The following is a 72,089-nucleotide window of genomic DNA, read 5'->3' as shown; positions in this document are numbered from 1 at the left end:
TATTCCCATTCGTACTCCTATTCGTAAGTTTGACCAACAAATTCAAATATTCTGTAATTCATACGTTGATCAATATTTATTAAGCCAAGGGGAAGCTTAAAGTTATAAAGCAAATTAAATTAATCCATTATAACCCAATTAGAAGCCATTTACTTTGAAGTATCTCTTGAAAGTAGAAGCTGTGAATGTAAATTAGACTGGCAAAGTTTCAAACTGAAAGCCAAATAGCCGAGATGCAGGGTCATTCTCCCTGTTTTTCCCTTCAACTTTATCTTGACCGTTCTAACGAGGTCAGTTTCAAGTCTCGTATTAAAAATGATAGAACGAGGTTAACAGAAAATAAATGAATCTTTTTATATTACGTAGCATGTTAAATATGCTTTTTTCATGTCCAAATGAACTGCTCCAACAAGTCAAAAGAGACCCTTCATTTAGTTATATATCGGCTACTTAAGAACTTAGCTCGTAGAAATCAGACCGATTGCTTTCACCAATTATTTAAAGGCACGAAGACGATTACGAATTTTTAATGGTGTGTCGCGGAATAAACACTCCAATAATCCGGTATTGTGTTGGGTCCAGTACCGATACTTCCGATTAAAAATAATTTGTATCAATAACATTGTGTTTCAGTTTTCAGTTCTTCTTTGCTAACAAAATGTGTAACTAATACACAACGTTTTTAACTATGATATTTCTTGTTACCCTTAATATATACTAAACAATATAAACAATCAATGATATATCAATGAAGCCTGCCAACGACAAAGAGAATTATTTTACCAGTGTACAATCGCGCAATAAAACTCCCATTGTATACTGAAACTGCCAAACGGACTCGGTAAACTCTACTGTAATGCATAATAATTGAATGTGGCACAGAATATTTTTGCCAATGTTGTTGTTTGTAGAAACAAGAATGTCATATTACAACATCTAATCACATTACGGTATTCTCCTAATTATATTGAATTTTCACATCTACTGCGGAATAATTATTAATATAAAGTAGGATTTTTACCATAACGTGCTCATTAATGTAATTGCAATAATATTCTTAACCTTTGATATTTGATGGACTTGTGGAACTGAAAATACGAATATATTTTGCTTAAAATACGGTTTTAGCACATTCTCGTTTGTGGACTCTCAAGAATGATTGAGTTCATTTAGAGGTTCTTTGGTATATTGTTTTATAATTGAATATTTACATAACATATTTGTTTTCTAAAACAATAATTTGAAAACGTTAGTTGCAGTAATATATAGCACTGTAAATTTATAATGTTCTAAACTGTACTCTATAATTTCAAAAAACCTCACGAATCACCTACGTGTTCTAGAGTTAAAAATCTATAAAATTTTTATTTGCAATATTCACCGCTAAGTTTCTATGACACTTCTCTTTTTATTTCTGTGAACCAACTAATAAGTGTATGTGTGTGATAAAGAAATGTATGGTCTAAATTATACATCTCTCTCAAAACTTGTAAACTTTAGCTTAGTTCCAGTAATAATATTACTGAAACTAACATTTTATGTAACCTCTAGATAGCACGGCTGGATACCACTAAACGGAGATAGAAACGCCATGGCATCAAAATGGCAGGGATAGTCCCGCCCCTAGCGGCTACAGATCGAAACGTTATTTAATTTCTGCGTAGCCCTCGTACGTAGCTTTATACTGATGGTAACAAAACTTCATTATACTATAGGTCCACATACATTACGACTCATTGTAATGTTTGGACATGAGACTTACATTTTTCTTTTCTACATTACTTTTGTATTGTATATTTGAAAAATTATATATAAATCCCCGTGTTTGTATATATTACAAACTAAACAATGCTCCAGGTGCCTGGTGAAATTCAGAATTCCTAAAGTAAATAAGGTTGCATTTAAACATTCTTTTTCCTATGTTTTTTAATAGATTGCTATACGAAATAAAGTTAGCAAACAATATAAATTTCTTCAGTTCTAAGGTAAAGACATTTTTACTATCTTTTGAAGAGTGTAATTGGTTTTATGATTAACTTAGCACTAATGTACAGTAAATTGAATTTAAATAAAATAAGATGAGTAGATTTATATTCTTAATATAAACGATTTTCAATCAGTGTACTGTATATTTGCTGGGTTTTTATTTTTACTTGTTACTATAGAAGCATAATTATTTTGTTATATATTGTAAGCCAGTTGTTATCTAGTGAGTAAGGTATAGAAGTTTATTGATAAGCCGAGTGCTAGTGATAAGACACATATGCCACAGAGAGCGACTCGGCTGTTGAAACACGTTAAGAAATTGGACTCTGACACAAACAGTGTATTTTATTTTGCTATGTTTATACTGGCCACAATACTTGTAAAAGTGGCCAGCTAATTCCAAGATGTTCAGTTTTTCATATTGACTTTGCTGTTTTTGGAAGGAACGAACTCGTTTACTCAATTAAATTTTGTGTTAAATAAAATAACATATATAGTAGGTATATAGGTAGTGTTTTACTAAACAGTGCATAATAACTATAAACAGACAAAACACATTTTATTCCATTTTCATCAATTTCTTTCACATTTATGTGACACGAATATCTGAAAACCCCCATCTGAAGACGGTTTGTGTCAAAGCTTCATCAATCTTGGAGCACATTAAATTTTGTTGCCTAATGGACTTCTTGTCTCTTAATGGTCATGTCTCTAAGTAAAGGCGAACTTGGATCCTCTTTAAACCCTCGTCTGACAAATTACTTTTAAGATTACTTTTTATGTTTTACTCTTATTATTGAACTAAATCTATTCTGAATACAGTACAATATGTATATAGGGAAAGTGTGGATGACTAAAACTAATATGAATAACGATTTATTCAACTAGAACATCCTTGTTTTCATTTGAATACATTTACATAGTGACCATGATTGAACAATAACAAACAATAAATTCTAGCGAATGAAACTCAATTAACATAATGTTTTTACGGTGTGAGGCAGGCTACCCGTGCAGTGTGTATAGCGGAAGAATGATTTGGTGTATTGGCACAAAACAAAGCTCTATCTCCATAAATCGCCCGTGGGAAGTCCATTGAAAATATATTCCTAAATTTCTATGTGTTCCAAAATTAAGAGTTAAGTGCTCGAATTAAATTTTTTTTTAAGTATTTGTAATAGGGAAAATCATATATAATTTTGAAGGTCTTGTTAAAAGGAACTCATTAACGAAAACAGAATTCATTTATTTCAACTTGTTTCAACGTGGTGGCATTCTTTTTAAATATTGAAATTTACGGAAAACCCTTTTTTATAAGTTTTAGTTTTGTTTATTCTGATTCCGATTTGTTGCTCACAATAAACTCAGCTTCATTCTTATATACCACATGACTACTTTAAAGAGTATTTTGGTGTTGACCCCAACTTAAATTTATAAAATACATAAGACATACATAATGTTGTACATAATCTTTAAAGTCTCTTTAAGAAAAATAAAGTGCGTTTAAATTTTTTCTTTACTCATATGGTTTTTTAAAAATAAGCATAAATATGCTCTTTACGTAAGTTTTCTAATGTTTTGTAGTGATATCTTAGCCATTGACCTCCAAAACTGAAGATGATGAGTTTGAATGTAAATGATTATCTTTGTATGGATAATAATTAAAAAGTAAAAGAAAACACATTAGGGTTTTAAAATAATAATTTACCTTCATTTGACATAAAATATTAAAATTCTTATACTTTTATATATTCCGCAAAGTCATTTGTGTGCAGCGGGGGATTGTTGGTTTATTTTAAAACATAAGTTGCGTGATAAAAAGTGCTTTAAAATGTGTAAATAAGAAGTCCTTAAAAAGAACAACAGTTACCCATGGCTTTGCACATAATGTGGTAGGCTTAGAATGTGTAAGAGCACTTCTGGTTCGAATGAATAATATTTTCGACGCCAATGTTGTTGTTGTTGTTGTTTGCTTGTTTCCACGATCAATACAATTGAATGTGTATTTATGGTCATTGTCATTTATTCTGGTCTGAGTATTGTTGTGCTATAGTTAAGTTTACGCTGTTTCACCGATGAAGGAAATATATACCGGGTGCCCCAAAAGTCCCATCCCCCTTCTAACTTTTGAACGTAATTAAACAAACCAATATCCTTTAGGGGAGTAGTTATATAATGACAAATGATTATTATTGCACTACATGAGAACTTAGCCCCTCAACCCAAAATGGGGGTTTGAGGGTCAAGTCAAAATTTTTAAATGCAAACCCCCATCAAATGATACTTCATTTTAAAGGTCTTCATAAAAGAAGAACAATGCCATAGACTAGAGGTCTCTATTTCAATCCAGTACGAAACAACGGCTTGTCAAAGTTTTATTGAAAAGTTACTCTAAAAACACTATTCCGTTCAAAAGTTAGAAGGGGGGAGGTGGGACTTTTGGGACACCCGGTATACATACACACGTCTAAGAAGCCGATTTCCGTCAAAAGATAACTAATAGGGGTTTTAAACAGTTTTTAAATTTATAGTAAAAGATAGATAGTAACTTGTCATTGCTATGTGAATTACAGTAGTGACCAAGCACTGTATACGTAATATTTGCTAACAATGTGCTAAATAGCAGATACAAAAAAGGTTGAGATATCAAGCTTTCCAGCCATATAAAGTATTAAAGAGAAAGTTTCCATGTGACATATAATAATATATACGTCTATAATTGCATTAAGATTTTGGCAAAATTACAAGTAGCTGCACTGTTTTGATCAAAATGTTTACATATTTGTTTAAAATCTGCTGAAAATTTACACAAACTCTCTTTTGGTCTTTTGAACGATGTAGGCTACTTGCAAAAATAATTAGGTCTACATCAATTACTTCCGTTCTTTTTCACAAAACTAAATATAATATTAGTAGGACAGTAAAAAACTAAAATAGGTAAAGTAATTCATATAACAATGGCTTATTAGACTCATAACATTAAAAATGAACAAAAAGAACATTTACTATCTGAACCTATTTACTAAACAAATCACTCCAGGCCTACTCTTTATAGTTTTTTGTAGTATGATATTTTAAAAACACAAGTAAGGATGGAGTCTAGGATTGCGTGGGCCTAGGCCTAGGCCTAAACTTACCTGATGCTGAAAGTTGTTCAGTCTCGTTGTCATCTAAATCACGGTCACTTACTACACATTGGTCCTTAGAAATAGCAAAATCAGGATCAAAATCATCATCGTTACTATGAAAATAAAATAGTGCATCATCAATGACATCATCATGCAAAACATTTTCATCATCGCTGCCTCGGCATGACGACGCCATTTCAGATGAAAATGAAAACTCACTTTACGTGTTTGTTTGTTGACAACTGAATAATAATAATAAGTCTGTATTTATTTCTAAACAAAAGACTAAACAAATGTAGCAGACGCTACAAGTCGTTGGTCGGCAGAAAATAAACACTACGCAGGTTTTAAACTGTATCGTAATAATGCCGAAAGTGAACAATAGAGGAGTAACTTGAGACTTGTTATTTAAAACCCTTTACGAGATCTACAGAGACGTTAAATCGACAAAATATGAGTCCGAGTGATTTTTGTTGTTAGATATTCACGATGCAACAGATGTCGAACTGAGTCTGGCCTTGAACCGAAACGGCCGAGATACCAATGTCGAACTGAGTCTGCCTATGCACCCTAAAAGGGTTTCATTCATTCACTCCACAATATTCTCTGCTTCCTATATTTGCGAGCAAGGGTCTCAACAATACCATCTACGATTTGGGCAATCTTTAAATTCTCTGACCGTAATGAAAATCAGCTCAATAACACAAGCTTGGGATCTCGGTTGTGAATATCGTACTCAGCTTCAATAAGTTACATGATAATATTTCTCACCGTCTCGTTATTCCATAGTATACATAATAACGGTTTACAATCATTTCATACATCCCGAAAACTATGACATTAACTTTTGTTGGTTTAAAAAAAATATATTTGTAAATATCCATACCTAAAAAACAATGCCTATATCACTTAAAATTTTATATTTATTGGCTTATGCGTTACAGATTTTCGACATTATATTTCTAAGGCAAAAGTACAAAAAATATTGATTGTACCACGTAACATTACTAATTTTAGTATTCTCTTTTTAGATAATATTACCACCACATTGACATTAAACTTTACACTTTTACGATGTTCCAGAAAATTTAGATAAACGTCCTCGTAGGAATTCATTCCAAACAAACTGTGTAATATATGATTCCAGGAAACTCAGTGTATTCCGGAAATATTTTCAAAGAGTATGATCCATACGAATTATTATTTCGTTTATGCTGTTTTATATTGTAGAGAATACGAAAAGGGCAATAAAATAATATTACAGTTAGAATACCTCGCTTCCACAACCTGTTGTTATGATAGCATAATAATTGACTGAATTTTCATTTACTTTCAATATTTATGTGTCTACTGTTATTTTAAATGTTCAATATATACTAACTTTTTTATCAAACAATAATGTAACTGTAAATTAGATTATTAGGAATAGGGTTTGTAGTCAACTAACATTTTATGGGACAGTAAACTAATGTTCTTCTTTTAATATGGGACTTTTTAGTCCAATCCGCGGGAGGGAAAGGGCCTAAGCGGGATAAACCTTAAAATGCTGTAACAGTATTTTATTAACAGTATGTAACGAGTATTTGTCTGGCTATTCTTTCCATAATAAGGGTGCTGCTAATAATTTAAAACATGTCATTACTCCAGACTGCAATTTCAGTAGGTGACAGTTTTACGAAGACCCAATGAAAGTAAGGCGCCGCGCCGCGGCCGCCCGGTCACAGGTTTTGTGACCTCATTATTGTTTGGGCCACGTATTTGCATGTAAATTGGATCTATCTTTGTTCCAAGTGATGGAATTGATTGTGTTTTACAAATTTGTTGAGTCATTGATCTCTGTATTCTAAAAATATAAAGTAGAATGCGTGTAGTAACCTGTGACTGGATTATTCTTTGTTGAAATGTTAGAAGAGTTGTATAAAAAAAAAACAAAAATAATAAGAATATTGCCTATACAGGTTCTTGTTTAAATTTGTTACTATACTATGCTTATTGAAATAGTATTCCGTTTGGTTTCTTGGCGATATCACTAAATTATCAAAAAGTAAGTTGTGCCAACCTAAAAAGAGGCCGGATAAATTTGACACATTTATCACACATTATTGTAATAGTAAATCACTAAAATATTTAGCAACTATGTTCTATATCCATTTTTGGACATTGCAGTTGTGAAAAACTCAGAATATTTTTCATGCTTAGTATTCTTATTTTCGACGAACTATGTGTTAGTTTAGAGTGATTTTAAATTTGCTCATTTGGCTTGATTTAATGAAGAGCGCGGAAAAGAAATTGAAACGACACTTTCACAGAATGTAAAACTGCGTTTGCGCCCTAATTATTCTTTCATGTTAATCCGGGAAAAAATCCTTACGTTTTTAAAATTTCACAATGATATTTAAGGTTCTTTACAAAATGAAACAAGTCAGCTGTTTCAACAAAGTCGATTCGTACAATAGTGTTCACAATCTAGAATAATAAAAGTATATGCATAAATAAATACGAGTATCTAATTAGATCTGGCCATGGAAATTTCAATATTAAATTATTTATATCACTGAGCGAACATCTTTTGTAGGCCTAATATAAAGTTGTCATTGGCACTCAATTAGAAATTGCAGTCTAGCCATTAAATAAGGTTTGTTTTGTTAAATTAAATTTGCGATAGCACTAAATATTTCGGGTTCTAATTTTAAGACTAAATATTTAAGATTCTTATTTATTACTATCACGTACCTGCGACTTCGCACGCAATTACTATGCAACATTCCGTGTATTTGTTTGAACAGCTCCCGCGATTTCAGTAACATCTGAACTAGTTTAGATCAATGTTGAGGAACTCCAAAGTCGAAGTTCACAGTTTTTTTAGTGAAAGCACTTGTGATGTAATATGATAGGGTCCTGCGATATTTTTCTAGTAGAATTAACACTATATTCGTGTAGTGCATCAGACACCCATTTTACAGTGTATGTTATTTCAGGTTTTCAACTTCTAGTCAATTAATTATATTTCCAACGCAAAATGTTTAATTTCCTATTTTGCTCCGAGAACAAAAAATATACCTATATATTATTTTTAATGAGGTAGGATTCAACATAGTATAGATGTCTAAATTGTATAGATATAGATATTGTTACTGAAAATTAAAAACTAAAATTGACAATAATACTAAAAAATGTCAATACTGACATTATGATAGTTACCACCCATATGTGAAGATAATAAATACATGATACAGTAAAGTTCTTGCTTCCCAACCCATGTTCAGTATATCATACTATTTCCCCGGTTTAGTCTAGGAATTATATCATTTTATCTGTAATCATATACTTAATCAGTACGTATACCTTATCAGGGATATATGCATGCGATGTCACTTTACAGGTTATTTGTCATAAAAGTTGTTGCATTTAGAGTCTCGTGTATTACTATCTGTCCAACCCATAATAACTTGCAGAGCACCAACAATATATCTGCCTCTAATATACGATCCGTAAATTCCACAAAAAGGGTCGATACTATCAAAATCTCCTACGACTAAATTTGAACCTTTGACAAGTTATTAATACTTATGTATTGTTTTGAGTGATTCTCAAAATAATTCATTTTTATAGAAACAGAACAGCTTAAGTCAGTAATAAATTTAGTAAATTGAAATTGTTAATCAGTAAAGTAAATTATAAAGTAGCTGTACATTTGATAAAAAAGGCTCTGTAAATAGTGCAAATGGTATGTTTATATAGTATTAAGATAAAGTGGACAGCTATTACACAAAATTTGAGCGAAGTAAAAACATTCTTCAATATATTACCATAGTGTTAGAAAAATACAACTTTTTAACCATTCGGAAATGTAGAGCCACAACTCTTCTTACATTCTACATATTTACTGGACTCTGTCGTACCACAAGTGTTGGTCTTAGGTGCGTTGATATTTTTCATTTTCTGAATTCTGTAATGCTATTTCTCGAGTATTATTTATGTATGCACGGACACAGTCAGTAATAAAATAGACAGAATATTAAGATATGCACAAAGAGAAACTTTGTTGCTTTTTTGACGTATACTTCCATCGGATCTTAAAAGAATCATAAAGCTCTTCTGGATACATACTGATCAATCAGCATATAAAAACACAGTAGAATGCTGAAAATAACTGAACAATGTAGAAGCTGAATTTAGATCAAATCTTAGCGTTTGCATTATATATATTTTCTTACTTTAAGATTCTTTTTTATTATGATTCTAGAACTGAACCTAAAACGAATACTGTGTTGTGAAATTTATCAAATGCGAGGTCTGGTAGAAAATATATAACCTCTATTTGACCTTGATACGTGACATACCGTCTTGGACAGGATATGGGGATAGAGTGGAGATGATTCACTGTCTGAGTAATGCGAAATCCTTTTAAATCCTTATATCAGGTCCGAAGCAATGAGTCACGTATTAATTGGGACCAAAGAGAGGTTTGATAAATTAGCAGGCTTGAAACAAATTTGTAATTATATTGATCAAAGCAGTGTAGTTGTGGTTTTGCCAAAATCTGAACGCAGTTATAGAAGTATATATTGTTATATCTCACGTAGATATTTTCTCTATAATACTCATCAATAGAACAGTTGTATGTCATCAGTAATAAATTTCTATATGAAAATGAATGACAATTCAAAATAATAATCTATACATGTAATTTGTCGTTTTTAATAATAATTTTAACTAAAGACATCTGCTCTTATAGTGATATGATCAGTAGTTGCTACACAACCTACGTTAACAGAGATTGGTACAGGTGACTCCCACAGATGAAATGTAAATGTCACAACCCACATCACAAGCAACATCTCTTTGCATTTCATTAGTGCTCCGCACACTTTCATTTTGACACGGTATATTAGTATTTTCTGGATAATATTTACTCGCCCTCATATTCGCTCTTGTTGTAAGCGTGAATCTGCAACTAACTACAATTCAAATTTAATATTTCATATCATATAAAAAGCTAGCTGTTACCCGTGACATAGTACGCATTTTTCTGTTGAAAAACTGGAAAATCATGGTCGTATTCGTTTTAAATTACAATATAAAGTGAAATTAGTTACTGTCACTTGAAAATATTTTAATCTCCATGCCATTTTTTATTTAAGTTTAAAGAAAAGTTTTTTCCAAACCTGAAGTCTAACAATGAAATAGTTTTTTAAGTATTCGTGAAATAACTCGAACTTCTCACCAACACTCCATCATATTTTATTGCCCATGCATGAGCCACCTCCAGCAGTTTCAGTACCAACTGAACCGTGGTGAACCGTAATCATCCTAGCTTAATTCGAAGACTAGCTTTTTAACCAATTTAGCTTTTTAGTTAAAGCACTTATGAGGGAATAAATGAGGCGGCTCTTTGTAGTTTAGCAACATACGTTAAACAGTGTGTATGGTTAACAGATTTAAGAGATTTATCAAAACAGTGTTAAACCATAACTAGTCACAGGGAATTTATGTTGAGAAATCTGATTGGTTATTAAAATTAAATGTAAACGGAATACATAATATACATACGTACATGTACAGTTCGAGGACTTAGGCTGTGCGCGTGACCTTGGGTGTGTGGTGATAAGCAGGAGGGGTGGTGGGGTAGCATTATGCGCTACGTCCCGAAAACATTTACTGTGACACATAGGTAAAACCCTCCTTTCAGGAATCGTATTGGCCCAAATAACTCATCACACTCGCTAAAATCAGTCTGTTTTGTGACAGTGCTGATTGTGGTGGAATTAAAAAATAAGAGAATATCAAATAATAGCAATAATAGGACTTATCCTTATTTTTCAGTTGTTATAGTGTTGTTTAATGTGTTTCTGAAAATAACGTATTTATCAATACTAATCTGCAAATCGAAATCGTGAGTTTAAAGTCGTTAAAGAGATTGTCGCGCCTTCATCTCAGCGGCTAGCACGTAAACGCAACCCACCACACAGATAGCGTTTATTTGTTGCAAGGGTAGTATTAGGGCCCTACGAGCACAGCTAAATTCCTCCAACTGTACCCGGTACAAAGTATCTGTTACAGTAGTCCCGACATGATCAGTTGTTACAGTAGTCAGCGAGTTGGCTCTGAGCAGTTTTGTACTGCGTTAGTTTTTTGTCATCCGTAACACTACGAGGTAACACCGTTCTGAACAGTCTGGCGATTTGCGTTATAAAACAAGCAGTTGCCAGTTATGTTAAATGAACAAAATCTGTTTAATTTCACCTGAGTTTAAAATTAAACATTTACCTAAACACCAAATAGCGGTTTACCTAATCACACGCTGAAGATAACCACAACAGTTACGTAATAACGTGACCAAAGCTGAATTTTGTTGACCTGGTCAAAAATAAAAAATAAGGTGATATTTTCATTCTGTTCTAAAATGTTAAATAATGCGAGATTACACTGTGCAGCCAAACCTATTAAATGTTATCTTACGCAAGTTATACAGGGTGTTTACTAAAGGTGTTCCAATACTGTAGTATTTTGTTCTAGACATGAAAATGAACAAAAACTTCATATGGAGGTATGTCCTAAAACCTTTAGTTTTGCGTCTATCTGTCTATATGTGATTTTTACAAAAAAATATAATCAGTTGTTTTTTATTCGATTTTAATTAAACAACCGCTGTTAGAATAAAGTTTACAACATTTTAATATTCTTGTAAAATTTGTATACAGGGTATCGATTTTGCGGAATTTAACATCAAAATTTATGATTGGTTGCCATTTTGAAACGGGTAAAGATGATTTGTTCATTTTTTTCTCAAATGGACATATAAAAGGTCAACACAACTGCAAAGTTTCATAACTTTATCTTTACTGGTATACAAGATGTAACTTTTTTGGTAAAAATCACATACAGACAGATAGACGGAAAACTAAAAGTTTTAGGACATACCTCCATATGAAGTTGTTTGCTCATTTTCACGTCTAGAACAAATTACCACAATATTGGAACACCTTTAGTAAACACCCTGTATAACATGTGCTAAAAGTTAGAAAAATTACTTATATTTAAATAGAAAATCTAAGTTCTAAAAGTGCTACATATAACATGCTATATCTAGCAGATTCTGATAAATTTAGCAAAACTTCTGCTACTCATTAAGAGTCGGTAAAGATCAAAGAAACCCGTGTTACATCTAGCTTTTACTACATTTAGCAAACGCTATGTATAGCAAATGTTATATAGCGTGTTTTGCAACTAAGTATAAACCCGCTTCTACTCAATTACAGTAAACATGAATTTATCGTGTATACGCGTTTGGCCTTAATCGGATTACAAGTCTCCAAGTTATGAATTTTCACAGTTGCAGTTTGGTTGTAAAAAACCCGGTATTGTCATAAAAACTTGAAATTATTAGTACTAACCATTTTTATATGTCAAAACAAAGAAATAAACAAGGTAAGTCTCAATATAACTCCCGTTTATTTCAGTTCTGTTATTTAGTTTGTGGTCAACTCGGATATCTAAACCTTTTGATCCGAGAGTAAACATCAAGCTTTAGGTTTGGTCTTGAATTGTGATTTAAACTTAACTATTTTGTTTACTACATATTTCGTTAATGTTATGATTCTATTTTAGTTGAATACACTTCATATAAACTGTATTTTTGCAGAAGCTTTTAATTGCCCCTGTATAAGCTTCCTAGTGATTGGTAGTAGAGTGGATTTACTGTAAAGTGTATACTCTCTGATATGACATTTGCCCTCCTTTTATTAGTACAGGAGTACTATAAAATAACGATGTTAGTACTTAATATTTAAAAACATTTCCGGGCGATAGTCTTCAGATCCCCTCCCTACTGATATGAAAGGTTTCCCGTACCCATTACTCTCAGGTGTTCCAGACACACCCTAGAGAAGATTTCTGGGTGCGCCACTGCTTCTTATACTACATTAATAATGTACTATTAATCTTTTCAGTAAAAAAAGCTTTTTTTAAAAAATATCCATAGACTAGTTTTAACTTAAGCATGAATAATAATTTAAAGTAGCTACAAACGAAAATATATTCTTTACTATAACTACAGAAATGCTATGATATCAATCAAATCATGGAAATAAAAATACTTTATTATGTTGAGTATATAATATGACATTTCAAGAATGATTCCTTCTTCTTTAACTTATAATACGAACCAATAATAAATCAGGAAGTTTCGGATCACATAACAAGTAAACCATTGAAGCGTAAGAGATTGAGTCGTTTTCCTCGTCGCTTCACCTCGAGTATTCTGACACGCTCGTACATTTTAACGCTGTCGCTTATGTGATGTTATGCTTTTAAACTTCATACAACAATTTAATTATACAAATACTAAGTTGGTTTTATATTTCTCGAAGACTTAAATTTTTAAGCCTAGTAGAATTGGTAAATGTAATCTTTTATTTAAATAACCAATTTTCTTTCAGCGATTATTAACGTATTAAGATGTGCAAGTTTTGGGCATACACTTTCAAAATAAGACTTCATAATTTTTTTTTAATTCCTTACTTTTGACCACAATAAACGCAAGTGAACAGTTAGCACATCGTTCTAAAAGGCATAAAAGGATCAGATCATAAGGTAGTTAAGACCCACAATAAGTTTTAATTTTCATAGCAATCTTCTCTTATATATTAATAAATAACGAAGTAATTCATAATATGCAGAAACATTAATTTGTAGTAATGTATGAGTATATATTTTGTAATTTTCTTTTAACATTGTCTTTCTGACTGAATAATTATAAGTAAAATATTACAAAACATTTTCTGAGATATCTTGAATGTTAGAATATAACAAGATGCTAGATGTGCATTCAGCCTTGGTCCCCAGAGCCAATCCTCTAATTAGTTACAATGTATTCCATAGGCAATACTGAGTGTGGGAATAGTTGGAATATTAGCCTACAAGGCTCAGTACATCATTATCAAACTTGAGAGGTTATGTGTCACTGTTAGTACGCGTTTTGTAAACATCAAACATCAAAATGTTTTTCAAACAACAACCACCTTATAAGATCTTACCTACCGAAAAAGTAAGGCAATAGAAATTGTGTAAGGACTATTAACTTTTTATACATCCTTAATGGAATAATAGGGCCAGAAAAAGATACAGTTTTTAGCAATCATGAATTAGTTTACAATTTCTTTAATTCCAATTTTAGTTATTCCAATGAGTGTTTCATAACATACTTTAAAGAGATTAATAAGATATTTTGGTATAGAAATCCACACGCCGTTCTAAATTCGTAATAATAAACGTTTACACAATCATTTCTCAGTAATTATATAAAAACGTATCTGGTACTAATTTCAATGAAAGTGAATAATTTGTTATATGCTATTCGTACATATTTCAGGACATAATTTGCAAGTAATAATTCGTTTACAACATTAAAAGATGTAATCCAATTATGTTAAATAGAAAGTAACTTATGAGTAAGAATAGTGTTTGATTGATTAAAATTGTATTACGATCAAAATAACAGTTCGTAAGTGGGCAAAGAAACCTGGAGTAACGGGGGAGAGGAATTTCACTGACCATACTTTCACATTTTCTTTTTAATAAATAACTTTGCACAAAAGTGCATATCACCCTTAAAACTCTAAATGTATTCCAAAGCTCTTACAAGTTATTTACCTTTCAGATTTTCAGTTGAAGTTGAATCTCACTCACAAAAATATTTCACTCAGATTTTAACCTATAGATTGTTTATTTCATTTGTAACCTGCTTAACAAATGCAGTATAGCCTTTATCAAGACAAAGCATCAGAGACAGGCAGCTCAAAATAAGTATATGGAGAAGAGTAAAGCGTTAAATATGTTTACTTGGTTATAAATAATTGTTTACGAATAGTAAAAAAAAACGTATGTATCCAAATAGCCAGATCAATCCACTAACCAGTTTAAAACAAACGTTACTAATTTCACTCAAGAAACTAATTAATAATAAGTTGAATAAGAAATTGTCTAAATCTACTTTGTATTCTTAGGAGACGACCACTGAATCAGAATTTTAGAAACGATTTAAGCGAATGCATAACAAAATTTTCGAAGCAATAACCTATACATAACATATACCGGTAGCAAAAGCACAAATCGGGCTAGTCGGAACCTCGCAAAATGTTAAAAAAAAGTTATATGGGCATTCGTATTAAGGTTGTCCGATCTTGAGGATTCAAGATTGTTAACTGGTATAAATACGATATTGCACTCCGGGTTTTAGATCGGTAATTGTTAAATGAAACCACGTTAAAGTACAACTGTGATTGGGGTTAAGATGATTCATGCTAGAATCAAGTGGTGTGTGGATAAATATCTCAGTAATAAATTAGCTAATATTTTCGCATTGAACATCAGAAGCTTCATACAAAATTTCAAGTCCACAGGTCGGTTTGTTCTCGATATGTAAGAACAGACAGACAGAAATCAAGTTTTCCTCCCACTCGAGTCATAAGCTTTCCTAACGCTCAGCCAATAACACAAAAACGGATTACCTTAGGTGTAATGGTTACAATAAAAATACCGCTAGAAAAACTAGAAAGAACAACGGAAAGTCTAATCAATATTATTTATAGTAAAAGTCCTAAAAATGTCTTTGTACGATTAAATACTCTAAACAACGTGTGTTTGATTCAGTTCTGAGGTCTAATGATGGTCTATGAGGCAAATTAAAAGATTATAAGAGGACATAAAACTAATCTGCAATGCAATGCATATCCCTTTTGAACTAGATGCCACTTGAATAAAAGGCGGAGAAATCGGCTCAAAATTCGACCGGAGGCGCCAGGATTGTTAGCACCAAAACGAGACTTGTCTAGGAAAAAGAGGAACAGCAGCTAATGGTCTTGCTTATGATCCAATTTTGCCCTGTCTTTTCCGATACTTCAGTGTTTTTTTTTTTTTTTTTTTAGATAAACTTTTCTCTTAAAGTTAAAAAGATCATCTACTATTTGTAAGATTTTGGTTCCCACATTGAGTTTCTTTGTCCCACCGTGGCCAATTCGAGGAGTGGCACAGCTCAGATTCCTTACATTAAGTATCATATGACTTGTGCCTTCACCACGTCGTACTTCTATATCATCCATCTGCTAGCGAATCTCGTGTTATTGTGCAATATTTATTTAGTATTCGAGATTATATTATGAGACAATGGAAACACTCAGGTATGGCAGGAGTGTGTAGTGTATGAGTCAGCAAGAGTTAGCACTGTGCAGGGGGTGAAGCAAGTGTATCAGCGGAAGACAGTTGATCACCAGCACGTACTGCTGTCTGCTGTTATTGGCAGCAGCGCTGTGAGTGAAGCCTTGCGACACTAATGCTCTACGATGATGTCGTCACTAAAGTTTTGTGCACGCCTGACAACAGTCTATAGAAATATCTGTAGTCTGTAATATTACTACTTACTAGTATAAGGGATTTCAGTTAAGGTCAGGTCAGATAGTTGTATAAGAACTTAACTCTACTAAAGTAACATGAATTAATAAGATGAAACTAAGTTAGTTTTAAATAAATGTTCGACGCTAGAGCTTCACTTGGCTGAGCTAAAATATACACTGCCCATAAGTGCAAATATACCTTTTAACATTTAAAATATATGCATTAGTTTTATTATAAAGTCTTAAGCATCAGACATGCAATAAACATTTTATGAATTAAGACGAAAATGAATTAATATTTTAAAGCTTTATTCTATTTTCTCATTAAATTATCTCTATATAAAAGGCAAAGCCGTCACTCATTACTAATTCTCTAACTTCCCGATATCCCTTAAAATTGAAATTTAGCACACGTATGCCTCCATGACTTAAATAGAAAAACTAAGGCATTTTCATAAAAATCAAGCATATGGCAATAACCCCTAGAAGAAGTATATTTTGTCCCTAGAAGAACTCCCCAATGTCCTACAACAATGAAATTTTACACACACGTGACGTATGCTCGCAACATACAAATAAAATATTTGCCATGAAGGTATACAACCATTAGGGTAGAAGTTGATATGGGGTTGCAAACCCTAGAATAACTACATTTTTGTTTTTCAACACCCTACTGTCCCAGACAGATTAAGTATGGCACACATGTGTATTATGCCTTCGACAGACTACCGGTTACCGAAATAACTTAACCGGAAGTAGATTATAATAACCGAAAGTGACGCTTTGTGACCAAAGTAGATTTTTCTAACAAAACTTAATATAGGTATCTTAGTATATATTTTTTTCTTAATCGGGACAACGAACACTACCAATGTACCAGAAGTATACACCAGTGACAAAAAGTAACTTTTTGATAGCAGTGGAAATTTCAGACCAACTTATTTAACCAGTAAAATGTACAATAGCGCCGGAAATATCTTGACAGGAAGTTTATTTTAATTGTTAGTACATGCTTTTTGACCGAAGAAGACTTTTGAGACGTAGGCCTATGTATATTTGTATATTTTATTGATCAGGATTACAACGCAAATGCTAATATACCCCTAAATACCTTAGATTGGAAATAAATTACAATGACGGGAAGTTGTCGTTTTTACCATGGAAAATATAAACTGTAATGAGTTTTCAAACTTATTTTATATTTTTTTAAACCGAGAAACAATACAAACGCTACTTCGGCACCAGATGTAAGTTAAAAAGACCGGAATAGATTCATCTTTACCGAGAAAACTTTTTCAAATATATGTATGACGATTCAAAATTATTATTATAGAGCTCTCATAACACCAATAAGCTTATTACACCATAAGTGTTTCAATTAAGATTACTACGGGCTAAGTATTCACCAATTTTGTTCTAACATATTTCAAAAGTTGTTGAAATTGTTGGAGCTATTTATTTAAATAATATGTAATGTTTCAGAGAAATGTTTGTATTTCATTGGTACTTGTTCTGAAATTAATCAGAAGATTAGAATGTCTTTCAGTTGAATCAATCATTTTCAGGAGTGTTTATTATGCCATAATAAAGGATACACCTATGACGTAACTATTATTCAATAGGAAATCGCGTGTAAAGATGCGGGTAACTGCAGATATCAATAAAAATAAGACAGTATTCGATAGTTACAAAAAGAGTTTTTCTTATGTTACACAAAGACATTGACTTTATTTACAAGATTGTTAATTATGTGTGTAAATATTCCAGATATAAAAACAAAAAATAATATGTATATATATTATCCTTTTATTTAACTTTAAAGATTGTGCTAAAATTAAATTTTTACTTTGAACATTTCCATTTGAATTTAAATGTAACCGCTCTAATTTAAACATTCCTTTAGAAAGAACTTTATACTTAACATTTAGATATTAGTAGATATTTGATATAGTATAGGCCTATTATCTTGCTGCCAATCATTTTATACTAGCTAATATTTTTATGTGTATATAGTCGTTGTTACTGTGTACATAGTACAAATCTGACACAATCAGTTCAGTTTCTGTTCAAAGATGGAAAGAAAGATACTAAAAATAAATGTGTCATGTTTATATGTGCTATACAAAAAGCCTGAATGTATTTTGAAGAAAGTTACTTGGCTATGCTGTTTCGTAAGAAATTTGAACTGTTTATTGTTGTAGTTGTAACTTGTAATCATGTAATGTAATGTTGGTTTGTTTTCGTTACTGAACTAGCGGCAAACCTGCTTTGCATGTGACCTATCCTTAGAATCTTCCATCTTTGACTAACATTACACTAATAGGACATATATTATATGAAAATTTTGTATGTACGTTTTAAAATGTTATATGTTTACCATAAGTCGGATCGTTTTATATGTTGCATGTTTTATTGCATGTTACAACCCCTATAGTGTCCAGCAAACAATAATTCTATACAGGGTGTTCTGAAAAAAGGTGCCCATAAGTCAGTGCGTGATTCCTCACATCAAAATAAGAAAAAAAGGTCTAATTAACATAGGTCCGAAAATGCTTAGTTACCAAGTTATACAGGGTGAAAGATTTCGTCTGAATTTCAGTTCCCCTGCTGCAACGAAGCCCTACGGGTATTTGTTGGCTGTTAATTAAGATGTACAATTTAGCGTACTTTATGTAAAATGAACTGAAAAATTGAATAAAACCGTTTCCAGACCTGTAGCTACAGTAATTTTTAAGATATGTGACGAAATACGCGAAACTTGGTCCCGAAAAACAAGTTACATTTAGGTTTGAAGCAGATTTACTATGTTAAATGTACAATAAACACAAAATATTTTTTCACGGTACTTGTAGAAAATTTAATTTCGAAGAGAAAGATGTAAAATAAGTCTATAATAGACAAACGCAAACTTTAAAAAATAATCCTTAATTACATACAAAACGCATGAAAAATAGACAAAATCTGTTAAGCTCTCTACAAATGTAATATTGAAATTAAAACAGCTGTTTTATTAAAACAAATTAATGCGTTACTATTATTTTTTATCAAGTAAATATTTTTAACAATCATACATTATCATACATAAAAAGTTATCTGAATTATCATTCAACAAAAAAGTTACACTTGTCCTAAAAAACTAACCACGTCACAGTAGATGTTCAAAATGTTTCCCCTCATTCAAAATACAAGCATCCAGCCGTCTTCTCATAGACTGCCGAACTTTTTCGAAGATCCCAGGTGTCTCACGTATCCTTTGAATCCCGTTAACAATCCTTATTCGCAACTCTTCTATGGTATCCACAGGCGAGTCGTAGACAAGCGTCTTTAAATGTCCCCATAAGAAAAAGTCTAGAGGATTGAGGTCAGGTGACCTTGCAGGCCATGCTACTGGGGCTCCTCGACCAATCCATCTGTTTGGATATGCTTCATTTAAAAATTCTCTTACTTGTAATGTGTAATGAGCTGGAGCTCCATCCTGCATGAACCACATGTTGTTGCGTGTGTATAGTGGCACATCTTCGAGTAACTCATTCAGATTAGTCGTCAAGAAATGTAAATAATTTTCACCATTGAGCGTATCAGGTAAAAAACTTATAAAAATTTTATCACCCAGAATAGCAGCCCATACGTTTATAGAAAACTGATATTGGTGACGGTTCTCTGAAATAGCACGTGGATTTTCAATTGCCCACATGTGAGTATTGTGGGTGTTAAGAATAGCCATTCTTGAAAATTTTGCTTCATCAGTAAAGATAATGTAATTTAAAAAATGTGGATTTCTGCACCTTTGGATAAGCCATTGGCATAACTGAACACGAGGAAAGTAATCTCGAGGCAAAAGAGCCTGGACCCTTTGGTTTAACAGATTTTGTCTATTTTTCATGCGTTTTGTATGTAATTAAGGATTATTTTTTAAAGTTTGCGTTTGTCTATTATAGACTTATTTTACATCTTTCTCTTCGAAATTAAATTTTCTACAAGTACCGTGAAAAAATATTTTGTGTTTATTGTACATTTAACATAGTAAATCTGCTTCAAACCTAAATGTAACTTGTTTTTCGGGACCAAGTTTCGCGTATTTCGTCACATATCTTAAAAATTACTGTAGCTACAGGTCTGGAAACGGTTTTATTCAATTTTTCAGTTCATTTTACATAAAGTACGCTAAATTGTACATCTTAATTAACAGCCAACAAATACCCGTAGGGCTTCGTTGCAGCAGGGGAACTGAAATTCAGACGAAATCTTTCACCCTGTATAACTTGGTAACTAAGCATTTTCGGACCTATGTTAATTAGACCTTTTTTTCTTATTTTGATGTGAGGAATCACGCACTGACTTATGGGCACCTTTTTTCAGAACATTCTGTATAAGCAACCACATGGCAGTGCATATCGGGGCTTCATGACGTCTTCAAAGCCCTCTTTATAAGTAAACTGTAAAAAGAACTTGCGGCATTGATCGGTTTGTTTGTTTTGTTGTGAAGAACTAACCTCGAGTCAAAAACAAATATATCTATGTGAATTATCAAAAGAATTAAATTATTTTTACGCTACATACCTACGTATTATGGAAGGAGAACAATCTAATATACTGAACACTATATTTCTTGGTGAGGTAAGTTTCTAAGCCGCTGGAGAGTCAAAATGTTTTAATTATGCTATCCATGACACTTACTTCAATTACAGGCCTATTGTTAATTTTTCAAGTGTTCTTTTTTAAATTACAATAAATCAATTATTGGATTATATACAGTTGTATGTTTGTAAAATATTCTTACCATGGTGATGCATGGATCAGAATATGCTAATAGTTGAGTAAATTTAAATTTGTGTAGGATAAGGATAAATGTTTAAATTTTAGTAAACAAGGGGATTGTGATTTGTGACTGCCCTATCACTTTTAGCCAATAGCTTTTTGGCCTAGTTAAATATTTTTTATCACTTTAAAACATAACCTCAAAATCACAACAAATGTATGGGTAACCTGCGAATGTTGTTGAAGAATAATATGTTCATTACCCTTTAGATACTGCCCAAATTTAAATCTTTCTTAGAAATAACAGTGATATGTACCTGAGGGGTATTAGGCTCATTTTAGCCCATTATGGGTCGATATTTATAATCGGTAATCATGATTCGATGTTTCAGTGGCCACTTATTATATTGCAGCATTATTGCCAATAAGTTCCATATTTTCTGGAAAAATTCACAATTACTTTACAAGAAGATTCTTTAGAACCACAAGTAATATTACATGAAACCAATAAAAACCTAAAAGTTATACATAATGTACTTAGGTTACCTAAAAAGAAAAACTTATTTTTTCCTTATTGAATTAGTTAAAAAAAATCTTTAAAAAGATTCTTGAGGTTAAAACTACTTATGTCACTAAATACTAACCAAAACTGTACACAATCTCAAATTTTAATAAGTTTTATTGAAAAACATTTTTATAACACTGTAATAAAATCTCGCAACTGCATAATAGCTCTCTCGTTGTTAATGCTATCTATATTTGAATGAAATAAACAACAAAGTGTGTATATTAATCTTTAATATATTCTTAATCTACATTTCTTTGTGTTAAGATTAGTACTAGTGTACATGTAATCAATTGATTATAAAAAATTAATACTAAAATACAATTTTAAATGTTCAGTCATCCGAACATTAGTATTTCTCGACAGTTACAGGTGTGTCCTTCTTGGCAACTTCTGGATGACATTACCCAAAGGGTTAAAAACAACACATATACATATTTGATCTTTCTTGAGGCATTTGTCCCAGTGATATAGGCCTAGGCAATATGTATCATAAAAAAGTAGGCCATGTTCTGTATGAGTGAGGTCTTTTGTAAATATGAAATGGATTATATAATTTTAAAATTCAGCTAGAAAATTCTTAAGAAGGTCCAGAGATTAGTTTATAAGAAACTATTTTGACCAGCTTGCATGTAGAATTAATTTTAGCTGAGTTGTCACTATTTTATTGTGTTTGTAGGTGGCAAGTGTCCAAAATTATGGTGCATTTGTTCACATCCCAGGGAACAGAAATCAAGGCCTTGTCCACCGAAGTCAGATATCATCTACTAATGTGGATGATGCTACAGAAGTTCTGCAACGAGGGGAACGTGTTTGGTGTAAAGTAATTAGCATATCAGTAAGTAATTGTTTTGTTAAAATTAAGATTTTTATTTCAGGGGTTCAATTTACAATCTATGATACACCCTAAATACATATTAGCCCTGTGCTTTGGCAAACAACGATATGTTGATGCTGCATAATTATTTTTCTAATGTTATTTTTTTTGTTAAACTAGTGTATCTTTAAAGCAATGGTATAATAATTTGAGGGGAGACTTTAAAGGCAGCCTACTCTCATATTTCAATTATTATTATTGAACAATTCGATGTAATACTATCCAACTTCAATATTATATAATCTGAAACACTATTAACACGTTCACTTTTTCATATAGTAAACAGACTTTAGCTTATATCTTATGTATTACAAACATTAAACATGAAATTAAACATATCTTTATTAGACATTTTTCATTTCATAAAATTAATGTTTGTAATAAATAGGGAAAGAGGACAACAATATTTGCTTAATTTTGTGGCTCTCATCTTTTCTACAACTGTTTTCGTCTCAGATATAATTTAAAACATTCTTTTTGTAATATATGTCAGTATTAAAGAAATTTAAGTTGTTACTGTAATTGTAGAAAATTACAAAAAAGGTTAAATCGTCAATTGTACAAGCATCAACACAAGTCATGTATATATGTACGTACTCAAATACGAACTTGTTATTAAAATATTTTTAAGAAGTTTTTAAATGGCTGCCAATTGAATTTTAAATAATTAATAAACTTCAAAAGGATAAAAATTCATTCAAAAAATTTTATTTTTGTGCCTGCAGAGAACAAAGTTAAATATAAAACTATATACAGTTAAACAGAAGTTTTAAAGACATTAAAATCAAATAATACTGAAAGTGAGTGATTAGAAGTAGGCTAAACATTGAAAGTATTACTATAGGAAGTTGTTTGGATGCATTAAATTACTTATTGACTTAGTCATCCAGATTTAAAATCTTTCCAATTTGAATGAACTGAAAAAAGATTTTGATATGATTAAGAATATGGTGATCAACCTCGTGATGAGTTTGTTCTTAATTTTTATTTGAAGAATTGTGAGACTAAAACTTGGTTTTTACAAATAACAGGACATCATTTTGGTTTTCTCTTAAAGCAGATAATGATGTAGTTTTCTTGAAGACATTGCCCCTTTTCAGTTTCAGCTTTGCCTGATCATTCTTGAAATTGACCATACAAGTTTAAAAATTAAACTTTTTTAAATTAAACATTTTCCAATTTGGATACTACCTTTTTTAATGCTTCCTCATTATTTTGATATATAATTATATTGTTTTGACATTACAATCACAAAAAGTAAACATAGGAAAACTGAGCAATACCGTTTAATCCCTGAGGCCTCACCTTTTAACTTGATGAAGAAATCAAAAATCATTATTGCCACTGACAAATTATTATACTAGAATAAGCTTATGTCTATTGCTTTAAGTATAAAAAAGTGTTATATCACTGAATAAAGTAAATGCAGTTGTACCCTGTCCATAAAAACATCAAAAATCTAATTTTATGATGTTAAAACGTGATTTGGATTTCATAAAAAAATCTCTTAATTGTATAAAACGGATTCTTCAAAATCATGCTAAGAGTAATAGTAGCAAAAGTTTTGTTTTTTCTAATTAGAATACCCTAAAAATTATTCTTCTTTATGCACTTTTCAATCTATATGATTTTTAGAAAATATTTGTTTGTTTGTAGGACGATGGAAAGATTGGATTATCAATGAAAGTTGTTAATCAAGGCAACGGAAGGGATTTGGATCCAAACGGAGTACAAATTCAGTGAGTCATCTTCCATTAAGCACAAAAAAATATATCCATTAATTTCAGTAAAAACCTAATAATTACTTAATGATAACATAAATATACCATATAACATTAATTACAAGATAAGTAGATATTTCTTCTATCTTCACAGTCACTTTTAATGATTCAATATTTTGAATATGTCACACTAGCTGTTTGTTGTTGGTACACAAATATGCTATCATCACAACAGAAGTAATTTCTCAAAGAAAAATAAAGCTTTCCGTATTAATAATTAATAAAAAATAAATCTTTTTAAAGATACACTTTTAGATTTATCTGGCTTTAGTTACAGTGACAGTGAATAAGTAGGTACAAGTATTATTTTATTATTTGAATTACCCTGTATCATTATAATGCTAAAAATTACTAGAAAAATATACAGGTAATGGGGGTATTAATGCAATATACAGGTGTCCACAAAAGGATGTCACAAACCTCTGTGACTGATAGTATTCATTATTCCAAACAAAAAATTATCTATAAACATACGTCGAGAAATGGGTCATTTAACCGCTAGCCGCCATTTTGTATTTTGAGCACAATAGTTTTTCACTGTAGAAGTGTTTTGTTTTACGTTGTTGGTGCCAATAACGTTCTTGAACTAACCTTATTGTAATAATGGGAATCTGAATATAATTTTATGTATTTATAAACCCATTGAGAGAGTATTTGCAGGTCTATAAAGTTAACCTAAACATTTGAAGATGTAATGCAGATTGTTAAAAATAAAATAGAAAGCAATTGAAATATAATTAACTAATTATTGATGCTATTACAATCAAGATTAACATTTTTAAACAGACCTGTCCTTCAATTATATACTGAATAGATGTCAGGATGTATGTGATAAGTTAGTACAAAATCAAGTAATTTTGTAAAAAAATCCTTGATTTAATCAGTTTCATTTGTATGTTATTGTATGCAACTCTATTTTCAAGATTCAAGATTCAAAAATTCTTTATTTGTACATAGTACAGCGTGTACATGAATAGTGTCAATAAGTTTTTTACAATATACTAATTAATCTATATGTCATTTAAAATTAAAATTATACAATGTAATAAGAAATAAACAATCCAGAAGCTTATATACATGAAATACTAAAATTACATACCAGGCATTCCCAATCTACCTTCCCTCCCAAAACTCATCAAGGGAGTACAGAGCCAGATTTATCAAATATATTTTTAACTCTTTTTTCATTTTAATAAGATTTTGTTCATTTATTATTTTTGTTGGTAGTTTTGTTAAAAATGTATGGCCCATAAAATCAGTTTTTTTTTTTTTTTAATTCTAGTTTGTGCTGAGGGACATTTCTTTTAAATCTAGTATTATAATGATGTAAAATTTTTGTAGGTTTTCCCTTTCTCTCATTTTGTTTTATATATATATCACTGTCTCATATATATTTTGTAAATTTAATAACCTTCATGAAAGATTTTTGTTCAAGTCAGGATGAACAGAAACGCAAGAGTATGCCTCCAGGTGGAGGGCGAAAGAAAATCACTTTGGAAGCTGTTCTCAAGACTACTTGTTCAAAATGTGGGATCACTGGTCACTTAGCCAAGGATTGCTTTCAAGTAAGCAGACTTTTTAGAATAACAAACTCATTATTGAATTTATGGACTGTGTACAGCATTTTGTGTATTATTGTGCTTATCAATCAGTGCAATATTTATGTTTAGGACGTACATAATTTGTCATTATCTATTTTCATAGTTACACTAAAAATCCATGTCCTTTATACAATTTCAAGGTGGTTGTAATTGGGAATTTACATAAATTTATTCGTTCATCGATACAAAATTAGGTACTTCCTTATCATCGTTTACTTGGCCAAATGATTTATTAAATTTGTACCCATATGAAAGTCTAATTTATGTTTAAGTCAAGAGATAAATATAGTTTAGTGTGTTAAGGTAAATTAGAGTTATTTGAAAATAAAATATTGCTTAAATTTGAGATTTTCATGACACATTAAAATAATGTAAACTTTTTATTAAAAATGTAAAATTTGTTTTGTCTATTACACTTTTTACCCAGTGGGTAACAAGGGTAAAATAATGTTCTGTATAAAATGAAGGGATAGACTAGTTGTAAGTCTATCAAATCATCTTAGCCAGCAGTTTTAGTATGGCTGCTAAGGCGTAGGGGATACCCCTGTGTTATACACCTTGTTGCTTGGTAAACCAAGTTTGAGCAAAGGAGTTACTTCGCCTAGTGAAGCTGTTTTGAGGTTGTTTCATCTCTTCAGATACAGATAGATAGCAGATTTCAGCTGTCACTGTGTTATAGCGTACTCAGTTGAAGATCATAGACTTCGCACTTTCTTCGAGTACCATCCCAGCCAGTGTAGGGGGCTAAACCCTACAACTGTATAGAATGTTGAAAAATATACCTTAAAAACCTTCATCAGATTATTGATTTATTTGAAACCAGTTGAAATATAATTAACTAATTATTGATGCTATTATAATCAAGATTAAAATTTTGTATGATTTAACTTACAAAAGTTATCTGCAAATCATCAAGTAGCATGTCAAAATACTGTATATGCCTCAATGGATGTTTGCGGGAGGACAGTAAAATTAAAGTAAAGACAGTCCATGAGAAGTCATTAAAAGCCAATTATAGATCAACTTATATACAATTTTGAAGGTATTAATGGAAGTCAAAAACCGTGAGATCAAGTAAACAGTAACAAATACAGCTTATTTGGTACCTCATATTTAAAAACCTATTATTTATATTAATTCTGAAAATTGTATGAACAAATGGACTTTTTAATATAAAAATAAGTATTTGTTAATATGACCTGGATAGAAATCAGTAAATAGATACCAATAGAATCACCACATAACTTAGATTTAAACTAAATATTTAGATAACCATACATAAATAAATATCTATGATGAAAGTGATTTTTTTGTTTATTTTAAATGACCAATTGCTCCTTTCTGCATTTTATCTTTGAATTTCGTTTCAAATTCGGTGTATTGTTTCTTTAAACCTATTTTCTTTAGATTAGTTTTAAATCTGTTTAAGTTACGACTCTTGTTATTTTGATAATTGTTTTATTAACATATTTTGTTTCCTTTAAGGGTGGCAGTGGTAAGATTTATGAACTTATTCCAGAGGATGATATTAATGAAGTTCCTGTGAATTCTATTGAAGATGAAAAAAACAAGTCAAAAGGAATCATCTAAGTCTAAAAAGAGGAAAAAAGATAAAAAACATAAAAAGGAAAAGAAGAAGAATAAAAGGAAAGCATCGAGTTCTGAATCAGATTCTGAGGTTAGTTTAAAAGTACTGTATTTATATTTATTCATTATGTTTTTTATACATTTTTATATAGACTGCTGTAGTTCCAGAAGTTTATTATATTCTGATAAAACTTGTTAATGTGATGGTAAGATTATTCCATAGCAAATTTAGTGTTATTTTGCATAATCTTAACAATGAATCTAGGCCAATTTTATTTAAACTGCTGTATAACCAATTATAATGCATATAGTTAACACATTTACTGCTTTCTATCTAAGTGATATTGAGTATTCCTACACCACCTAAACATGCACCTAAGTGTTTGCTGTAGTTGACATGTTAATAGGAAGAAATTTAATATTAAAAAGGAATTGTGTTTAATAATGTTTAAATATATAACCCTATGGATATATATTACTTATAATATATACTTGGATTATATTCTTTCATATTACTTAAGTTTCTTCTTTTTTCAGAGTGACACTGATGGAAATAAGAGAAGAGAACGGAGAAAACACAAGAAAAGAGATCGTTCTAGATCTAGATCCCCAAAGAAAAAGAGGAAATAATGTTCCAAGATGTAACTGTTTATGTAATTAAGTAAAAAATATTGTATTAATTACATTAGTTTATTTATCTCAGTATTTTTCATTTTTTGGACTATTCATTTCTTTATTTCACCCATCTAGCATTTTTAAATAAATGCATTACTTCCGTTCGTGTGTTACTTATGAATATAAATGAAATATGGTGAGAAAAGCCAATAAAAGGCTAATTTATTATTTTGTAGGTACATTGAGGAACTTGAGCATTGCTCTCCTTCTTTATAAAAGTAATTTAAAAGGAAAAATATATCGATTAATTGGTTTCATTGAATTTTACAAAGGGTCTACCCCGAGTAACCCATCACTAGTATTACGTATTCAAAGACACTGTTTTAATCCACATATAAAAATTAATGAACAAATATTTTCTGTCACCAACTGGATAGTAAAATTACTTCTCCCTCCATGTAAACTGTACACACAATATTTTTTAAAGACAGAACAATGTTTTAATAGCTACTTTCTGTACTGTACTCCTTGGCATTAAACCTAAAATTCATAGATAACACTGATTAACAAATTAATCCACAACTATATTTCAACCTTATGTGCCACCATCTGCAATTATTAGATGTACTATGAGTGTAATGGTGGAAATATTTTTAATTCCTTTTTAAATTAAATACCATTAAGGCAATATTTTTAAATTTATTTTACTTTTAAATTATTACGTAATTGCCATAATGTAGCCGATAATTTTACTGCTGTTTTGATGTAAGTCCGTTGCTCGAGTCTATCACCCGTCACTAAAATCGCTACATAATGGTAAAACACAACAAGACCGCACTGTGACTTAGCGGCTATTGTGGCAGAGCCTACAGGCGTGTTAGCTTGTACAGTCACATCCAAAAAAATGGCGAGTACAGTCCGGAAACTTTCTGATACCACCTCATACTACTCCACAGAGAGCAATCTGAGCGCTCACTTTTTCCATACCTCAGATTTATGGCATTAGATGAGTTTTCTTGTGTAACTAATAAAATCAAAACTGGTACTTATTGTAACACTTATACTTAGACATTTCCAAAAGGTTACATTTTCACCCAGCATGTTAGCTGTAAACATAGTTATATTTCCTCCACTCTATGATTAGTTCAATAACACTATAATTACAAACATCACAATTAATAGCATTCTAAACCTAAACAATGTAATGTAATGTAGCAATGTAATTTATTTCCATTACATTGTATTGATTTTCATTTATATTATTTTGTATTTGACACCTGTTCTAACTTGATGTTTATGAATAAAGCATTCTGTATTCTGTAAATATAGGTGTTACGTAACTTTGCCATTACAAACAACACTATAAGAAATGGTGCGGTCCACAAAAGATGTACTTACCCTGGAATGCTCCTACAAATGTGTAATTATAATTACCAAAGAACAAGCAGGCAATGCACTCAGCATGTGCTCCCAGCTTCAAGGATATGTTGGCATACCCTTTAACTACCAATTAAAATTCAAATAATTTTACCCTCAGGCACCGAATTAATTTTTTATGTTGCTATGGAAATCATTGTGTGAGTGCTTAGGGTCTATTAAAAATATTAATCAACTGTACAACAGTTCAAATTGTATTTTATAATTATATATTGTAAGTATTTAGTTGCCTAGCAACAATTGGGTTTTAACCAGATCTACCACTAAAAATAAATTATGTGGATTATTATATTGCCTTAGCCACTCCCAAGTTTGAAAGTTACACCTTCTTACATAATTTTCTTAAATTTCTTTATCACCAAGAAATTCTTCTTTCACTCAAAATTTCATTATTACTCACTCATCACTCAAAGTTACTAAAACTCAGAAAAGAAATGATCTTACCACAATGTCATTTTAAACGGCAATCAAAACAAACGGTAAACAGCAATTTAAGAGAATTGACCAGCTTCAAAATCAAACATGTTATGTGAACATACCATCGATAAATAGTATAGATAAATGCCAAAATATTCAGTATCGGGAATATTTTCAACCTCAAAGTTATGAACTTTGTGTGATGGGCAGTGCCTGTCATTGGTAATTACGCTGATGTTAACCGACAATGTGCAATATATGTCATTGGTAGCCAATGGGTTAATATTCTGTAAATAGCATAAGAATGTGACTTCTAAATGAGAGTACTTTCATTACCCCCCTGCTCAGAAAGGGCTAAATTTTTTTTCATAAGCCACACAGGAAGAAATATTTTTTCCTTGGTATCTACTTTGTGTCGTTTGGGCTTATGATAAATATTCTGTAATTAATTGGACAGTAAATGATATGGGGTATCTTCTATCAAATTCATGACAATTATTGTTCCTTCTTGAACCATAATTAGAAAGTCTGTGATTGATTATGTTCAACTGATCATAATATAGTCTAGGTTTATAGTTTTGTACTGAATAAAATTTACTTAGTTTCTTTCACAGGTTCTTCATTTAAACAAACATGACAAATGATGAGACATATTCCCCTTCTTTTTGAATCAGAGTATTTTACAATCACTATAAAATACTAACTGGATACTTGTGCTGTATTCTAACAAAGGTAAAGGACAGTAACACCACAACAACAGAGTTCATGTTTCTATTACTCTATTACAATTTTACCTCAGCCCCTAAACAGTTTTGTTTTTGTACCTAATTTTGTTTTCTTTTTTACAGTGACTGGTTTGCACAGTTTAAATGTATGTTTTTATGCAAAAAATTTTGTTTTAGCATCTTTTCAATATTTTTGTATATTGTCCACTAAATCATTTTCACTATCTTTGTCCGTGTCATCATTCCGTAAACAATGCCAATCGTCTATTTGTGTATGGGATATTTCCCTGGTACAATAAATACTAGAAATAAAATCATAAAACACTCCAGGCAGGTGACATGTACAACACATGGTAGCTGTCTGCACTGTGCGACTACAACGAACTCCCCAAGGTACAAACACTCATGACAGAGAATTATGGTAGTGGTGACATCTAGTAGAAAACGCCAGAAATACATGCGTGGTGCATGGGTTGTCATAGAAATGCTTCTTGTGCAATATTAAGTCAAATAGCAGAATAAAAGTGGAACAATATAGCAATGTGTAATATTTATTACTCTTTGTTCGTAGCATTTTTTGAGCATTCGCTTTGAATGTAATATTATGTCAAAAACCGTAAAATGGTTAATAATTTAATTTGTTTAATATTTAGGCCAAATAATGTCTTCTGAAAATATTCTCACAAATTTTGTACTCAAGTGTGTATTAACATTAACATGTATAAAATGTAAATTCACAATAGCCTACAGCTTAGAAAATGTACCAAATGTCAGATTAAAAAAGTTTTTTTTTTTTTTTATTTTAGTTAAAGGCTTTAAGATATTATTGGTCTACAAAATTGAACATTTCTGCATTATGTTAACATTGCAGAGTCCTAAATTATTATGAACATCTTATTTTAATTTTGAACTTGTCTGGAAATACAAGATAAAAAAATATGTTATAGGGAGAAAATAAGTTTGTTTTATTTAAAATATGTGGTATATTAATTTCCTTAATTTTGGACTGGAGAAGTGATTTTTTAATAAAACTTACATATTTCAGGTTCTTTATTTATATAGCATCTGATTATGAGCAACGTCTCTCTATTTTTTTTATCGCCAAGGTTAAAAAATTACATCACTTCTGGGTAAAACTATCTGTTCGGCAGGTGGATAGTTTTGCAGGATAGCATTTCTAGTTGGCTAAGACTAATTAGCAAGCTGTATGGATCATGTACTGGTTTAAATATGAATTTGATGTGGTGTAGCAAAAAGGTTTCTTATTTCAAGAATAAGAGTTTTAAAAGAACCTTTTAATGTTTTAAAATGAGAGTTTTGATGAGATATGAAGAACAGACTTATCTTTAAGACTATTCCTCTTATTTTTTTATGTACATCTGTTAACAATACATAGAATACCCGTCCAATCTCGTAAAGGTGAGCTTAGTCTTCTTATTCTATAAAAACTCTCACGATAAAACATGACTTTTTAACCTCTTTAATCAATCTTTAACCTTTTAGTGTAATACTTGAAATTAAATTTGTTATATTCATCCTTAAATATTCACCTTCAAATAAGTGCTTGGTATGTGGTGAAAGTTTGTAACTGATAGAGATAAATATGTCATTAATAATATCACTTCCAAATCTAAGTAAATTATAACAAACTAAAAGACATTGTGACATATTTCTTATTAATTTGCAATGTTATTTTTCTCTTTTAAATAATCTAGAAAGTAAAACAAAATATTCTTTTTTTAGTTTTTGTAAACGTTTCCTTCTTGTAATTTTGGTCCAATTTTCCAGAATTCTTTTCTATAATTTTTATTTCGTCTTTATTGATTTCACAAAATTTTTCAGATAAAATAGTTTTTAAAATACCCACTTCACTCTTTGTACGGTAAGTTTTGTCTCTAGGTCTGTCCCCAAAGGTTTCTGATTTTGTGACTATTTTCTTCAGCTTCTCTGGTAAACTGCAAATATTTGAATCAGTATTAGAAACTACACTGAGCTCCCCATTTACTTGACTACATCCTTCAGAAGAAGGAATTATATGAAGTGTACTAGAAGAAGAGTTCATTGTAGTTGAAAATTGAGAGTTGTTCTCGAATAGAACATTTACAGAACTGTACGTTTTACCTCTATTTCTATTGAAGCATGGTACTCCAACTGTGTTTTGGGAATCTTCCAAAGTTATTTTTGAAGGTTCAATTTCAGATTGTTTAGAATATCTAACTTTAGAATCTGAATTAAGTGTGTTTTCATTTCTAGCTTCAGAGAATATTTTAAAATTGAACAATGATTTTAATTGTCTTTTGAATACACACATATGTGATGTGGTAGAACTGTTATTTCTCTTTTCACGAATTCCATTTATTGCTGTGGCATTGGGTAAGTTATTCATAGATTTTGATATATCTGTAAACTTAATTTGTCTTTTCTGAGATGAAGCTAAGGTATCTTCGTATACCGTAATGTCCTTATCTTTTGAAAGGGGCATCACTAATAATAATTCCTCTGCATTGTGTTCAGTTATGTTATTGTTTCTGTGCTCATTTTGATGAAAATTGTTACATTGCATTTTTTTCTTACTTTTATGTATTTTGTCAGCCAAACCTGTTTCATTGCAGATATTTGGCTCTTTTATCATGTTGTTTATAAACTTGTTCAAGTTACCATCATTTTGATCAACATTATAAGTATGGTTTTCCTTCTTTTCTTCTATATGAGTTGGATTTGATTTGAAGTTAGTTTCATGACTACTTTTAGACGTAGATTCATATTTTGTGTTGTAAAATATCAGTGAATTACTTAATTTCGTATCACCTGTATTCAATATTGTATTAGTTAAACAGTGAGGGGCACTACAAGTAGTATCATGTTTATTTGATTTGCTCAAGTTTGTTTCTGAAGATATACTTGTAATGTCTATACAAACATGATGACATGACATGTGGTTTTCTTTTGGGTTGTCAACAAACTTGTAATCTGTATCGGTGTAATTAAAACATTTACCATCAGTTATTTGATGATCTTTAATACATTCATGATGCATTGTTATCAGGAAAAATAAACCACAGCGATCACACAAAGTATCTTGTGGTGGTTGGTTTTCTAAAACTGCCTTAGTCTCCAAACTCTCACCAGTAATCGTTTCAGTACAGTTTGTCAGATTTACATTCTGTGAACACAATTTTCCTGTGGTATTTTCCTTGCGTATGAAATCTACATTTTCACCTGGTGGTTTTGTTGATAAATCTTCAATAAATTCAACAACTGAGTATAACTGGTATAGGGAAAGGGTTGTTTGATTCAAATGTTCTTTTATTTCTTTAATAGAAATGTTTGATTTACTTCCACCCATGTATTTACTGTTATTTCCTGCACTAATTCTCATTTTTCCTTTTTCTGTATGTAAAATGTTTGGTTCTAATTTTGTTGAACTGTGCTGATGCATAGTATCAAAACTGCTTGTGTCAGTTCCAATTTGTAAATAATCATTACTCCCATCTGGAGTTATATTTTCAGGAAAGTTTTCAAAAATAATAGTTGTTTTTGTTTCTGGGTTTTCTGTTGTATTGTTTTGTTTGTCAATGTCATCAGTTAAAGTTCCCATTGACGTAGTCAAATTGTAGACACTACTCGCTGGTACAGAACTGTAAGAGTTTTGAGTTTGGCTACGGCTAACAGAAGTATCAAGACTGCTTTTGCCCTCATTAAACTTTGTATGACTATTAAAAGTGTCAAACATAAACTTTGTATGACTATTAAAAGTATACAAAGAACTAAAAGATTTAGCATTTGTTACTGACTGCTTTGATCTTTTTGAAATTAATTGGTAATTGGTGTCAATATTATTGTCTAAACCAGGTTTGACATTGGGCAAGTAGAAAGACTCTATGATTGCATTGGCATCAGCACTCTCAATGCCTTGAACTGATTCTTGAGAACATCTTTCCATAACTGATTCTGTCTGAGTTGAACAATCATTAACAAGCATGACAGAGAGAGTTTGAACAGTTTGTGATGTCAAAATATTTCTTTCTGTTTGTATGCATTTTGTTTGGGAAACACTACTCTCAGTTTGACTTTCTTTATGTTCAGTCTGTGTAGGAACATAAAACAAAGGCTCTATGTTATAGACAGTGTCATCGTCAGCAGAACTCGCAAACAAAAGTCCTCTCCGAGTTTGTGTTCCTGTTGTCTTGCAGCCTGTCACTGGCACATCATAGCAAATATTAATGTTTATTATGTAATCTCCAACAATTATTGTTACTGGTTTAACCAGTGAATCAGCTTCAAACGGAGTATTATTCTTCTTATCTTTCCCAAGAACTCTCATTAATTTTCCTGGGATATTGATGTTTACACCTTTCTCTCGTGCCAGTTTTGTGTTAGCTACTACAATGACACTAGCTTTCTGAGTATTTGGTTCTGAATTTGAGATATCTTTTTCGAAAACATGAAAGCCAGCAATGTCAGGTTTTAATTCCTTCAAGTATGGTTCAAGGTGAGTCAGGATTCTGTTTATAGCAAGATTACTATTTGTAAAACTTGCTATCGGCTCTGAACGTACAGTTTCTGTAACAAATAATAACAACTTTTATGTTAAAATTTTACAATGTTCTTCAATATGAGTACTTAAAAGTAAATTTGTTCACTGTTATTTATAACCAATGCATTTGATTAATAACAGCCAAATAGTCCTTCCATTTTTTATCTATATTATAAACTTCCTTTCCCCACACACGCACATTCACTGCTGATAAATGTTCGCTATCAGTTGGGCTGTGAATAGAATAATTTTACTTTTTTAAGTCAAGACATTGAAAAGTATATCTCACCCGAGATAGACCCCCCGAGTATTGTTTTTACTTTGCAGGAAAAAAACATTGTTAAAATTGTAACTCTTTTTTTTCCTTGTCATTTAGAGTTATTACACTCTATAGCTTATAGCCTATGGTTTACATGCCAATTCAAATATATTGGTCAATGACGATTTTCTTGATCAATTCATATTCAGTGACTTCACCAAAGACTATGTGCTCATGTTGGAAGTCAACAAACTCAACACAAGTTGTACAGCTGCAATGAAACTCTTTAAAATCGAAACCTTTTGTGCCGTTTGGTGGAACAAAGTTGATGAACTATTCTTTTGAGTGAAGAAACTGTAAATGGTGTTTCTTATCTTGGTGCACTAGAACTATGGCTATTTCCAGTGGTTAATTTCAGTGGGAACGCAAGGGAACGGCGTTCCCTTACCTCCCAAGAGTGCCGGAACGCAAGGGAACGCTTTTAAAACTACGAGTACAAGTTTTAGTTAAAAAAAATTGTAGGTAGGATCAATATTATGCTATGCTTTGTTTGCGAGTGACTCGTAAGCAGATAGTAAGCGCCCGTACAAGCAGTTGTGAGCTGTGCTGTGATGAGTCTTGCTCTTGCACGGAATCAGGCAGGAGGAAGGTGACGGGCGAGTCATCCTAGTTCGCGCATGCGCGGCTGCGCCTCTCAATAACAAAGCAATACCCACCCCACCCCCTTCCTTTCCCCCTCCATTCCTTCACCGCGCCACCGCCCCAGTGATCACAAGTGTGTTGACTAGTTGACTTGACCTTGGTGTGTTTCGTGTTTAAGTTATAAGTTGCATCGCATCCCATCACGCTTAAGTTCGTTTTTGAGGTGCAGGTCGTTGATTGCTTATTAGTGCTGGTGCAGCTAAATAGTTTCCTAATTGACTATGACTACCAGAAAAAGTGTTGATTTCTTTAAACCTAACCCTAAGAAACAAAAAAGGTTATGAGAATAATGAGAACTGCAGTTCGGAAGCATTGACTACAACTTCAATTGTTGATCAAGATAAAAAAGAAGACGCAATCGGGATCAATGAGGATAATTGCGATTACCATTCCCCTTCGACTTCCTCGTCGGTCAAAATAGTATCCAGGTTGGTGGGTTTGGGATCTGATGCAGACGAAGCTAAGGTTAGTAATGAAAATAATGATTTTGTTAATAGGGGTGAACAGCCAGTTTGTTGGTCTGAAGAACAAATTGTTGAATTTAAAGCTAAAAATCCATGGTTAATTGTGAACAGAGAACTAGGTTGCAACGTTTGCCGTAGTGTGAGTACTCTAGGTGCAGAGAAAACGAAGGGCCTAAAGATTAGCGAAGAGTGGGTTTTAGGAACTGTTACCGCTTATGGAAACAATAAAAAAGACCAGCAATCCTCTCTTAGGAAAAAGATATTTTTACACCGTGGGTCTCGAGCTCATTCTTTAGCTGAAAAAATACTCATTGAAGCTAAGAAAGATACAATGAAAAAAGCTGTTGCTTCTATGCATAAAGAGCAGCAGATTGTAACTGAGCGCATTTTCCGCACGGCTTATAAGCAAGCTAAACTAAATAGGCCATTTTTTGAGTTTGAAACTGAAATTGATCTTCAAATAATGAATGGCTTAGATATGGGGCGAATCCTACATTCAAATGTTGCTTGCTCCAATATAATTCATCATATTTCTGACGAAATGAAATCAGACTTGATAAATGGCCTAATCAAGTCAGACTCTAAATTTTCCCTGCTTTTGGATGAAGCCACTTCAGTTTCAAACAAAAATGCTTTGGTGGTTTATATCAGAACTGTTCTAAAGGGAATGCAAAACCCTATGACAGTGTTCTTAACACTTTTTGAGCTAAATAGCACAACATCAGCTGGTATATTACAAGAACTTTTAAATCAGTTACAAGTATTAGGTCTAAGCTTTGAATTCATGAAAGACCATATGATTGCTCTAACTTGTGATGGTGCTTCAGTGCTACTAGGCAAGAAATCTGGCCTTGCTATACAGCTTACTGAAACGTTCCCCAACTTGTTCATTTGGCATTGTTTGAACCATCGTTTAGAGCTTGCCGTGCACGATTCCATAGAAGAAGTAGCTGGAATCAATCATTTTAAGATATTCATGGATAAAATTAGAAACATGTTTAGTTGTTCACCGAAAAACAGCAGGGAGTTGGCAGAAGTTGCTAAAGGACTAGAGGAGCAAATGTTGAAAATCGGCCGTGTTTTAGATACTCGTTGGGTAGCCTCCAGCTTAATGGCGGTGAAAGCAGTTTGGACAGATTTTAAAGCTTTGTACAATCATTTCATTGAAGCATCTGAAGACAAACAAAGGGACTCGAAGCAACGTTCAACTTACAAAGGGCTTTGTAGTACATTATCTTCTACAACTTTTGTACACAACCTGACATTGATGTTCGATGCTCTAGAAGAGTTATCGGATTTGTCCTTACAGCTTCAAAAATCAAGCCTCAACCTTATCCAAGCCCACAGTGATGTAACACTGTTAATCAAAGTGTTTGAAAACCGAGTTGAAAACATGGGTAGACGTTCAGTGGAAGCTAAAATTGCTATTGACGATTTGATGTTTCAAGATGTTAAACTTTGTGTAAGATCCAAGATACCCAGTATTCCAGAAAAACAGTTCTATCGAAGCCTCGCTAACAACTTGACTTCAAGGTTGCTATCATCATCTTCAAATGCGGCTGAACACTACACCAAAATCATGAATGACATCAAAGTGATCCACCCCATGTATTGGCCAAAAGACTTATCCATCACCTACGGAGAATGTGAGATCCAGCGAATCTGCGATAGATTTAAGATTAGCAGCTCTCAGGATATAATTAGAGACTTCAGACACTTCAAGCAGGGACTGAAGCCTATGTTAAGTGGAGAGAAACCTACTATTCTAGAGCAACCGCCGTCGTTTAAGAAACTGATTTCCATCATAAATAGTATTGCAGTGTCTAGTGCTGAATGTGAACGTGGGTTTTCTGCAATGAATCTAATTATGTCTCCTCTTAGATCTTCACTCTACATTAGCACTGTTTGCGATTTATTGCGGATCAGGCTCCTAGGACCTCCTGTGGCTAGATACAATCCCGAGCGACACGTCAAAACCTGGCTGGCGAAGGGACACCATTCTGCACTTGACACCAAGTCAAAACAACGAGGGCAGAAAACTTACCATGAAGACAGCATTGCATTGTGGGAACTTTTTTCCTAAATCTGTTTTTTAAATATCTTTTAGAATTTCAGAACATTAAGTTTTCATTAAAATAACTAGCCTATGCCTAACTTATAGTTGTGTTCTGAACTCAAGTTTCTGAATTCTTTTTTGTACTTACAGTTAGTTTTGTGTATTGTTGTTTTGTTTCTTTTGTAGTTTTCACTTTAAAATATTAACAAACAACTAAAACTAAGTTTACCAACAGTCTTGGCATTGCCTTACAATATTATACTACAAATCCGTACATATTTGTTATAATAACTAATAAGCAAATAAAATAATCAACCTTAACTTTTTAAAACTACACTAAATTTAAAAAAATGAAACCGTGTTACTCCACTCTGTGTGTCATTTATTTTGTGTGTAATTAAACGCTTCCTTTTCCTTTCCAAGAAGTTGGTTTATTTTGAATGTATTAATATTGTTTTGTACCCATAAGGTATGCAATTTTTTTGTAAAATATGCAAACTTGTAAAAAAGCTGTTATATTAACAAACATCCATTTACATATTAATATGTATTATTATTACTACTGTAATGTGTATAAATAAAACTGTGAATAAGGCTCAATTTGTTTTTATTTTACCATTCATTAAAAAATTAATATTGGCGAGCTTCATTGATTCAAACAAAATGGTCAATGAAATCAAACCAAATATTTCTGGGAAATTTAAAGTAGGCAACAAGGTGTTAATGGAGTAGAGTAGAGTAGAGAGTAAACTCAATAATTTAAATTCATGTTTTTATTTTCTTACATCCTAATCAAGCACCTTAAAGAAAATAAACAGCATTAAAATATCACTTGGTATTTTATAAAAATGAATGTATTATTATGTCTGGGTGGCCTAAAAACAAAGGTTTACAGTTATAATTTTCAAAAGTTTTCCTGGGTGAGGGCCCCCCTCCTTCCTGGGGTGTATTCCATACCCACCGGTCTGAGCTTCCCACTTTAAGAGTTCCCACACCTAAAATTTTAGAAATTAAGCACTGGCTATTTCCTCTATGAAAAGAAGATGAACCAGAGAACTTCATTTGGTAGAAAAATGGTTTGCTACAACATGTATAACTAAGTAAGCTATGGGTTGAACAACATTGAATCCAACTGCTAGAGCTGGGTGATGTTTTATATGGTCTCCAAGTTCACCTGACCTAACACCATACGATTTGTGGGTGTATAACTAATCATGTATGTTTCTCTGCTGCCAGATGTTCTACCTGTATTAAAAAACAGTATTGAAGCAGTCGCAGCAACTATTCCAAAAACACTTATCAAACTATGGCAAGAGCTCACCTTTTTACTGGGTGTATGTCATGTGACCAATATTGGTCACACTGAACAATTATAGTAATAAAAATTGTTTGAATTGCTCTTTCATTTGATGTATCATTTATAATTTTGTAACTTGCATGGAGTAAATATAATAACATCTTAAAACTTCAAAAGTCATAACTAAACTCACACAAAGTTGATTGCAATTATTTGTCACTTGAACTCTTTGTAAGTCACAATAGATATTCATGCATAACCTCAAATTTAAATGTACTGATAATAAAAGTCAGTTTATCATGAGTTAATTTTATTGTTATTCTGCTTTATTATTGTAATAAATTTTTAGCGTACCTTGACTGAATTTACTCAAAATGGGCATCAGTGTTGAATTCTGGGAATTTACTGTGGATTTATTATTAGGCTGTAGAACTGAGTCTGAAGTTATTATCAGAACATTTTCAATGCCATTACTTGTATTTATCATTTTCAATCCAAATCCATTATCCAACTTTTTTACAAATGCTTTATATTGCTTTTGATCACTTGAAGTCAGCATTGTTCCTTTTGTTATAACTTTGTACTAAAAACCTTCTGTATTTTTGTATCATTTAACCAGAAATATCAACTTTAACCTCAACATAAGTTTGTCACAGAAACATATGATCCAGATTACACACATCAATATTAAATATGTTTGATAATCATGTGAAACATTTTGTCAAAAGAGTATCAAACATTTTCATTAATTTACCATAATTTTATTATAATCTGTGGATCAGATTTACAGAAAATATAAAGTATTTGAAAACTAATATGCCATTTATTGGGACATTAATTAACAGCCTGTATGTCTAAATGTAAATTTGTTCGAGCAAATTACATAAACTTAAGAAGATTAAATCAAACTGAAATTTTTATTATTTAGATACTAGATGTTACACTTTACATACAATTTTCTGCTGAATAACAGGGATGATATTGCCATATCCTTTTGAAATGGCCTACTAAGCACACCTCTAATAAGTGATTTTAATTTTTAAATATTCCCATTTGGTTGTACACATCAGAATAGATAGAAGTGTAAAAAAACTTTGTTTTGGGGCCTGAGTTGGAAAGTGCAACAGTTTTGTTACAATCACAAATAAAATAACTTGAATTTCTATGCAACATTGCATGGTGTTTTATTGCATTGGTTTAAAGATTTCAGCATCTAAAACAGTTTTAGACCGATGGTGAGAAATCCCAGTCAGAGTCTGTGTAGTTCTTAGTAAGAATATATTTTATAGTGCTCTTTGACAAGTAAGTGAAAAGTAGTGCTCTTTGACAAGTAAGTGAAAAGTAGTGCTCTTTTTGAAATGAAAGTAAGCATATTTGAGGTACATATTAGTGTTTATGCAGTGTGTGTGTGTGACAGAAGCACGAACTCCCAAGCTATCACCTGGGCCATAGACAGGTAGGGGAAGGGGGTCTGACCAGATTTTTAGCCTGGGGCCGCCAAACCTATATATCCATAATTTTATATTTATCACTTTATTCTACCATTATACATATTATTTGACTGAAAGATAAAGTGATTAATCATGCTTTATTTATTATGTTATCTCTACTTGTCAACTATAAGCATGGTTTTTTAGTAGGAGAAATTACAGTACCGGTATACTATTACGTCGAACATTTTTGTTATAAGCCTGCATTGTTGCACTGTAGCGCTTATGTGATATGAGCTTAAATGTAGGTACTATCTTGATGGATGTTTTCATTTATCACTAGAATGTGGGGGCACAGAAATAGCACTTCTTGCCAGTGGCATTTCCAATCGGTGCTTTCCTGTACCGATCTATAAATTTTAAATATAGAAAAAACAACTGTCAAATTATCTGTAATACCATCTGATTTAAAACTGTAGGCATTTAATATATTTTATGAAAATTGACTAAAATTACCATGGTTTTTGGTTTCTGAAGATGTTTGTTAATATTGATGTTTTCTATAATTTCAATGCATTTCTACAAAGTTTAGTGGAGTATTATTTTAGGAATTTTAAAATACCAATCATTTATAGAAGTTTGTATTGTTCGTCGATGAGCGTACTATGCTATATGTAACTTTAAAAAATTACATGTCTCAAACTAAACTAGAGGAATTTGATAGACATTAAAGGTTGAAAATTAAATGTTTTTTTACAGTAATTCATTTAAATAAAGGATAAACAAACACCACATTTAGTAAAAGAGATAAAATTGTTTTATATTAGTAAATTTAACCTGATGAGTTAAAAACGAGTTTATGGTTTATTCCATTAGGGAGATTTGTACATTCTTATTAAATTTATTAAATCGTTTAATATGTAAAGGATTTTGTTTTTAAGTTAAATTAAATTTTAAATATTGGTGGTAATAGCTTCTTATATCTATACTAGTTATTGCTATTATGTGGACATGCTGATAGACCATTAACTTGGTTCTATAACCTGATAAAAAACAAGTACACAGTTTCAACTGCCATGAGTTATAAAAAAATTTTAAAACTGATATTTCTGATACATTTTAAAAAACAATAATGGCTGATCAATAGTTTGTGAAATGTCATTAAAAGAAACAAATTGAGTTTATATGTAAGTATGTTTACGCTTAGTTACTTTTCTAAACAAATCGGGAATAGAACATCCGGACTTAAACTTATACAACTGCAGGCTGTTTGTTTCCTTTCTTTTCCTGCTTTGAAGTAATTAGGATGTCATGTTGTTGTCTTAGCCAGTTGAGCCTGTATAGGAAGAAACACAAAGCCACAAAACTCTGTTGTATTAGTTTATACCGTAGCACAATCTCCACTCTTTTAAATATTAAAAACTCTCTTTCTGGACTTGTAAGAGTTTCAGGAATAGTTAATTAGCAGTTCTATAGATAGGTTTTGGGAAATAGAGATATTTATCCTGTAAAGATAGCTCAGCACTTCCAAGGGGCTTGATATTATATATATATATATCAGTTGATATTATATACTAACAAGGCTAAACTAAATAATTTGACATACTAACGTTTCTTGCAGATATTGCTGTTCTCTTAAAATTAAGTTCCCAAAATTTAATTTGATCTCTTATTCTGTTATACACATAAACCCCAAAAGACTGAAAAAACCAGAAGAGTTCTATATTGAAATATCCAATTAAGTTTTTCAAAATCACCTTTTTAAAATTACTTAAAAAACATTACTTTTAAACTACCTTTTATGCATCCACTACATATTGTGTGTTTTCATCAGCACTGTTTCCATCAACATTATCTTGCATTTTTTCCTATTTTCCTACCCTTCATTTTACAGGCTGTAAGGTTCACTAACAAGATCTTTAGCTTTTCACTGACTACGTCAATAGTCACACCACAATCCTGCATTATTTCGTTCACCAAGTTAACAATTTTTAAGACTATCCAGATAGATGTCAAAACTAAACCATCAAATGATCTCATCTATGTTACATTTTCCTAAATTAATAGATGCTAGTTTTTCGCATTACTAGATTGTACAATCCTATTCATTCTGAAAGTGTAACATCGCCATGGGGCTGTTGAATTGGTTTGCATCGGGTGGGATGGGACCCTATAAGGAGCCCGGACCAGGCCCTGAAGAAATTTATATAAAAACCAACCAACCTGATTATGACTCTGTCACATATGCAATGCAATCAATATGATAGGTTAAATCCCTAAAAGGAAATCTACCTATTTTCATAGGCCACCCAATTCATTGTCCTCTTTTGTACCTCAGTTTTTGTTCTGTAAAGTATAAATGTCTGGACATCTGATACGATATAGTGTGTATGTCTTTGCTTTCCAGTCTCTGTTTTCCTATTCTCTGTACATTATCCTATTTTCTTCTTTTGACTGGAAATAAATAAATATATTGTGTATATTTTAATTTGATATAGTCATTTATTTAAAATGACAAGATGGAAATTCTCTGAACCTAAAAAAGTTACATTCGAAGACCAGTTAAGGTGAGCAGATCAAAACTTTAGTCGTAAGTGTTCTAGTTCACGCCATATCGAAAATTGGTCAATAAAATTAAATGATTGTGTTTTGATAGTTTAGACTGCAGTGGATTGTATTCAGGCAACAAATGTTAATTAAAATTTATTTAAATAGATAACTTAAACAAACGTGACACCAAAAGACTTGTCTAAAAATTAAGGTAGGTCAAAGACAATCGTTTTAAGCAGAATACATTACATTTTACAGAAAATACTGACATTGTTAAGAATCAGACTCTGGAAATATTTAAAATTTGCCATCCGAACTATTTTCATTTCTTTAGCTTCAAAAAGTTAAAACAAACTTTCATCTGGTTAGAAAGTAAAGAAGTAATACTAGATTGTAATTTAGAATAGCTTTATTTCCTTCTGGTAAAACTATACTGGATATTTATCCAAGAAATCAAAGAAATATATCAGTATGTCTGGAATTTTGATTAAAAATAGTTTTTCTTTATTGTTACTATTCATCAGCATTCTTTCTTAAATATTGTTTATAAGAAAATAAAACTACAGCCCTATTTTGGTTTCTAATTATCTGGTGATGACAAATAATATATTTGACTGTACTATGTGATTTTAATTACAAAAATTAAAATGAGGTGTAATAAATTGTGCCTAAGCTGATTTTGAAATTACAAACAAGGAAATCAGACAGAAATCACGTCAATTCTTTACATAAAAACTTGAAGTATTTAATTAAACCTGTTTAGCTCATCCTCTGTGCCAAGATGTATAAAAAGAAGTACTATTGGTCAAGGAATGTGCAGAGGTCTATTGACTTGTTTTTGGCATCGAAGAAGGAAAACAAGGTCTAGTTTGTTCCAAACAGACAAAAACAAGCGAGAGCCCTTCTCTTCCTGTCACTTCACAGTAAGCCGAGAACTATGAAGGTCTTCTTAATCTTGTGTATACTCTGGATTGCAGGTATGTTTCAAGGAATAGTAAGATTTCTAGATTATTTCAGTATAATTATAAATTTAAAAATAAACTAAAGAAACAGTTAAAGTGATAAACAAAAAATAATATTAATGAAGATAAATTAATTAAATTTCACCAATTCTGATAATAACATCAAACAACCTATTATATTTATATCTTACCTGTGTATTTTATACATATGATTAGAAATATGGCGCTTCGGGCTCACTTGGAGAGACAACAAAAAATCAATGTAACTTAATATATCGTTCTAAACACCATAAACAAATCTATGTTAATGAACAGAAAATCTTACTTTTCAAATCTGTGCTATTTGAATGAAAAAGGCCAATAATGTTAATGTTAAATTTTATTAAAATAAATAATGTAAAATCTGTAAAAACTTAAGTACAATTTTTAAATAAGTTAAAATTGTGTAAAAAAACTAAAAATAAAAAATATTTTTAAAACCATGTAGAAAACTTAAATTTCATCCTTCAAAACTTCATTTAACAAAATATCATAAATTTTGTGAACTTTTACCCAGAAAATTGTTAAAATCAACAGCAAAAAAATGTGAAATTTTAAATTTATTCCTGCTGATCAATATTATGAATAATCTTTTATTCGCAAATAATAGCTTTCAGTCATTCATAATTAAAACATATTTTATTTAAATTCTATCACTTTTAATTATTGTAAAACACAGACTTGTGCAACTTGTTTAAAATTTACTCAAATTTAAAAATATTAAATTCACTAATACAATTTTTTTGAAAATATTGCAGAGATTGTTTACATAAATGTCCAATGATATGTTGCTATCAGTTGTTATGCTTATATGTTTGAACATGTTTACATTCCGAAGGTTAGTAAGTTCTTTTTTTCCTATTTCTTCCAAAATACATGTTTTTATTTTCATTAAAAATAAGTGCATTACTCTTGCAATGCTGACAGATACGTATCTGTCGATTTCTAACTCTTCTGTGTTATTATTGGCTAGTAAAAGCACAGTATCATCAGCATACATAACAGTTTCACTGGTTCCATGTACTTCAGATTTGTAAAAAAATAGTTGGCCCTATTAAAAAAAAAATAAATAAAATTGGCCCTAGGACTAACCCCTGAGGTACGCCTCTCCTTATTTATACTGGATCTGATCATACAAAGCTTGTTAGCCCATGTTCTTTGTACTGGGTCTGATTGTATAGAGCTTGTTAGCCCATGTTTTTTGTACTGGATTTGATCGTACAGAGCTTGTTAACCCATGTTCTATTTTTTAACCTCTACTACTTGAATTCATCCCTTTAAGGTAGCTTTCAAACCATTTTAGGACAGTTCCTGTAATGCCTAAATATGTTAATTTGGGCAGAATAAGGTCAGGAGCAAGGCAATCAAATGCCTTGCTCAGGTCAAGGTACCAACTTGAGATGCTTTTATCAGACTCAAAATTCTCTACAATAATTACAATTACAAGGTCCAGCGATCACAATTGTTGATTTCCCCTTTGTAAAGCCAAGTTTTTTGTCTGTTAAGAATCTATTTTGTTGAAGATGAGTAAGTAGTCTTGCAAGAACTACTTTTTCAATAATTTTTGAAGCAGTAGGTAGAAAGGACATTGGTCCGTAGTTGGCTGGTTCATGTTTCTTCCCCTGTTCCGAGTTAAGGGTATATTTTGGCTATTTTAAGCCTGGAGGGGAATCTTCCTCTTCTACCTTGGATAAGGGACAGATGACTGTAATGGGAGTTAAAAGTTTTTCCACAGATTTTGATGATATATCATCAAATCCAGCTGATTTTTTGGTTTAATGGAGTTTATAATGGTTTATATCTCGGCTGTATCAGAATTAATCACAAGATAAAAAGTTTCCCTTTTCTCACCTGCAAACAATTTAAGGTAATCTCCTCTCAGACAAAAGAGACCCCTTTCTCTGTAATGGTATTCTTCTTTTTTATAATGACAATAGTATTACTTTATTCAGCCTTCAAATGGAATACATTTTTCTGTTTAAGACTTTTTACTGCGTTATTATACTGTATGTTATACACATATGTGAGGAATGTTTTTCTCTTTCAGATTCTTTGAAAAGATAGAGTATATGTCAGATCTTATGGCAGTTTTTTTTACTGTCATCTAAATATTGAATGTTACTTTCTATATTAACAATGAAATTTTTATAGTCATTTCTACTTGTTAGATTAAAATTTTAATCTTCTTTTTAAAGATTAATTTCTTCTTTGGAAAATGTTTCTGATGACAAGTTACACAATTTGTTGATCCGTTATATTTGATTTCTCGATGAAGATCTAAAATATACTAGAAAAAGCATTCAAAATAAAAATTATAAAAGATAAAACAACATTATGGTCTTGCACAACATACAGCATTTTCTCAAATCAAATACATGAAATTTTAAAAAACACAAATAAAACTGTTACAGAAAAAACTATCCAAAATATTAAGAAACCCTAAGGAAAAAATTTCAAATGAAAATAAATCAGGAATTTATGAAATTTGGATGTGATGATTGTGACAAAATTTATATTGGACAAACAAAAAGAACAATAAAAAAAAGATTCAAAGAGCATTTATCACGAGCATTTCTTCAAAAGGAAATTAATTGAGGCAACATACATTAAATTGGCAGACCAACCAATCAGTCAACCATCAGTCGAGATTAGGCCGCTTTGGTTGCCAATTTTAAAAAATGAACTAAAGAGAAAACCAAACGTATCAAACGGATCGGATATTTGTAATAAACCAATGCGGAGTCACAATATGGTTTTAAGAAGTTCATCTCGCATGAACCAATAATAACGAAAGGGCCCATTCCTGTTCCCCTTCCCTTGTATTTCCACCATCTTGTTTTAGCCAGCCGTCACGATTACCATTGGCTTAGTCCTTTTGGTCAGTCGTAGGTGGTTAGTAGACGAGTGAAGACGTATTGTGACCTGTATTCCGTAGTTTAGTTAATGATTAGTGTTTTGTATAGTTTTGTATTAAGTGCACGTCTTTAGTGTTAGTGAAGTTGACAAACAACATGTAGGTTGTGATTCCTGACTTAGGCGTGCCACAACGCTTTAGTAAGATTTGTTTATTTTAACCTAGTTTGTAATTATGTATTAGGTTAGTTCTTTACCTGAAGGAGAGATCAGATTGCAGATCTCGAAACGTAGTGTTACTGTTTTCTTGTTTCACTGAACGATGGCAAATGTCCGGAAAAATCCTGTTTCCTTCACATTTATCACGAGAGTTGAAAAATCTGCTGTTGCCGAGCACTGCATTGAATCAGAACACACAATACCAAAATATAAAAATCTAAAATGAATGAAAAAAGTAACAAAACAAATGGACCCTTGGGAATCACTACACATTCACAGGAATAAAGAAAAACTCATAAATAATAAAGAAAGCCCTATTTATAATTCCATTCTATTTTCTGCTCAATTTATTAAAAATCTAAACTGTAGTCATATCAAATTTTTCACACTGGCTGAAATATTTCCAAATTCTTGTATTTGCATACATATGGTACACCATATATGGTATTTATTAATTGTAATACATAAAAATAATGTTAATTTTTTATTTGTGGAGTTGCCTGACGATAAACTATTGGTTTTGAAAGGCCTTGTCCAAAAAATAAACACTATTAGAAAACTTAATTACATTAAAACATAAAACCAATATTTAATACTTTACTACTATACTAAAAGTATTAAATATTGGTTTTATGTTTTAATGTAATTAAGTTAAAAGTAACCAATATAAGCTCCATCTACAACTATTAGAAAAGTTTTGTTTTAATATCTACTAGTTTAAAGTTTATGCAATTGTTCAAGAGTCTGCAATTTATTTATTTTGGTTTTTAATTGAATTACTTAAAAGAGCAATCTTTATGTAAGTCAACAATTTTCTTACACTGATCAATTGTTCCTTCTGCATATTGATACCGATGGTAATATTAATGCTAGTTAATGTTAAATATAGTGAAAACCTTTATGGCGCTATAATAGCTGTCACAGACTGGTATAAATTCATAAATACACAGTGAAATGTAGTTCTCCTAAAGATCTTTGTATCTTCTTGCTTGTCATCTTGAATTGTCCACTTGTTTAATGTTCTGCACAAATGTATTTATTCTTTATCACAGATGGAAGTATTTGTCAGAGTATTAAATCTGCAATGTTTAAGCCAAAAATCCATTTTTAGAGTTAAAAGTATGTGTAATGAATTGCAATAAATAACAAGTAATTAATGAAACCTTAGCTTTAATGAAATAGATCATAATTATGTTTGTTACTATATGTTTTATTCTCTAAATGAACAGTTTTGTTTATTCGAATATTTTAAAGAAATTGTAACTCAGATAATGTTTATTTATATTAGGGCCTAGCTTGATTGTGTTTAATTAAACCTAATTTCAGGAAACTCTGTGTAATATTTATTTCATCTTTAAAAACCTAACTATTACAAATTCTAAATTAAGCATGCCATACACGATAAATTTTAACACATGATTTGCCCATATGGCAAATACAAAATAACATGAAAAGTCAGTCAAGAAGTAAACTGTTGTGTGCTTGATATAAGTTATTTAGTGATAACGAGTAATGCATCACTAAACTGAATTCAGTAACACTTTTATCTTTTCAGTGACAGATGGAAATGTAGTCAGACGTCAGACTGATATCACCACATCCACCAGGATCCCACCAGCTAATCCAGAGATAACCACGGTGTACAGGGTCAACTGCAACTGCCCCTTCACCCCTCAGTATGCCCCTGTCTGTGGCTCTGATGGCCAAAGCTACGGAAACAAGCAGATCCTTGATTGTGCTGTGTTTTGTGGAGCCAGTAAGTATACATAGAACAGCCCGAAAAATAGTACGTAGATAAACATTTTCCATACACTGAATGTACGTATTCTGACTCAAGAAAACAACAATAATGGATTTTCTTAAAATTGAAGAGAAGAGTAAAAGTTTTGGACTTAAAAAAAAAGAAAACATACAATCTGATAATGAAAAATGGAAATAAATAAAAGAAATCTCATTGAAATGTGTTTTTATGTTTAAAGTTGAAGAAAAATGTCATTCATTTTTTTGTAGCACATATTAAATAGCAAAATACAAGTCATCCAGAAAGTAACGTCTTTTTCGCTGTAACTATTCGTGCACGAGCGAACAGCGCAATACACATGTGCGCCGACTCCCAGTAAAATTGCTTACAACCATTTGCAGTAAACATTGTCACAGGTGACGAGACATGGGTTTCCCACATAACTCCAGGAACAAAATGCCAGTCAATGGAATGCTGTCACACAATGTCAGCGGTTAAAGTCAAGGCCAAACAAACAACATGCCAACATACAATACTACGGTGATTGTGTTTTGAGATAGACATGGAATATTGTTAGTCAAGTTTATAGAACATTAAATGCAGCCTCTTATTGCGATATTCTGACTAAATTTCACCATCCAATACAGAATAACCAACGTGACTTAATTGGAGTTCTCTTGTCGCATGTTGCCAGACCCCACTCTGCCATCCAAATCTCATTAGATCATTTGGTTGGGAACAGACTGACCATCCGCTGTACGGTCTGGACTTGGTGCAGAGCGAATTTCACTTGTTTCGCTACCTAAAGGAGTTTCTCGGCAATAAGTGCTTCAACACTGATGACAAAGAAATAGTTAAAGATCGGTTATCGACCGAGATGGCAGACTTCTACGACATCGGTATTTTAAAGCTTTTAGACGTTATGACAAATGTTTAAACCAGTGATCCTCGTAATATTAATTAAATACTTCTTGAACTTTAAGAATAAAAGCATATTTCACAATTACACGGAAAAAATCTATGAAACAATTTTTTTTATTTATTTGATTGTTGTAATTGTTAATTTCCAAATTCAGAAGGAAAGTTTGTTTTTATTTACAAAATGTATAAACAAAATCATACAAATTTATCTGTGTTATAAACTAACAATGATTTTTCAATTCCAGATGTCACAATGGTGTACTCAACTGCTTGTGGATCCAATAGAGGATAATTAAACTACAAGACAAGTTATATATCCAGATTCAGAAATATAACTACTATATGTCAATTATAACTTTTTTTTATTTGAGGAAGGTTGCTGTTATCAACCAGACCATGCTCAAGGAAGATACTATTCATACTATCATAATGGAATATTTGTACTGTAACTTACAATAATTATGAACATTAAATTGTTTATTTAATAATTGTCATAAATGGTATTTACTTAAATGAATGAGTTTTATATTTTTTAAATAATTATTGACATTTAACAATTCTTCACCATTTACCTAAAAAATGTATTGAAATTTTGTATACATAATTTCAAATGAATAAAGCAGTATCACTATACTGACACAAACCGTATACATATCTATAAAAGAAGAAAGAAAGAAAGAAATACATTTATTTCCAGCCATAAGCAACACATTGAACATCCATAGTAACTATGCATAGAAATGAGATCCTCGCATGGGTCGTAACCTGTGCGCGAGAATCGAGTCCAATCAGTCCACATTCAGTAACTAAGTGATAAATTAAAAATTAGCAGCAATTTTACACATTCTCTGTTTAAAGTGGAAATAACAGAAGAAATATATGTGGCCGCACAGACTGTTGCTCTAACTATAGCAAGGTACAAATATGTATCAAAACTGTAAACCATATGGGGCATAAATCGTTTGCCCTGCGTAACTCATTTCCAAATAGCAAACATTCCACGCCCGATTGATTTCATAAACAGACACAATCACAAGGTTTACCTAGTACCACCTAATTTGCGAAATACACCCATCCTTTCTAGAGGTCCCACACATGCCAACACACACACACACACACACACACACACACACACACACACACACACACACACTCACTCACTCACACACGCGCACACACACACACACACACACACACACACACACACAAGCGCAATCACATGCACACAAACAGGCACACACACACAAAACAGGCTGACACAGACAAACAGACATCCACACACAAAACCGAGATACGTAAGTACCCCGGCATTTAAGTTGCCCTGTAAGTGGACTTAAAGAGATTATCTATCCCTGTTCTACCTAATTCTACTAGCCAATTATTAACTATTTTCTTATAAGAATAGTAACTGCATGGACCGGGAGTTTTCATTTGGTGGGGTAATTTTGAGAAAACAGTACTAGCTATATAATAAGTGTCTGTAAAATTTATAGATCAACTGCTAACTGCTATATATAATAATACACTGCCTTGATAAACACGACAAACTCATTTTGTCTCCATGCACTGACTTAAATTTTATTTTAAAACCCATACCTTGTGTTATTCTTTGTGATTTAACTGTTATGGAACTAAATTGAGGTGGTGAATTTTAATTTGCTCGACTGGACACAACATGGAAAATTTAACAAACAAATTTAATATTTTGGTTTCTCAAAATAATGACCAAACTCAAAAAAAAATAGTTTACCTGATATTAACCTGCCATAAATTCTGAACTTATATTGTGTAACTCACCAGAGGACATAACATTGTAAAAAATCAAAATAAAAACATTTGAGTTTTTACTTACAGAGTACTAAATTGTTAAATGATGATCATTTAAACATTTAAGTGACGATAATTGGAAAATATTTCTTTATAACCATTTAAAAATAATATTAAACTTAAATTTAAAGAAATGTTTTAAGACTCTGAAGATAGAGTAAAACAGTTTTAATAAGCACTAATAAAATAACATTCAATATTATATTTGATTGAATAAATAGCTCCAAAGATTACAGTAGAATTTAAAAACCATTTAAGCCAGTGGGAAATAATCCTAAAGTTTATAGCTTGCTTCACAAAAGCACTTATGATTTAATATGATGGAGCCATTTGATATTTTTCACACAGAAGTAGTTACTTTTTATTTTATTGTTGAATTTCAACACAACTGCATATTGTACTCGTAGTTTTTGTGTAACATGGGCACAAACGTCCAGACTATCACATCTAAAATATTTATGATTAAGAATTCCCAAAACAAACATATGCCTGCTTTGCGGGCCAACCGGCTCACTGTCCTCATCCGTACTCTCAGGTTTTGTTCTTGGAAAGTATGAATGTAAACCTCAAACATTACAGTAATCACCATTGCTTTCTGATCTCTACTCGCTGTTACACTATTTTCTTGGATAAGTCTAGAAGTTAAATAATTTTGATATGCCTAAACAGTGCAAACAAACTCCACCCCCATCAATACTTATTCCAGTCCTTCGTGTCTGGTCCATTGCTTTGTATTTCCAGTTGCAGTGGTCACAATTCCCCCAAATAATTATAGTCATGGTGGGAATGGCTTGTTAAGTCGGTCATAAACTACACTCGGACCGACTATTATCAATAGTGGCACAGAGCGTTGTCTCTGTTACCATATTACCTCACTCGTGGCAAAAACATCTATTCATAAAGGCCGGTATCGACAGTGCGAGGCTGCTCGCTGCGAATGCTTTGTGCCATCTGCCTCAGGGTGAGCTCTTCAGCTAGCAGCTAGTTTGTAACAACGAATGCTCACTGCGAGCACGCGAACTACCCGCATTCGTAGTGAAGACAGTCGGGACAATGTTTTTTTTTTTTTTTCTAGAAATGCGCAAGTTGCTGCCGCTGCTTTTATTGTGATGGCGACGATTATCAGGAAAAAACAACAGAAAAAGCGACGTTGGTGGGTCAAAAAAATTTATCGAAATCGGTTATAATTGACTGCGATATTTCGCGCCACAAGTCTTCTCTCTTGTTTTTATTATAATATTCAGGGTGTTTCGAGTCCCACAGTAAACGTTTGGTTTCATAACACTTCACTAATTGTCTGATGATTTCATGATTATATATAGAATAGAATAACTTTATTTCTCATAAATATGCACACATTCCAACATATTCAATACAAATATACAACAAATATAAATGCAAACCACATACATAGCAAAATAATCTTGTGCATAGCACGCGATTACATAGTATATCAGTACTGGCTGACCTTGACACATTACCATTCATGCCACACATACATACATACATATACCGAGAAATAAAGTATTGGCCTCCAAGGCAGAGCCTGTTTTGAGGCATTTACATAATTCATAAAAATAAAAGAACTAGCAGTGATAGAACAACAATTATACATCTTCAAATATTATAACATAATCCTAAAACCCTCTTTCCAACAAAATTCATTCAGATTCATACTTGCAAGATAAAACAGATAAATCACACATACATTAATTATATAAAATAAACTATAAATTATAATCCTTATTATGTCTACATCTATTTTAAAACAAATACTATCCATTGTACAATTTCCTACACCCACACATACATTTCCCTATCAACCAACAATACAACATTTCATACATAACTCATAATACAAAGACAAAAGTCTTTGTCTTATGCACTACACAGACAGTTAAAAAATATGATGACAGTTTTGTTGTGGAGGTTTGTTGGTTTGCAGTGCAGAATTGTGTCTTGTACGGTGCAAGGCAGACAGCGCAGGTATCCACTTGACGCACAGCTCGGAGCGAGGCACCTTTGAGCACTGCTCTAAAACCGACAAGCACACGGCTCGCCTCACATTGTGTGACGCGAACCCCTCGTAGCGAGCAACCCCGGTATCCACAGTCCGAGGCAAAGCCGAGCATTCGCCAAGAGGCATTTGCAGCGAGCAGCCTCGCACTGTCGATACCGGCCTTAATATTCTTGTTCTATAATTTTAGACTGAAAAATCCACTTAGATACTTTCATAAATCCTTCTTATTTGGCACATGACAAATGACGAAACACCTTCCATTTCCTTTATAATTAAATTATTTTACAATTATTATAAAATAGAAAAACATTTAAATATTTGTAGATTATCATTGTACTATAACATCCTAATCCTGTATATAATACAAGTGTTTCTTATATCAAAATGTAATCAATGTAATCTGCTTTCTACATAGCCCTCGTAGTTATATTTCAAAGCTTCAAATCATTGGTATATTCACGTCATGTTTGTATCGCAATAGCGTAAAATTGTAAATTGATAACAAATATGGACGTTTTATTTAATTTTGTTTCAAACTCTAGTCTGTCATTACAAGATGGAAAGATCGTACAGAATATTACAAAGAAAGTTATAACACATTTTACGTAAAAATATAGAGTGGTAGTATAGAGTTAATATATAGTTAAGTATTCATATAAATACCTTAATTTTGGGCCTAGAGAAATGATTTTCTTACCAAAACGTAGTCCCTTCAAGGCTCTTATAGAATCTGAAGAACAGCTATCATATTTTTCGAATGCTAATGTTAAAGATTGAGTACGTCAATGAGTCAAAACTTGTGTCTGTTAGTTTAGCAACTTGGCATAACTCTGGTTGGATGAGGCAAATTGGTGGTCTTTGCTGCACTCTCGTATAGTAAGTGTCTGGTGTTGATTTCTTTAATCACTGCATGTTACAATGTCAAAGGAACCCAATATCCAGTACTTACATGCTCATATTTACAGTTTAGTTCATGAAATTGAATATTATAGTAATGCTAATTAATACGATTCATATTGTTGTTTGCAGTACATTATTATCCCTAGAAATACATTTAAAAAAAATTCATTACAAAACATTTACAATGTAGCAACTATTTTACATTTTGTATTACAATTCCAATGGCACTTTTTTTTAACAAAATCCGTCAACGCATAAGCACAATCACTTTAAGGTATGCTTAATGAACAACAAATATGTCACAGTTGAGAGGCATCAGCTGTTTGTTGCTCCCTCTTTATTGCTGATGCCTAAGTACAAAGTTTGGTATCTGTAGCGTTACTAGTAGATGTAAATTTTTTACAAAATGGTGACTAGCACCAGAACATTTCTCGACTTATGTTTAGAGAAAATTTATTGTTTGGGATCATGAGTACTATCAGCCATAGGAATTTGTGACACTCTTGTGATTATTGTTTGGAATCATGAGTACTATCAGCCACAGGAATTTGTGACACTCTTGTGATTATTGTTTGGAATCATGAGTACTATCAGCCACAGGAATTTGTGACACTCTTGTGATTATTGTTTGGAATCATGAGTACTATCAGCCACAGGAATTTGTGACACTCTTGTGATTATTGTTTGAATCATGAGTACTATCAGCCACAGGAATTTGTGACACTCTTGTGATTATTGTTTGGAATCATGAGTACTATCAGCCATAGGAATTTGTGACACTCTTGTGATTATTGTTTGGAATCATGAGTACTATCAGCCATAGGAATTTGTGACACTCTTGTGATTATTGTTTGGAATCATGAGTACTATCAGCCACAGGAATTTGTGACACTCTTGTGAACACCCTGTATATTTATGTATGTATGGGCTTATGCAAAATAACGCCAACTTGTGAACACAAGAATTGTCTAATTTTTTTAATATCCAGGCTTAACTATGTAAAAAGGAAGCATTTGCACATATTTTCCAAACTATATTTTCCTTCCTCAAAATTTGGTGTCTACAACAGAAGTAGAAAAGGACAAAATATGTTCTTAAGGAGATTTGACCATGAACGACTATTTGGTGAAATTAATTCAAAATACTCTGTCCCTATCTACTAATGCTTCTTCGCTAACTCTTAACCAAATCCTGTAGAGCCACGTCCTGAGACGTATACTTTATCAAACTCTATGTTGCCAATGTGGGAGTAAATTGATATGTCAAAAATCATGTCTGTAGCATAAGTCACTTACAATATATCGGGCAGGTACTTTGCTAATGCTCAGGCAAAACCGGTGGAAACCCTTATCATATGACTTACCTCAGTCTTGACTACGTGAAAATGAAACTAGATTTCAAATTTTATGTTAAACTTCGTACAGAGGGAGTATTTGTATATTTTTTTGGATGAGTTTGCTAACCAGTCTTAACCCTTTGAGTGCCAAGTATTTTACCAAAAATGGACTTACCTAAATATTTTTTAATTTCATTTTTCAACCAAATTATTATGACAAAAAAAATTCATATCCTTTTCTTAGTCCATATCACTGGAAAGTGTATGCAATTGTCTGTAAATCTTGAAAAATGTATATTATTATCTTCAATAATGAGTAAGTTATACAACTTTTAAGAAACTATTGTCACATTGTTTTCTGGTAGCTATGGCAACCAAAAATGTTTATATGTGAGTTTCATAATTTAAAGTTTGATCGGAAGTGTACTATAACAATTTATTTTGAAAAGAACGATTCTTCACAAACATTTCAATATGATATTATTTAAAAATATTAAAGGTTACAATTTTTAGTGACATTTTTCCCAAACATCCAGTAAAATCGGACGTCAGCACTTTTTTGGCCAACTTTTGTCGTCCGGTAAAATCAGACGTTGGCACTTTTCGGCCAACTTTTGTCGTCCAGTAAAATTGGACGTTGGCACTCAAAGGGTTAACCAATAAAACGTTTCATAATCGCAGTCATTCGCACTTGGAGAAAATTTTTATCTAGAATATTTCACAAGATAAATAAAAATTGACACTTTTCATAAAATTGTCAAGTAATTCCAAGCAACATTTATGCCTACTCATTTTTCAATAACTTTTCAAGTTTCAAGATGGTGGCTGTTTAAAGTTATGCAAATATATAATTAAAACGTTGAATATGTCTGCAAATATAATCTCGGATTTAGTGTAAATAAATAAAGTCCATGTTAAAGAAATGTATGTGGTTGTAAAGGTTTTAAGATTATGGAGTTTCCAAATGTTTGGCATTATTAGTTTGAAATTTTATGATGACAGCTTCATGTAAAATCTACCTTTCATCCGACTGAGCCAAAAGAAATATTTTTATTATTTAGATGCACTGTTTTTTTTAAATGAATGCTTAAACTGTTTATTGTTGAAGCCAGAAGAGAAAATCATAAATAGAATTTTCTTTACTTATATGGTTGAATTCAGTGTTAAGCACAGCCAACAATAGATAGTTCCAACTTTTCAGCAATCCGAGATGACTCTGTTCCCATAACTATCACATCAGACTATCAAGAGGAAACTGAATTACAGTATTATCAGCTTTACAATGTGTATATTATTTAAATGTTTAACTAAATTTAAAGTTACATTAATGCACAAACATAAAAAAACAATAAAAAGTATGATCTGCTTTGAAAAATATGCCTCCAGTGTCTAAATATTGACCAAGGTACTACTGGAGTGTTTACATCTTTGGCAGTGTTTATTATTAACTAATTAAGAAATGGCCTGATCTACAAGGCCAGAGATGAAGTGTCTATTATATTGCTCTTACTCCAGAAACATCAACTCTAGCTGTCAAGAGTGTTGTGGCAATGATATTTCATAGATGTGCATTTGGATTTAATATACTGTACTCTTCATTAATGTTTTACAGGTACACTTAAACAATAAAACACAAAGGATATGACTGTACTACACTTAAACAATAAAACACAAAGGATGTGACTGTACTAAGTTTTATTTAAATAAAATAAGTTACAAAAGCTTGGTGGAATTGGTAACTCTTGAGTTGAACTGTAGTCTTGTTAGTCAAAGAGTCCTGAAACAGAAATGCAAGAAAGTGAAAAATCTTTTATCCAGGAATGAGTTCTTAACATTAAATTATAAAATTGTAACAAGAAAGGTTTGTGGTTGTGGATGAAGAACTTGTTTGTTCTTCTTACCTTATAAATAGAATAATAACACAATTTACATAAACCATTTTAAACTATATATATATATAAGAATAAACAAATAGTCATTCTAATTATATTTCTAGGAAAAACATTTGTAAAACAATTGTCATACCAATTTAATGAATGGTAACTAAATGTACTCTCAAACGAGCTGTGAGAAATAAAACTCAATCCATTATAACTTCAAAGCACTCAATAAGCAAGGACTGAATAAAATAAGACTCCACTCTCTGATTACACAAATTACCACACTTATTCTGGAAGTGGGTATTTAAACTCGTGTCACGTAAAAAACAAAGCATAAAGGACTGAACAAGAGTTGGGGAGTGGCTATTGTCTCCAGAATTTTTGATAACACTTGCAAAATAGATATAGGCCAGAACTGATGTATACTTGAGGAATTTAGTGACTTCAGTATTGGATGAATGAAACTGGTTTCCCAGGATTGTGGAAATTCACCACTCATAAGAGACTGATTGACAAAATAAGTTATTACGTATGGACTCACAGATTTAACAATGTCAACCAATACGTCATCACTGCCAACTGCTATTGAAATTATTTCATTAATTGCGGATTTTACTTTACTTTCTGAAACCAATTTGAATTAAAAACTTTTTTCCAAGCCGTCATACTTTTTACCTTTGTAAAATTTCCCTGTTTCACTTTTGTCGTCACAAAACAATTAGATCCCATGCTAGCAAAATATCTATTTATATCTGTGATTTCAAATTTGTTTATTCGTTATTTCTGTCTCTTCCATCCACTACATCACTCTGTCGTAAGCATTTCAAAACTCCTTTGAATTCTTACATCCAGCCAATTTATTGGAGAAGAACGCTTTCTTAGCTTTACATATCAAACTTTTCAAACTGTTCCTGCAATTCTTATTAAACTGCCCAGAGAACACTGGATCTAGTTTCCAATACTTTTTTTAAGCTGATTGTTTCTCTTGGTAAGTCTGACAATTCTTTGTTTCTCTAGGGAGTTTACTCTCTTTTATAAGATTGGTGCATGATCATCATAAATCTTCCTTGATATTTGAAGTAATAAAGCTTGCTATTCCCTGCAGGCCATAGAGCTGAAGCTCCTTTGTTTTACTCCAGTCTATATTTACTACTTCTGATACTACTTTCCTGATGTCAAATTTACTATAATCTCTATATCACAGTTCGAGAACTTAGCTGCATGCATGACCTTGAGTGTGCAGAAGGGGTGGTGAGGTAGCATTATGCGCTGCGTCCCGAAAACATTTCCTGTGACTCATGGGTAAAACCCTCCTTTCAAGAATCGTATTGGCCCAAGTAACTCATCACACTCGCTAAAGTCAGTCTGTTTTATGACAGTGCTGATTGTGGTGGAATTAAATGATAAGAGAATACCAAATAATAGCAATAATAGGACTTATCATTGTTTTTCAGTTGTTAGTGTTATTTAATGTGTTTTTGAAAAAACGTATTTGTCAATACTAATCTGGAAATCTAAATCGTGAGTTTAAAGTCGTTAAAGAGATTATTGCACTTTCATCTCAGCGGCTAGCACGTAAACGCAACCCGCCACACAGATAGCGTTTATTTGTTGAAAGAGTAGTATTTGGGCCCTACGAGCACAGCTAAATTCCTCCAACTGTAAATACATCTTGCTTCTTTCTTTTCTTTAAGACATTTAATCATGTAATATATATAAATTTATAGTAAGTTATCTTAACTCCTGTGTTATCTATAATACTAGACACATCTATTATGCCACATTTCTCTATTTCTGTCAATTTGTCTGTAATAATATGATCTATTAATGTGGCTGATCAGTTCACTTATAAGTTAAACGGTATTCAACTCCTCTTGCAGTAACACATTTTCTGTAAAGATGAAATGCACAATATCACGTCTTATTTTGCCTTCATTTGTTTAATCAGTCTTCACCAATGTTATTCAATCACATCAAGCCAATCAATCATCTTTATTTATGTAAAGTTTGAAGTAGAGTTGGGACAAACAATATTGTAACTTACTTTAAGGGACTAGAACGTCAGGATCACACATTAAGTGTGTTCCTTGACCTGTCTAAAGCATTCGACTGCGTTGACCATGAAATACTGCTTGACACACTACATTCTCATGACATCTGAGGTGTGCTGCTCTTATGGCTTAAATCATTTTTAAGTCAGAGAACTCAAGTGGTCCAGATATCAAACCAACTTTCTAAACCAATTCAACTGAGTTATGGAGTCCCTCAGCCCAATCCTTTTCCTGTTGTACGTCAATGACGTACATTCATCGCTGCTGCATGGTAAAATTATGCAGTATGCTGATGACACGACTCTCTGTTTCAGAGATAACACACAAGAAGGTTTGGAGCTACAATTCTTTGTCGATATCAACAATTGTGTGCAATATTTTAATAGCCTCAACCTTTGTTCTGTTTGTCTAAATGTGCCCTAACCAGGGGACGTGACATACACGGGTATGAGACTAGAGGCAGAGATAACTACCGTACTGGAAGACACAGAACGGTGGTTTATCAGCACTTGCCTTCGCAGGCAGGTGTTCATTTTATCAACAGTTTGCCAAATTCTATTACAAACGCCCAAGGCGTCAAAAGCTCGTCTTAAGCGCTTCCTCGTTGTCAAATGCATTTTACAGCGTTGACGAGTTTCTGGCGTTTAACTGGGACACCGCCCAATTCGATGACTGACTCCAGCGCTGGAAGTGGGTTGAGATTGGCGATGGATGAATAAGACTGGAATGCATGAACATTATGTAAGTTTGGACATGGTGGTAATGTGGAATGCGAGTCTTAAATTTATAATTAATTCTGACGTTTGCCATACAATGTGTAATTGTGACGAGCAATTAAAGATTTGATTTGATTTGACTTTTATTACAGTTTTACTTCTAACTTTTTAACTGAAAATTTGTTAAAACGATTTCTTAAAAACTAATTTTTAAGGACTTTGTTATGTAAAAATGTTTTATGCATATACTGTGTGATCAATTTACAAAGAATTTAATTGGTGTTGACTCAATTTGATACAAACTTAACAATAACATGATAATAGTTGGCAATCACCAAAATGTAATAAATATTTCAACACATAACCACTTAACTCCCCATTCAATACTTCCCTTGCAAAAACTTTAGTTGAATTACATTTTTCTCACTCTCATAACAACAAAAAGTACTGGATTTTTACTAACAGAATACTTACACAAGTTGGAAATACTACATAATAATTATTATTGTATATAAGCTCTGCATACAGCAGGCAATAAACTAGTTGAATAGACATTTCATTCTTATTTTCCCTTAGTAGTGCAGGTTGCTAGTACTCCCTGAGGCCGTTCAATGTTTGGATAAAAATGCATTAGAAGTTCAAATAAAATTATGGTTACTCTCCAAATCATTTTACTCTCTTGATGGGTTATTTTGCTGTTTAGGTGGAGGAATGGACTCAAATCTCGTGTAGTACCGCCTAGAGTTTTATTTTAAATAGTATTTATTAGTTTTAGGTCCAATGACGCAATCTATCCAGCTAGTCTGGTCAAAGATGCAGTATTCAAGTATAAGTAAGTAAGTATTGCACTATCTAAGTGGATTACTGACTGATTGAATATAAATAAAATGTACTCAGATGACGATTTGTTAAAATTTTTGTTGTGCAGGTAAAAACCTGACTCTAGTCCTAAAAGACAAAATTCATAAATACAATTTTAATTTATACAGTATAGGCAAATCTGAGTTTGCTCCATTAACTTCCTGTACATTGTCCTAAAAATAATCCAGTACATTTTATTAAAATATATCCTTGGTTTATCTGAATCCAAGTGAAGCGTCATTTTAAAACTGCCAGTTAGAAGCAATAATACACACACAACTAAGATTTATTGGATTATTAATAATTAAAAAATATATCAGATATTTTTCTTACCAAAGCCCATGTCATCATCGGATTCATTTTCACTCTCCTCTTTCTTTTTCTCCTCTTTCTTCTCAGCAGCAGGAGCAGCAGCAGTGTCAGTTGGAGCTGGTGCAGCTGCATTTAAAAGGACAGAATTTAAATATGTTACCAGCTTTACATGAAAGAATAGTACATTTTTTGCCTATAATAATGATTTTTCAGAAAACATATTATTGAATGTAATTACAATAGGCTATACATCAACAAATCCATCTCAAGAAAAATTGGAACAGCTTTAATGCTCTCTCATTCATCATGTAATATTGTAAAACCTAAGTGTTAAATATCTACTACAATATTGCAGAAATAATTAAGGCATTAGTTAAAACAGCCTGACATTATAACAATATGTTCTAACTATATTCAAGCACAGGTTAATTGAAGAGAAAATGTATCATCCAGCTGTTGGAAATACTACTAATTGAAGGTATGAGCCGTTTAGATTTTCTAGCGGTTACTGCTGTGAAAGCTAGAGTAGTGTTTATTTGTATTGATTTTATATAAAAGCATAATAAGCTTTGACATTATATATTGTATTTTTGATTCTTCAATTAATTAACTTTAAAAGGACAGACTGGAGTCCACAGGACCCCACATAAAATTCATTTTCATATTTCTCAGTTTAAGTTTGTCATGGAAAATATTTTTACCCATGTAATTTTATTCGGCATCACTTGGCTTCAAGTTCCACCACTGGTTTCCTTACTTGCCAGCTGTCAGTTGAGTAATAAACAATTTTATTTGTCTGGGGGTCCAGTGTGCCAATTAATTAAGGTTGTGGTTTTCTTCATTGTCTAAATTCGATTATATTGGTTGTAATGTAATTTTTGTGGTTAAATTTTGAATAATTCACATAATTCTCTTTATTAACCAAAGACAATTTTTTATCAACAGCCAATAAAAAACACAATTTTATAAAACCAGTGTTTTGCATTATATAACCCATATTTTGATGGTCGAATTTTGCAATAATTTGCAATTTTATTTAAGATAGGTCATAATTTAAATGGAATAAACACATTTATGCATTGTATGTGTAAGCAACTACATAGTTTTGCACCTAAAACTTTAAAAAAAAACTCATACACATGGCTATATTCAAAGAATTTACATTTTCCCCTCAAAATTACAGCATTTTGTGAGAAAAAAACTTATAATTGTTTATTATTTTTAACCAAAATATTACATGTCATCTCACACACACTAATAGCCTCAGGAAACAAACCTAACTTATATAAATGGAATTTACTTATATTCCGATTACGGCAGGCCGCGCGGCATCACATGATTATTTAAGTTTTTTGCACGCTACATAAAAACAAGTTGTGTGTGTTTTTTTTTCAATAAAGAGTTTAGTTTTTGTGTTTGTAGAAATGTAGGGGTAAAACACGGAAGTACAACAAAGCGACGCACCAGCTGAACGGGCGGCGAGACTCTGCAATCACGTTATCTACTAGACCGTTCGACTTTGACCTCTGTCTGAGGATGGGGAGGGGTTTGCGATAAGACAATTCCTGTTTTATATTGACGAAATTTGTTCTACGCTAATCTAGTATCAGTAGAAGCAAAATGTCAAATAACGATTCATGTCTGGGTGTGGTCGGTATAATCCCAAAGTACCCTGACAACATTACGATGCAACATGGCCGTAAAATATTTTATTTCACCAAGCCGATGATTCCAAAGACGTTTAAAATTTGATATCATAGTAGGAAACATACAGGGATAGAAAAATAGTATATTTATTCCATATAGAAGATTAAAATATCTCTTAAAAAATATGAAAAGTCCACCGGCGATAAATCAGACGGCTGGTCCTTTTCGCATAGTACGCCGCCGGCGATAAATCAGACGGTTGGTCCTTAACCCTTTTAACCCCAGCCATTTTTCCATGGACTTGCCAGAAAGCCCATGGTGATAATGGACCGTAGTGCACAATTGAGGAAAAATACATCTAGTTTTCTTATTTTTTAAGATAATTTTTAGGTTTTTGTCTTAAATTATTCACAAATAACTGTACTCTTAGATGTAATAGTTAAAAAGTACTTTTACAGAATGATTTGTTTTTTTAGCGTATTTATACATAAAAATTTTTTTATTTTTTATAGTTTGGACATACATAAAGGGTAGAAAAAAATATTGTAGCCCCTGAAAAATGAAGCAATTTTGTTGTACACATATTCCTTACTACACACACAAAATTTGAAGAACTTTCCTTGATAAATGCAGGAAATATATCCAATTAATTGTATTGCTGCATAAGCACTTCTTCATATATTTCCACATACACGTCAGTAGAAGTATACAGATATGTATACTTGTTTTTGCACTTTTGAAATAATAACAATTGTAAAATAACACAAACTAATTGTAATGGTTTGTAAGACTAAAACTTGTTTAATTTTTCAAAAAAGTAAAAGAAATAATATTTACAATATATACATTTTATATAAACAACTCAATTCATTGTCTTCAAAAATAGCACATTCACCACTAAATAATAGGGTACTTTGGGATTATACCGACCACACCAGTATGAAGAACACAAAAATATAAATTTATAGAAACAAACATGATAGAACGAAAAAACAACTCTTTAATTACAAAATTACAAACTTACAAGCATTTCCAGGCATTGTGATCGGTATTGTTGTCGCTGTTATCTTATCTTTCTCGAGAATCCCGATTACGACAGGCCACGCGGCATCACATGATTTGCAAGGTACATAATTGCCTTTCCATTACAATTCAATTTATATTTCTGATCAGATCCTCTAGAATTTGATATTTTACTGATAGGTACTATCTCGAGGGATGTTTTCTTTCGTTGACATCAGCGTGAAGGCATGGCACTCGCATTTTGGGTGGCGGAGTGTGATCAAGAATAAAAACAAGTTTTGAGTGTTTTTTTCAATAAAGAGTTTAGTTTTAGTTTGATCATGTTTGTTTTTATTATTGAATTTTTGTGTTTGGAGAAATGTAGAGGTAAAACACGGAAGTACAACAAAGCGACGCACCAGCTGAACGAGCGGCGAGACTCTGCAATCACGTTATCTACTAGACCGCTCGACTTTGACCTCTGTCTGAGGATGGGGAGGGGTTTGCGATAAGACAATTCCTGTTTTATATTGACGAAATATTGTTCTACGCTAATCTAGTAATCAGTAGAAGCAAAATGTCAAATAACGATTCATGTCTGGGTATGGTCGGTATAATCCCAAAGTACCAAGTGGTTTATCAAAGTGTTTTCACTCACTGGTAACTTTTCTCTACGACGTTTACTCATGTTTTTTTACTAATAATACAATAAATCACACGAAAAACAACCGCTTTCAATCACGCAAACTAATTGAGGTTATAAGTCAGTATACAACAACAATGCAACTGAAGTCGTCTGACAGCTGACTTCGACAAATAAACTACGCTCAACGACGACGAAATACGATGCCAATTGGAAGGTTTATTGTTTTTGCATGTAGCCCGTTTCTTCACCGACTACTATACCGAAACTGATGGCATTTGGACATATTATTAGCCAGCTACATTAAATTCTCGAGACGTCCGGTATATCGGACGTTGGGCATTTTAGCTAGACCACCTCTGTCCGATATATCGAACGCCGGGGCTAAAAGGGTTAAAGGGTTAAAATAGACATGAATTTTAAGGATTACATATGTATTCAAACAACATCCCCTTCCTTTGTAGATGTATGAAAAATGAATCTTTTTACTGCGAAGCATATTTTAGTAGAATATGTGTAACACACTAGGGTGTCGTTTTTTTAAACTAAATACAAATTTAAACTTATGGTTATTTTTTTTCTCAAGCCTTAAAGTTAATTTTTTTGTTTCAAAATAACTGTTTCGTTACAACAAAATTAAATGTAGGTTCTTCAAGAAAGCTTCATATTGCATATATAATTTTTATTACGCATAAAGCAATTAACGTCGACTTTATACATATAGCTTTAATCACTATTATATTACTAGCTTCAGTATTGAGTCACTATTACACTTGCCAGAAATACTACATTTTGTATCTAGGTAATCGTAGTGAACGCACTTTCATATACATTACAGCCTCTAATTAGTTGAAATAGTAAATTTAATATTTGGTTTAATTTTAATGTTTGATGGTCTTTGATTTTCTTTTATCCTGTTTTAGATATAAGTCCTAAGTTGTAAGTTGGTTTTTCAAGATGTGATTTTGTTGTTAACCTCTGTGCAGCGGAGATTGTTGTTTGTAAACAAATTATTTTGTTCTTTGTTTAGAAGTTATTTTTTTATTAGAATTTAGCAAAGTTTTATCACACATTGTTGATTATATTTTATTTCAGAATGGGTGATCTTTGTAGATTGTGATATTCAATAAATAAAATATATCACCATTTTTTTACTTAAAAACTGAAAACAGGTTAAAATTTGCTACATTGCTCTTTTCTCTGTAAACGTAAAAAATATTTCTATTTTTTAATCGTATAACACTATATATTTTTGTGTTCACAACTAAAATTTCCTACAATTTGGCTATTTCAGATTTTACAAAACATATCAAATGCTAAATACATTACATACTATAAAACTAAATATTTTTTTCTTTTTACTTCAAAACTATGTTGCTTTATTCTCTCAACATGATTCTTAACAAGAAAAATTAAATATAGCACTTTATACATATACTGCATATGAAATTTACAAAGAAACCCGGTAAAACCCACAAAAATCAGTGCTCACTTTAGAATCCCTGATAGACACTTCCAGGGTTAACCCTGGAACTGGCCATCATTTTTCCCAAAATGGCAGGCACTTTTTAGTGATTTTGTAAGGGTTTTGTATTTTAATCACTGCTCATCTATTTTTTAAGATAAAAACATTTTAAAAACATCAATGTCTTTAGAAATAAATGCAGTTTCCCAAAAAAATATTAAAGGTTGAATCATTTAATGTATTTTTATTTTTTTACAGATTAACGTAAAAATATTAGTAAAGAATAAATTTTTCTCAAAATGTATAGCACCCTCTCAGGTAATATGAAAGTTTTTAGAATAATTCTAAAATATACAAAAGTTTGCTTATATACCTCAATTACAAATTTCAAAAAAAATATTTAGGTAAAAGAAGTTTATTGGTAATTTTGAACAATATATCTATAAAAACTACAGAATCTGAAAAAAGTTTGTATAGCACTATTATGTATACCATTTTGACATTTTTAAATCTATTGGATGAACAAATATTTTTTCCTAAGAGATAAATATATTTAGAAGAGAAAAATATGACATTTATAGAAGTTTACATTGTATAAGATATTTTTATATGGCAACAAACTTTTTTTTTAATTTTTACAAAAGTCAAAATTGTGAAATAAATGCCTAACTTTTTTAGCTAACAATTTTCTTTTCATCCAAATATTATTTATAAAGATAGTACGTTTATTGAAGTTTACAAAAATGTACAACAATGTGTTTTTATTTTTATTATTTTTTTGTTAAAAAAAATAAAACAAGCGATGGTCATAGAAATAAAACTCTAATACCTTCAGAAAAAGTAAAAAAAACTTTTTTCACTTTTATAATAAATACCTTTGCATAAATTTAAATCAAAATTTAATTTTAATTAAAATTAAATTGTCTACAAAATTATAAAACACTGAACCTACGTGAACATAGGCTTATTTTCAGTTTCACAAAAATCCAACCTATTCCCTAAAACTTAACCTAACCTCTACATTTTTCACTTCACTAATTAAAAAAAAAAAAACAATAAACAAACTTTTATTTATACACACTAAATAACGAAATGTCTAAAATATCCTAATAAATAGCAAGCAATACACTAATACCGGCAATGGCGTAATAACAACAAAGAAATCAACATGGCAACCATGCGATGCGTTGTTCTTCTCTACTGGCTGAGTCGGTGATTGCGCAACAGAACAAAAATAAAATACTAGTTCATAGTCTTCGTTGTCTATTATACTGTTGCTTAGAGCAATTCTTCTTCTTTGTTTTGATATGATTTTCACTATTTCCAGACAACGATAAAGTAACAAAAATAACAAAATTTAATGAAGCTATTTTCGACGCATTAGGCATTTTGGGATTTTACAAAACACGAGCTTTTCAAACGCTTATTTTATAAACGTTAATTTTCCTACTGGCTATTGAAAAGATGTTTCTGAAAGCCAAGAATACACTGTTTTCAATGACGACACTTACGATCGTGTAGAACGTAAACTCACGATAGGGAATTTTTACAAACATACGGTAATTTTAGCGTGTTCGGAAATTACGCAAGCAAATGGCAATCGGAAATGTGAACATCCAAGTTTAGAATTTTATAATGAAAGATTTAACCTAACTATAGAGCGTTGTATGGTATAATATGAAACCTTGAATCTTTATATTTAGATTTACGTATGTTTTACTTGCTGTGAGAGATCATATTACGACATAGTTAATGCGTCGAAAATAGCTTAGTGCCATTTTGAAAATGTAGTTAATGCGTCGATAATCGCTTAAAGCCAGTTGCAGGGTTAAAGTAATAAATAATAATAGTAATAATAGGGAGGGCTGGTGACAAATGTAACGCATCCTTGTGAAATACATTCCTCTAGTTTAAGCCCAACATAACATGTAGTATTCTCACCTCCTCCAGCACTTGCTGGTACTCCTGCTCCTACTCCTGCACCCACATTGGTTATCAGCTCTTTGGGATTGATTCCTTCCAGTGCTTTGGCAAACAGACCCGGCCAGTAAGGCTCAACCTCAACCCCAGCTGCTTTCAGTATGGTTTGTATCTTCTCTCCCTAAAATATAAATTTACCTTGCACATTAATAAATTACTACAATTTGATTTATTTTAGGCCTATCTTATTTTAAATTTAACAGCCACTGTTTGCAAATGTCACTGGGGACTAATATTTAAAACATGCCTTATCTCTAAATCGAATGTTACATTCTTAAAGAAAAATAACTCATTTCATTAGTTCAGATAGATTTTTAATTTGTGGTGAACACAACCTATCTAAATTGTCTTTTATTTGTACACATATCTTTGACACGCTTGGATTTACAAGGATAAAAGCACGATACTGCTGTGTTCCCTTAATTGTGAACCGCTTGGCTGAAACGGTTATTATTCAGACATTTCTCAGACTCAACATATACATCTTGAGTGGAGAAGGTAAAATCTATTTTGGATACATTTTTGACTGCCTTTTCATGAAGTTGGATAGAAGTTTAAATTTGCTCGTTGTATGGACATTATAGGCTTGATCTCGCAGTCTCTTCACTGAACCACTAAATCCATTGTCCTTTTTCAGAGGCAGTAGTGGAAAAATGCTACTCTGCCTCCACACCAAAATCTTGCTTATGGTAGCATAAGTTAATAAAGTTTTGAGTAATATAAGATTTGTTTAGCACTGATTGAAACTTTGTAGTCATGAGTTTGACAAGTTTTTTTCTGGAATGTGTACACATAAACAGTATTATACTCCAAGCATTGTGTAATTACAACAAAACTTAAATACATTTAAGTTTATTAGTCTCTGTGTAATAAATCACAAATGGGTGTATTGCAACGTGATCACTTGCCCGGTGGAAACTTTTGAGCTTTATCCTAAACGATATTATAGTTTTCAGAGAAATCTAGGTTTACTAGAAATTCAGACTCTTTAATATTTTCTTTTTTAATGGTCATTTTGTCACAGAAAGTATTAAGTATTATTAAATTCTCACTGGATTTCTTTCTTATTGAAGAAATAAGAAATAATCATAATTTCCTGGGTAGGGTACGATAAGCGGACCTGGTTTTTTATATCAAAATTGGCAAACGACATTAGCCTACTTAATCATAACCATGGATATAATCAATCGATAGTGATTAATTATTTTGAACAATTAACTTAAATAATCTACATCAACAGCTGTACTGTAAACACTTTCAAATAATACTTGTAGCCTAATGTAATATTTCAATTATTATATATAAGTAACATTTGATTATTAAAAATAACAGTCAATTTTAGAAAACTAAAACGACATTGCTTAGAAAGATGATAAGACATGTTTTTTGTGACTTCAACATGTTGGACTCGTACCGAAAACCCATTATGTGAAATATGTGGGAAAGAAACTGCAACTGTGAGAGGAGCAAATATCGTCGTCTTCAGTTTTCCTAATTTTGGTTATAATAATTTGTTTGATCACTGTAAATATTAAAGTCGTATTTTAATTCATTGTAAAACATATATGATTGTTATTGAGGAGTATAGAAACTTTTATATCGATTGTATAGTCAAGGATTTGAGATGCGAATATTAAATATCGATGATTACATTCTTCGATATAAAAAAACGGTAATTCTAAGCAATATATGGGTCAACCTCGATTTTTCTCATATTACAATATAATGTTCCAATAGTCAATTAGAAAAGGAAATGACAAGAATTTCTTGCCGGAAAGCAGTTTATAGGGAGCAGGCAACTCATATTACAATATAATGTTCCAATAGTCAATTAGAAAAGGAAATGACTAGAATTTCTTGCTGGAAAGCAGTTATAGGGAGCAGGCAACCGCGAGAATTACCTATTAGTGATCAGGGGCACTGACGTGATCTGGGCTTCAAATTTGGAACTACTCGAGTTAATTTTTTTTTCTAGAAGAGCAAGCAGCGCGAAGCGCTGCGCAGCGGGCAAGCATCATGCGTGATCTTCGTATATACTGAATTGATTCAGGCCAAAGGAATGACACAGATTCCTTTACCAGATTTTTACGGAGATTTTGTATTGGGCGGATTATATTGGTTTACTTTGCTTTCCAGCATGTAATTATGTGTTTAAAATTGTTTTACATACATTACCTGCATTATATTGTAATATGTAATAACAATTTATCAGAAATTTTTAATAAAAAAAAGGATCACGCACGATGCCTGCCCGCTGCGCAGCGCTTCGCGCTGCTTGCTCTTTTAGAAAAAAAAATTAACTCGAGTAGTTCCAAATTTGAAGCCCAGATCACGTCAGTGCCCCTGATCACTAATAGGTAACTCTAAGCAATATATGACCGTCTGGCGGTTGCCTGCTCCCTATAACTGCTTTCCGGCAAGAAATTCTAGTCATTTCCTTTTCTAATTGACTATTGTAACATTATATTGTAATATGAGAAAAATCGAGGTTCACCCATATATTGCTTAGAATTACCAAAAAAACCAGGTCTGCTTATCTTACCCTACCC

The 72,089-nt window shown here is 31.8% G+C and overlaps 4 protein-coding genes across 4 annotated transcripts in view; 2 read left to right on the top strand and 2 right to left on the bottom strand.

Moving 5' to 3' along the window:
• Nucleotides 1–20,946: 20,946 nt before the first annotated feature.
• On the top strand, nucleotides 20,947–28,381 carry LOC124358632 (nucleolar protein of 40 kDa-like). Its single transcript, XM_046810933.1, is given in 7 exon segments — nucleotides 20,947–21,124; nucleotides 22,510–22,668; nucleotides 24,364–24,446; nucleotides 25,924–26,053; nucleotides 27,575–27,670; nucleotides 27,672–27,767; nucleotides 28,214–28,381. Coding segments are annotated over 7 exon segments (705 nt in total). The 5' UTR covers nucleotides 20,947–21,076; the 3' UTR covers nucleotides 28,307–28,381.
• A 410-nt stretch (nucleotides 28,382–28,791) lies between these two features.
• On the bottom strand, nucleotides 28,792–40,825 carry LOC124358144. Its single transcript, XM_046810437.1, has 3 exons — nucleotides 40,540–40,825; nucleotides 33,180–35,433; nucleotides 28,792–28,831 (listed from the first exon to the last, which is right to left on the bottom strand). Exons 1-3 carry the CDS (start codon nucleotides 40,742–40,744, stop codon nucleotides 28,792–28,794), a joined length of 2,499 nt encoding a protein of 832 aa, XP_046666393.1. The 5' UTR covers nucleotides 40,745–40,825.
• A 4,161-nt stretch (nucleotides 40,826–44,986) lies between these two features.
• Nucleotides 44,987–51,270, top strand: LOC124356793. The gene is made up of 3 exons (XM_046808002.1): nucleotides 44,987–45,142; nucleotides 49,794–49,994; nucleotides 51,146–51,270. Exons 1-3 carry the CDS (start codon nucleotides 45,103–45,105, stop codon nucleotides 51,190–51,192), a joined length of 288 nt encoding a protein of 95 aa, XP_046663958.1. The 5' UTR covers nucleotides 44,987–45,102; the 3' UTR covers nucleotides 51,193–51,270.
• A 7,391-nt stretch (nucleotides 51,271–58,661) lies between these two features.
• Nucleotides 58,662–72,089, bottom strand: part of LOC124356792 (60S acidic ribosomal protein P1-like) — a 14,599-nt gene continuing 1,171 nt past the window's right edge. The window contains exons 2-4 of the mRNA XM_046808001.1: nucleotides 69,502–69,661; nucleotides 62,825–62,929; nucleotides 58,662–58,760 (exon numbers count right to left, since the gene is read on the bottom strand). Of these exons, the coding sequence (XP_046663957.1) occupies nucleotides 58,747–58,760; nucleotides 62,825–62,929; nucleotides 69,502–69,661 (279 nt within the window). The 3' untranslated portion in view covers nucleotides 58,662–58,746. The remainder of the gene's footprint in view (nucleotides 58,761–62,824; nucleotides 62,930–69,501; nucleotides 69,662–72,089) is intronic.

Source organism: Homalodisca vitripennis, chromosome 3 (genome assembly GCF_021130785.1).
Source record: "Homalodisca vitripennis isolate AUS2020 chromosome 3, UT_GWSS_2.1, whole genome shotgun sequence".
Lineage (NCBI taxonomy): Eukaryota > Metazoa > Arthropoda > Insecta > Hemiptera > Cicadellidae > Homalodisca > Homalodisca vitripennis.
Note: the sequence above shows the minus strand (reverse complement) of the source record. Positions and strands in the feature narration are given on the sequence as shown.

Bases quoted from the DNA above. Each gene is read 5' to 3' on its own strand.
- LOC124358144 (XM_046810437.1), bottom strand. From the start codon at position 40,744: ATGCTGACTTCAAGTGATCAAAAGCAATATAAAGCATTTGTAAAAAAG. The intron at 35,434-40,539 runs GTACGCTAAAAA...TATTTGTTACAG, and splicing joins TTTGAGTAAATTCAGTCAAG to AAACTGTACGTTCAGAGCCG. The intron at 28,832-33,179 runs GTGTGTATTCAA...TATGAATTTTAG, and splicing joins AGTTCTACCACATCACATAT to GTTTAATGCCAAGGAGTACA.
- LOC124356793 (XM_046808002.1), top strand. From the start codon at position 45,103: ATGAAGGTCTTCTTAATCTTGTGTATACTCTGGATTGCAG. The intron at 45,143-49,793 runs GTATGTTTCAAG...TTATCTTTTCAG, and splicing joins GTGTATACTCTGGATTGCAG to TGACAGATGGAAATGTAGTC. The intron at 49,995-51,145 runs GTAAGTATACAT...TTTCAATTCCAG, and splicing joins TGCTGTGTTTTGTGGAGCCA to ATGTCACAATGGTGTACTCA.